The sequence below is a fragment of the Sipha flava genome, unplaced genomic scaffold (assembly GCF_003268045.1).
Source record: "Sipha flava isolate LNK unplaced genomic scaffold, YSA_version1 177_pilon_pilon, whole genome shotgun sequence".
Taxonomy (NCBI): Eukaryota; Metazoa; Arthropoda; class Insecta; order Hemiptera; family Aphididae; genus Sipha; species Sipha flava.
The window spans coordinates 364,135-433,792 of record NW_020272091.1 but is presented as its reverse complement, the minus strand read 5'-3'; the positions used below and the strand labels follow the sequence as shown (position 1 = coordinate 433,792).

The window sequence follows — 69,658 nt, the reverse complement described above, 5'->3', positions numbered from 1 at the left end:
GACGATCGTCCTTCGCCGGCTAGAAGGGTCGTGTACCGAAACCTCGATCGTTCCCGATGTAAAAACGTGGCCGTGGGGACGAGATGAGAAGCTGCACAACACAATATTTTGTTCGTGAACGTATTGTTGTATGCGATAATCACGAGCGTTGATGACGGCCGACGCTTTACCAAGGTTTTGGATGTGCAATTCGAACGACTACCGATGACGACATTTCTCATCGTACTCGGAATCAATTTTTTTTTTCTGCGCTCGGGTTTTCTTTCCCTTCTCCGCGGAGTTTCTAATGATAAATCGATTAGAATTGTTTGCATTACGCATATTATTGTAATTCGCGTTAGGCGCGCATACTTGCATGACGCGTCATGTATGAGAGTTCAACGGTTTATGTACAAACCCGGTGCCACACACACACGAATCGTCGAGCTCGTGTGCGAAAGAGTCGTCCGGCTCGTGCCACTACGTACCGTCGCAGACGGCTAATTGTTTTGTAATGACTAGTTTTTTTATGTGGTATATATTATCCAGGTACGAATGTTTCGCGACGACGTAACATGTCGAAAAACTATTTTTAACAAGACAATTTATGTTTTTTTTTTCCTATTTAATTCCATATTGTAAGCACGATTTACTCTCAATTAGTGTATGTTTAGGAAAACGCAAAAGTAATAGTTGTCTTTTAATTTTCGAACATTTTCACTTTAAACGAATTATTATTTGACATACAATAGTAATGGTTTTACAGCATACCTAAATCAGTGTCTCTGTACGTAATTTTATAATTATTACGTAGGGCGTCAAGAAGAATAGTTTATTCTTATGTAATATCTTACCAATATCATATAAAATTATAATAATTTATTATTAATTCTTGTTTTATTTAATTACCTCTCTATTGCCATGTAAAAATAAAAACACTTAAAAATCTTTTTGCTTTATTTTAAGCAATATATAATCAAAACAAACAAAAAATTATGCTACCCATGGTTACATTGAAAAATATACATTTTTCCCAAAAAGAAATGCTTGCATTTTTATCTATTATAATTGTTGTCATGTTTATTAAGCATTTAATTAAACTTTTAAATATTTAGACTTATTCTTAATTCTTAAAACAATTTTGTTGTAAATTAATAAATTACTAACTTCATGATTATATCTCCACATTTTAGATAAGTAAAATCAGTATAAACTACATTTATTAGGTAATATTTATTCTACAACCAATTCAAAATAGATAAAAATTACTCGTTTAGGTAAAAGTAGACGATGTTAGTGCACAATATTATTTAAAACTTCGGTGTCTTTTTTTTTCATAAAAAATATTAAATTATATTAATGAAAAATACATTCCTATTGCAATAAAACATTTGTGATTATAAATTAACTATCTTATACAATATTAATTAATTTATAATTTCAAGGAATTGGACATTAAACGATTTTGTTGAGGCACAATGTCAATCAGTGTTTATTTCAAGGGGATGGCCGGGGGGTGGAGAGCGGTAATAACCCCGGGAAAAATGTATACCCCCCCCCCCGACAAAATGTATGTTATTATTACGTAAACTACATATAATTGTATTAATAATATAGTAAATATATATGATTTAGCATGATGGAATATTATTAATAGTATAGTAATGTAGTAGCATTGATTTAAATATACATATATGTATATTGTATATTTTGTATAATAATATGTATATTTATATTATATTATATTTTATTATTTTTTTTTTTTATATTTTTTTATATTATATTATTTATTATGTAAATGTGTATTCAATATGTATATTTAATCAATGGTAGTAGTTATTAACGTATGTATGTTAAATATTTGTACTATTTTTTTTTTTTATTCAATCAACCAAAGTTAGTTTTTTTAAGAATTTACGTATTTGTAGGTATCTATTTAATACCGTTAAATTGAGCTTAAAACGATACTTTTACTTCCCTTTAATATTTATTTCTAAGGCATACCCCCTCGCAGTGGCGTAATTGGGAAAAAATCTAAAGGGGGAAATATAATATATTTATTATTACCAAAACCCTGACACCCATCCTTCTCAAAAGTTAAAACATATTTTTATCGTATGTATTTTATATACTATATCTAATTGTTTTATTTTACATAAGTATTTTAACTTATTTTATGGTTTAGATAAACATAAATTGTAAGTAGCAGGTACTAGGTACCAATATTGTTAAATAATACCCATAAGAGTTCATTAATAAAAGGTGCTATTTGTACTATTGGATTATCTGGGGGGGGGGGGCAAAATTATACCTTTATCTCTCAAAAAATTGTCAGAGGGACACTTGTCCCCCCTTGCCCTCCCACAATTACGCCACTGCCCCCTCGTAAATCTACTGTAACCTTCCCCCCCGGGATAGAAGGTCTGAAATAAACACTGTCAATTACTGCTTCATTATCAATACGTAGGTTTACTTAGGTATCTTTTTCAACCGACATCAATAAGAATATTTCTAATTTTGATCGACTTTAACAATTTCTTAAACAGTTTAAAATATATTTAAGTTTAGAAATTATTGTTTCATATTTAACTTGTGAACAAGAAAGAGTTAAAACAAATTTATATGCTAAATATAAATTACTGTATGATGACGAGTATAGTTCATATTTTTTCAATACTTCATACACGCAAAACTGACAAGAGGGTAGGGCAGGGAGGGCTAGAGCCATGGTGACCATACCTTCAAGAGGGCTTGTCCTCTTAGCTTTTTATACAAAATTATTTTATAATCTCATTTGTCGTAACATAAGATGCAAATTTGAATATTTTTACTGTACAAATAGTATTCATATCTTAGTCAAACAAGTATAAGTAGGGGCGTAGTTACGGGGAGGGTGTAAGGGGTTTTCACCCCCCCCCACACAGATTTTTTTTTTTAATGATATTTAATTATTATTAATATTTACATATTATAGTAAAATATTTGGATTTTACTATGATTAGGTACTCGTATATATTAAAAATTGAAAGTTTTCGTCGACACGCACAATATGCAATTTTTATAATTTCTGCGATTATTCAATGGTAACTTTTTCATTTTCTGAAAGTATTTGTATTATATCCAACGGTAATTAACTTAATCGTTGGCCATTTATGTATGTAATCATTCAACTCAGAATACTTCCTGGTGTTATATTTGAACAATTTTTAAAAATGCAATTTTAAAACATTGCATTACGTTATTGTATACAATTATTCATTGACTGAACATTTTTTTTTCAATTATCTTAATTTTTTTTCAATATAGTAACAGTTTTTTCAATCATGTTAAATGCTTGTGTGACATGCATATTTTTGATTTGACGGTACAAAGAATCTGTAGTTGTAGACGTAAATATTTTAAGATATATATGAGCTGTTAGAACAGTACACTATATTACACATATTATTTTATTTTTATTTTTACTCAATTATTGATTCACGCGTAATAATAAAGAACAAATATTTTATACGGGTTGTCGACTTGTTATACAAATAAATGTGCCAATACAAAATGCTTTGGAAATAACCGCATTCTAATTTTGCGGTTTGACTACAACTATTTCAACTGTACAATTAAATAATTAAATTAAATTCTATGTTATACTAATGTTTGTATTATCTTTTCATTATAGTAAAAAAAAATAACTGCCCAAACATCCATGAGCAGCCCACCGAGATTTTCTCGGTAGCTCGCCGGCCCAATTCGAACCCGTACTTACATTTTTTTTTGATTGATTATATAATAATAAAAAATAATACAAGAATATTTAACTTTAGAATGCCCTTATACCAACAGTGCCTGGAGCAAGCATACTCACTTGTCCTCCTCCTAAATCCTACACTACGTATGTATAATGTTTATATTAATAAGTAAAGATTTAGTATTTTTATTGCATTTAATAAGAACTGTTGACAAAAAATTAAAATCTTACTATTTATTTAACAAAAATTATATTATAAGCTGCAGTGTGTTTTCATTTTCTCAGATCATTAATGTACAGAATTAAAAATAACGTACATTCATTATTATCGATTAGTTGAAAAATACAGTGGTTTAGGTTCAACAGATACTTGTATAGACATTGATAAAAAAATAAAATGTAAATTTGATAAATAAATATGAAGTGGCGCAACTAGCGGGTAAGTTGGCAAAGTGAAATTTTAGGGCACCGGATTTATCGGGGGCCCCCTAATAATCCAAGTGGTTGCTCAGCGAACAAACAATAAAATTGGTTTTTTTCTTATATTTTACTACAAACATCTACGTATAGCTTAAAATTATATATTTGTACTGTAATAAAACTGTTACTGTTATTGTAAATTTTAATATCCTATAGAGTATATTAAACTACGAGTTATTGATTTAATAATATTATAAAATTATTTTACCATGACTAAATAATAAATGGGAGTCAAGTATAGTATTTTAAATATCCAATTTTATCCCTGTTTATTGTAATTCGTTATCGCGACTCGACGATTGTCATGGGGACGTTTACTAATAACAGTAATTAAACTTAGTTTAAGCATTTTGTATATGGTTTCTTACAAAGAGCTCTTTAAATATTTATACTAATTTTACCTTAAAAGTTTATAATATTTTTTAAAAAAAAGTAGTTTATAGAATTATTTTGAATTTTATGAAATTTTTAACGGGATGTTTTTTAGACCATTTACATTTTTAGTTAGGGGGCCTCATTTTATATTTGACTTTAGGGTCTCCAAGTGTCTAGTTGTACCAATGTATATATGTACAACCTAAATGTATAAAATCCATAAAATTGTAGACGAATGACATTTTTTGAAACTGAAACAGATCGAAGCATTTGTTCTATAGTGAAATATATATTACCTCTAACAATAATTAAATTAATTTGTAGTATATACTAAATAGAATAACATATAACCACCTCCTATGATAAATTCATATGTTTCCAAGTATTAATTGAATCATTTAAGTCGTATAAGTACACAAATATACATAATACTCTGTTCATAAAGTATATCTACCCTTAAATGTTCATATTAAAGAATGCTGTTTCGTCGTCTACTAGATTGGAAATTTAATATCGAGCATCAGCATTTATCATACACACGGAATCGGATCAAAACCACTACAAGATTCTGCGTACAACTATCGGTTATTAGTAATAATTACCACGCTCAGCAATGTGGACCTGCTAATTAGATTTTAGACACAAAGATAATTACATTATTGAAATACGTATTACATCCTCTTGTTGCTCGTTTTTCTAATCCAATTCGGTTTATAAAGGTCCGTCCGCGTCGATCCGTGTAACTAGCTTGTAAACGAGCTGCTGATGCAGTCCTGCACGTGTCTGTCTATACCATATATATATTAGTCGTGTACGTGCGGACGTCTCCTCAGGGATTCGTTCGAACGTTCTCGCTATTGTTCACACTTACGTCTATCTATTTTCCACACCCCACATATGAACGAATGCGCGATCTTGTATGTGTTTGTGAGCGAATATGTATGTCTGTATGTGAGTGTATACAGTTAATTTAGTTTGAGTGATCGCTCGATAAAGTGGGAACTCATCGCATTTCAATAATACAATTCGTAAACGAGTACTAATATTCATGCGTGCTCTAGAGAATCTTCTTTCATATATTTACATACTATTATTATACTTTATGCATATTATATGTATCAAAGTTTACATACATCTCTTTTTATAGAATTTTAATTAAATATTGTATAATATTATGCATATATTATGCTTAAATCAAAACACAAAAAATAAAAAAACTCTCGTCCTTAGATATCATAACTTTAAAATGCAATCTAATATGAATGATTTAAGTTAAAATTTGCCCTGAATTAAATTCACTGGAAGCCGATGATGTGTAACAAACTGATGACCAACCAGAATATTCTGAAATCAAGAAGTTTGAAAATTATTCAAAAGCAATTATACAGAGTAGCTTATTCGTCGGAAGATGTTTTATTTGAATAAAGGTGATGGAAAAGGGTTTTTACACGTGAATGAATGAATTATTCGTTATGAGCTAGGAAATGACCAAATCGAAGTTAAAAAAACAAACATCAATACTTTCATTTTTTAAGAAATATTAAAATTAAATTTATTATGTATATGCATAATATAATAATATTTATAATAATAATATAATAGTATAATAATACTACAATATTATAATATACACACAACGTTTTAATTTTTCATTAAACAAATACGTGTATAGATTAGTTTAACTTTTAAAATACTGAAGCTTGTTTATATAGGACAATTATTTTTTGGTTCCACGACTGTCCATTATATATAGGTTTCATTGTAATATTAATAATAAGAAAACCATTAATTGCGGGGAACATGAATGACTTATTACGTTCGGTTCATGGGCGCCCAGAGGGGGAGGGGGCAAGACGGGACATTTTCCCCCTCTGGAAAAAATTAATTGAACAGTTTATAACAAGGTTTGCAATTGAGCAACTGTGAAGACGCCAATTTTTATTGAAGAACGACTAAAGTGTACCTACATAATAATTCTGACATATTTTATTGTTTGCTAAGAATACATTTTTTAATATAGGTACTTTTTAGTGTTTGATTTAATCATGCCCCTCCTGATAAATTTTCTGCGGGCGCCCATGGTTCGCGTATATACCCCAAATAGAAACGAAACAAATTATAGCACATAAATTGTATAATAGATATTACTTATTAGAATAATGTGCAAATACAAAGCATGGGAACGTCATCTAAATGTGATGTGCACCGGGGAAAGGAGTTCGATAAATATTTATGACTATAATAAATAGTGCAATAAAATATAAATATTGTTGAAAACGCAAACTATTTCCATATTTGAAAAAGACTTTTTAAATTACAACAAAAACATATTTATAACACTGAACATATTATATCAATAACTTTCGAGTTGTAAATCTGCACAACATAAACATAACCTATATAGATACAGTATCTCATCTCTTATAAGATTGAAAGTATAATCCGAGATTAACACATCGTAGATTTTATTTGTAATGAGTAAAATAGATAAAAATTAAAATTCTCTATAGTTGTAATGTTCAGGTTTAAATCAGAATTTTTTTTACTAATTCATGGATACTTTAAGATAAAAAAACTTACAATGTAAATTTTACATGTCTCTTTATATACCAGATACCTACTAGTGTTTACTTCAGACCTCTTCTAGGAGGTTATGTGGTGTACGATATGCCATAGGAGTAAATAATTAAAAAATAAATACATACATTTTTTCAGGTGGAATACATTTTTCTTCTGGGGGAAGTAAATACCTCCCTTCGGTCACCCCTTGAAATAAACACTGTTATTTACTGTATTCGTAAGTCGAGTAAAATAAGCGAAGATTCCTAAACCTATGTATAACAATCAAGACAAAAGTAAGCTGTCCAATGTTATCCATATTACACAACACTGATTGAATGATATTAGTATGGATGGTGCAAAAAAGCTCTAAATTATTTTACTTATTAATGTGAATCGTGTGAAATGAGCGTGAAGATACCGACCGCTTTCGCCGTAGCAGGCCAGACCAGGGCGGTGCTCAAAAGTTAAAATAACACTAGTTTAGTATTCGACGTATTTACGGACGCAATGTATTTTATAGTAGGTACCTACTACGTCTAAAATAATAAACCGTTATTAGTCGAGTACCTATAATGTTTATAAATGTGCTTAATGGCAGTAATGCAATATTTTCGAAGAGTACCTGTATGCGACCAGTCAAACGGATCATCCGGTACATAAACATAATGTTACATTTCCATTGTTAAACATATTTTACCGTTCATTCGACGAACAACCGCCATCGATCCGGTGGAAAACTTTGAATTATACAGGATAAAGCGCGAGATGGGGTCGCGCAGGATTGGTAGCAGGTGTGCTACGACCAAATTCCATTAAATACGTATCCCAAGCTCCAATCCGCAGACGGGACTTCCTCGCTGTAGCAGCTCCACGTGCATTTATATCAATATAATACAACGCAGTAGATGATATTATTACGTACATTTGCAAAAGATAAAAACAAATTGTTTAAAAAAAAAGTCTTAAAATACATACAAGTGTCGAAGTTTTACGTACAAACACGAGCATACACACACGGGTGCATTATAGATATAACTGATCAAGCAAAACCGATTGCATTTAACGGTCCGATGATCAAACTGCCCCTTTCCAAAACCCCCTAAAACTTTATTTATCAAATTATACGACCCAAACGTTTTATATCGAAGCCGTAATACACGTACAATGTTTATACCATATAAGATGGATTGATTGTAAGATACTCACTAGTAAGGGTTTGTCGTGAAGTCAAATTTCGTGGAACGATAAAAAATGTCACGTATAAACTTATAATAAGCATTAATATTTGCAGTTTTCATTATATTAAATTTCAGAATTTTGAAAGAAATCACTTAAAAGTTAATTTGAACATATAAAAGCTTCATTTCATCCCATGTAATTATAGTTTCAATCTACATAAATAATACTTATTTTCGTTCTCTGATTTAAATTTCTGACATTTATTAACATTTGATCAAAATAAATCACGTTTATTTGTATAGTATAATTTATTAATAATAATTAATTTTAATGAATAAAGCTTAAACTATTATTTTCACATGTTTAGTTAATACGTAGGTCTGTAGTTATTTAACTTAAATGTATATTTACAACAAAGATAAAAGGAAAATATTCAAATGATTCTTCTCTACTCACACTTAAATTATTTCATAAATGTACTTGATAAGTCATTATTATTATTATTATTATTATTATGTATCTAATATGTTAGTACATCTCAAACATTTGAATATTTTTATTGCACCTATACAGCCTATTATAAAAATGTATTTTAATTCCAACTGATACATTCTATTGTAATCATAGATATACATTAAAATAAAATTATGCATTAGCGGTAATAGTTCACATTTTAAAATGAATGTACAAATTTTAAATTAATGTAATAATAAATAATTTCAATTGGTTTTAAAATAAAATATTGATAAAAAAATATTTTAATATCATGAAAAATCATACTTGTGATGTATTAATTATGAATATCAAGTTAATACTATCACAATATAATATTTCGTACCTGTCAAATACGTGATATTATTATTAAAGTTATTCAATTTAAATATTATAAATTTAATTTCTGTTAGTTTCGCAAAATAATAACGAGTCACAACCAAGGCCGGATTAAAGCACAAATTGTCAATTGCATTATAAAATTATAAAATTAATAGGTATATAAAATTTATGTCTATAAAACTACTAATTTTAGTATGATAAAAAATGTGTATCGGCTTAAAATTGTTTGGGTCCCTTTCACTTAGGTAATCGAGAGGACCCCGGGACTACCACCACAGCTAGATCCCCCCTTAATCCAGCCTTGGTCACAACTAGAAGTTTTAAATGGCACTATATTTAAACATTAGCCGTTTAACAACTATCGAATTTACATCAAATGTTTACAACGAATTATAATAATAATAATCAGAATATTAAATTAATTTGTGAAGTCACTCAGACTATATGAATAATCCAAATTCTGCGTATTTAATTAAATAAGTATTTACGTTTCCAAAAATTGATTTAGATACATAATGTAACAAATCGCAAGCCTTAAAATTTCAATTTTTGATAGTTTTTTATCAGGTGGTATAGTAGGCAAAAGTTTACGTAATTCGCCAAACGCCACATTGAAAGCTTCGACTCTAACTCGTTCACGCGTAGCATGAGCCATTCTGTATTTTTGTGTTGCCCTCCGTCTTCTCCGCCGTTCTTCTCTAGTCAATGTGGCCATCCCTGGTATTGCATTTTTTTCACGACTAAAAACGTATCGTCATATCATGGTAATTTTTAAATTTTTTAAATTTAAACATTTATACCGCTTATATTTAGAATTGATACCGAGAAATTATATTATTACCTTTTTTTAGAATGTGTTCCGTGACCATCTGCAGGGTCTGGAAGTGTAGAGTCTGCCATGGAATACATACCACATGGTAAGAAATCCATCTTAAAATCCTTCAATTGCAATTGAATAGTACAAAAATATTAATAAATTGTTTTTTACTACTACAAATTGTGTTTAATATAGAATCAAAATTGATTAATATATAAGTAAATTTAGTTTATGATTAAAATCGCATCAATACACATACTATTATATTGAATACCTACTACAAATATAATAAAAGTTTTAATTTTAAATTTTTATCCCTACGTCAATTTTATCAAATAGGTTAACTGTTATATGTTTTTAAATAGATATTCACATAATAATTATATCTAACCACGATTCCTTGAAAAATAAATATGTCTAATTATTAGTAATTTATTTGAATATTTGTATTTAATATAATAGTTATAAATTATAGCTTGTGAGGAAGCCTTCTTATTGATTAATTATGTGTTTTAATATGTGTACGAAGTATAAATTATGATTACTTAAATTTTAATTTGTGTATAGGTCATGTGTTTGATTTTTATAATCAAATTATGTTGTGACCTATATTCGTTCTGATTTATATTATATACACTGCATCATACATTTGTTCATGGTAAAATATTATATTTTATTTTATTGAAAATATAGATAAATACATGTGGAAACGATATTGCCGCTTAATTATAATATACTAAAATAAATAAATTAAAACTAATTCTGCGATGTATTATTATTTTTATTCCGAGAATATGTTTATTAAACACATAGGTACTATATGTAACTATGTGTAATATTTATTCTATTTAAGGTTATATTTATGAAAAAATTATTATTAAAAATCACATAAAAAATATTTTATTGCAGTTGCAGAATGCAAAATACATACATGCATAACAATAATAATGTGATGTGTTATCGATTTCTAGGTTTTCTTCGCATTAACTGTTATGAATAATTTAATATATCTCTAGAACGTGACGATAGATTTGATTATAATATTTATATTAATGGTATATTGATGTGCGTGTAAGGAGGAGGTTTCGTTATGGTTTTTTCCTCGGATATAGGCGACACGTTTCCGGCGTTCCGTTACTCCCCGGGGAAGTAAACCACCACCGGCCGGACACGTGCCAAACAACCGGGTGTAACAGAAGCAGTTTTTATTGGATTATAAAATATGTATGATTATTGGGATGACTTGATTTCGTGTTAAAGTTGTAAGACGATCACAAAAATCAACGAGTTCTATTACTACACATACATACATACGAGTACATATAAATTATACCTATAGATAGGTATCATATTTGCGAATAAATTCCTGTGTTCAATATAATTATTAAATTGTATACTTTTAACGACTTTGACATTTATTACTTGCATATTCTTATTGCAAATACATGTTAATATTAAACTACATGTTTTTAAATTTAGGAATATTATAAGCCCATACACACACACACGTACACGTACACATACACGTGTACACCAATACTAACTACATAATCTCCTCGGTTGAATATTATACGTTTTATCTTATATACATGTTTTGTACACTCAATAAATCGGAATTTCAAAATATCTCATATCTTTGAAAAAATGTGAAAAACTGAAAACGTATAAAACAATTTAAGCAAACATTTTTAATTATATTTTAACCGACTTATGTGTATATTATACATTATAATCTCCATTTAATGTAGAATTTTTAGGCTCAATGATTTATTATTGATTATATATTTCAATAAATGACTTAAAGTTACTAATTATTATCTTATGTATTTATAAATTCAGTAATGAAATACATTTTTGGTCATTTTATATTAAATTGAAATATACTACCATGATCAAGGTCGGCTTGGATACCAAAGGACCCAAATAGACATTTTTACCTAGGGCAAAATTACCTTTCATAAAACAAATAAAACAAAGATAGCATATTATTTGGTATTGGTGAGTTGTGGTCCAATCCTTAAATTAAGTACGAGTTGCGACCACAATCATTTCATATCAGCCTATCAACGTCATCCATAAGAGACCACGAGGAGGTTGGCTGAGTCGTCTCCCAAAAATTTGTTTTTTTTATTTTTTATTATTATTTATGTAAAAATGGTAAAATTTATAGTAAAATGAATTTTTTTAGATTATTGGTTGGGCAAAATCTTAAAACTTAATGATTTAACGAAATTAAACTGCTCTATTTTTTTTTGTGCTAGCTTTGTCATCTGTTGCCTTATAAATGCTTCTTTTTCACTTACTTTCTTTGTTTTTATTCCATTGCTTTTACATTTAATATACATTTCTGATTGAATTTCTACTAACACATCAATAAAATTATAGATGTTAGCAGAGCCATGCCGTGGGGGGGGGGGCTATGGGCATACGCCCTGGGCGCATGGTTTACAGGGTTTAAAGTTCATTTGCAATGAAAACTTTCACAGCCGTTAGTGGTACGGTTACAACTAGCAGAAAACTGTGCCCAAATATTTGAGGGAAACATAGCGTCCGGGGACTTATAGTTTTCGAAAACATAGTCAGTAAATTGTACAACCCGATCATCTTTAGCAGGCAGTATTGCTAAAAAGTCATCCGTGACTCATCAATGAAGTTGTCAGAATCCAAAAATGGCAAACCAAAAAAAAATTTGAAATAATAACTTTCATTTATTATTGTGTTACACGAGTATATTTTCGTGAGTCCTAAACTTTGAATTTCCACCCATCAACTTTGCCCTAAGTGAAATTTACATCCTCTTATTTTTGCATTAGGGAAGACCTGCTACAGTACTGTGGATAGCTTGTTCAAAATCTATAACAACTTCAGTAGGAGAGCACGTTAGACCATTGGATATGGAATGGCGAATTAACCTCGGGCCGCAATTCAATGGTCTCCAACACGATAACGACATGTCGGGCCGCAATTCACTTATAGCCATATTATTAACTCTTAAAATGTATAATATATCTATATTAAACATACCAACTTCCAGCCCATCATTACAATCTAGGAAGAAAAACTCTAAACAGATGTTTACTATTATACAATCGAGCCGCGATAACTCGAACCTCGATAACTCGAAAAACTTGACAACTAGAATTGCGTTTTATTTCCCTAGAAAACACTTCCTCTATAAATTAGTTCGATATCTCGAAGTGAATTTTTATCCCTCTTCAACTTCGAGTTATCGTGACTCGACTGTAGTTGAACACCGTAAGACATTTTTTTAATGGACAAAGAAGAGCTTTCATTAAAAGATGCATATCAATCTTAAAGACACAACACCATCGTTAGCCATATTAGCTAGCCTATCACATTATTAGTATTAAATATTAATTATGAATTAGTATTATTGTTTAATATTGTTGTAATAGCATGCAGTTTACTGAATCATTTTATAATTTAAATGAATAAAAAAATATACATTTATAAAATTGTATTAATAACGTTTGTCTTCTCAATAGTTTATAAATAATGAAGTATTACATCATTTGTATTATTCAATTAGGTACTATACTTAGGCTATATTATTTATCATACTAGATACTCTTAAGTCTTAGTTTGGTCTAGAATTCTTTATGAGATATTAAATTAAATAGGTACATAAATTTGATAAAATTAAATGGCAAATGTTATTTCAGATTAATAAAATGAGTGTTTAATATTTTATATGTACTTAAATTAGAGGCTATTTTTCTTTAAACTGTAACCAATTAATTTTCATCGTCTTTTAATCAAATATATTCATTATTATTGATTACAATTAATGCATATAAAGATATAATACCATAATAAAATATTTATTAAAATATAAATTATAATTTTTTTTTTAATTTAAATTACAGCTTCGATCAGAACCATTGATTTGTAATAATACACAATTTATATATTTATAATAAGTTACATTATTATAACATTATTATATATTAGTATTATTTGAATAAACATTTTTGATATCTATGTGATTGTTGTTGTAATAATACGTTCGTCACATGATAAATAAAATAATTGTAAATCTTCTTTACATTTTATGTCTAAATCATAAATAGTCTGTATTATTTTTTTAAAAAAAAAAACAATAAATATATACAATTTAGAAGTCATTAAAACAATTTTCCCAAATTCATATTATTTTTCTTTTTTATTCATAATTTTTCAGTCCTTTTATACAACTAATTGAAAGTGTGATTTTTTTAAAATCTTAATATTATTTTCAACATTTATAAATGTATAAGCTCGACTTAAACGGCCAAAATTATGATTATTCAATCATACAATAAATTATGTGATGTATTTCAAACAGTTATAAAAAACATGTATAAATATTAATGTTTTCATCTAGGTAATAAATAAACATTTATAATAATTTACAAATTTAAATGAAATATTAATGTAGTTATCTATAGTTATGAGATTATGAATTACTATCATGAATTACTGTAACGGTATTATCAATGATTAAATATTAAATCAGTGATATGTGGTTGTAACAACAAAACTTTTGCAATATATTTCCTGACATTTTATTTTTGTCATATTATTATAGTTATTATGTTTGCTGCTGATAAGATTGAATAAAATAAATTAATACTAAAACTTAATCTTATTAAATTGATATGTTGTGCTAATGAAATGTAAAGAAACTTTTAATTAGGTTAGCCATTCGTCCCGGTTTGACTGGGACAGTCACCGTTTTAAAGGCATGTCCCGGTATCCCGGCCGATCATTCAGTTTGTCCTAGTTAATAAAAGCTGGGAGAAAATAACATTTAATATTGTATTATATAATAATAAAACAATATAGTAAACTATATCATTATATTATGGCAATCTTATCGGCATGATTATATACAAAAAAAATGTATTTTTGTATTAGCTAATAAATATTTAAATTACAAAATTATATACCTATTTTTGTTTTCATATGAACGTTAAATAAAAAAAAAAAAAAAAAAAAAGATTTATTCGATATGATTTCCCGATTTAGGAATTTCAAAATCTGACAACCCTACTTATATAAGCATTATAGAAACTACATTAACTTATAATAATTTCACTTCGCTTTTATCCGTCGTCTCTATTAAATCTTAATCATTTTTTTTAGATGCTATATGACATTTCTAGAATTATATCTCAGAATTTTTATGTAAATACATTTTGATAGCAAAAAAAAATATCATGAGAATACTTAAATGTGATATATTATGACATTGTAGTATTACTATACATTTATTTAATTAATTGATTAACTTTTCAAAAACTATCTAATAATTGAAAATAATAAGATAAAATTTAATAAATATTTGTATTTTGTACTTACTTTTAATATCCTGTCGTAGAAAATCCAAAATCATCTGTTATGTTAAATTGTCAAAGGCAAATATGAGAGTGCACACGGTAATCTAACTTCGCCCAGCATCCGGAAGATGCGCACTAGCTTCTGACCAATGAGAGCTGATACGCCCTTTGGAAATCATTACGGATCCCTTAACATGGGCGGAGTTAAAATTACCCCTTTAATAATACGGATTTTAAGGCAAAAGGTATTTTTATTATACAAAACACTCGTAATAATTATAAAAATCATAAATTTGTATATAAAATATATGTATTAAGGAAAATAATATCTTACTGTGAACTCTGTCAATAATATCAATTTATTAGGTATTTTACGAGTGTTAAAACATTATTTACTACAGGTTCGTTAGTCCCAAATATTATACGTTAACAATGTGAATATATAATTTCTAGTAGCAAACTTGTAATTGTATTAAATAATTATAAAATTGGATAATTGCTTTAAAACTAATGAGTTGAACTTAAATCTCATAAAACCCCTTTCCGGATTTACCAATTTAATTGGCAATTAGTGTAATAGAAATTTGAATAAATCATAAATGTTTGGCTTGTAAAGTTATAGTCATTCGAATATCATTTTGCATTCAAAATCCATATATTTATTCTTTCCTGATTAATAATATATATATATAATATATAATATATAATATATAATAAATCAAGTGTAAAATATTAAATAACTATTCATCCGCTACGTAATGTATCAAGTATATTAATGATTATCGTGGCGTTAGTCGTAGGTTTTATAAGAAGCTCTGTATATTATATTGTCTTTCAATGATATATTTTTCCTAGTTTTAAATATTTTACTAAATTTATTTTTTCCAAGCCAGAGTTTCATTTTTATCAAATAAATAATTATTTATTATTACATCTTTTAAATTTTGAGTGGAATGAGATATGTATATCTTTGAGAAATGTAATTATGTTTTTTTTTTTTTGTTTGTGTATACAATGTCGACCTGAAGAATTGCTCCCATCATCATTAAATAAAAAGTAAAAAATAAAAAATGGTTTCTAGTTGGTACTCTGAAAGGGGTCGTTTTATGAATTTCCGAAAAGTTTTCTTAATAATTTAAGAAAATTAATGTAAAGTTATAACAAAACTATTACAGCAGTATCATTCGCCTATCCCTGTATCTTATCCGATCTCTAGGAGTGTTTTCTTTTTTTTTATTGGTGTTTATGGAAAAATAATTTGATTAACAATAGTGTTTGCTGTTTGGGATTATGAGTGAAAAGCAATGCGAAGGGTACCGTAACATCAAATTTAAAACTTTTTGCTGAAAAACTTTTTTTAAATAAAAATGTTATTCATATTTTTGATAAAGTTGCAATCAAATCTAATTAAAATCTTTATATGATAGTTTTTATTTCCGAAAAAAGACAGGACAATAGAAACAATAATATAGTTCTTGAAACGTTGGCTCCTATTATAGACTCCGGGTGGGGGGGGGGGGGGGGGGGGGGGGGGTTGATAGTAAAAGGCTTCTTAAACTAACTTGTGGTTCCAGATTGAGTCAACCACAGATATGTATAATAAACTAGATTGCTAACTGATGATAAGATGTGAAGCCATTATCCGCCATTTTAATCGAGGCCGATGTAGATTTTGCCTTATCAATTTTTATCATTAATTTTCAGTTGTGCATTTATTTAGAAACTATAATAGTTTATACTATATTTCCAATCATGCCATATAAGTGCTATGTTGATGGATGCCGTAGTAAGGACGGGGTTGTTGGTTCAACTACGAAATTATTTAGGTAATTAAATACTCAACACATAAATCATATCACCTCACGAAGATTATCTTTTTTCAATTAAATGGAAATATAAAGTACCAGAACAAAATTTAGAAAATGAACTTGATATTTCATTGTTAGCAGAACAGTACAATAAATTAGATTTTAATAGCATCACTGAAAATATATTATACTACATATGTGGAAATATTGTTAAAAAACTAATCCCAACTTTAAAATGTGATGGTTGTATTGAAGCCATTACAGAACCATTCATTGAAAATGACCACGTTTATCAAAATAATACCACACCAAAAAATTTTACAATTATGAAAAACAGAGGTGATTTGAAGTATGCTTCTGATGGGGTGTACAAAATTGTTAAATTGACAGAAACATTATTTAAAACCATTATGGTGGATAAAAAACAAATGTTTATTAAAAATATGGATTTAAAAATTATGATAAGTGTACAAAACTCATTAGCGACAAACGCTATACTATTTCCAGAATGTGATACTTGCTGGAATTCAACAGATTTATTGGCAAGACCTCACAAAATTGACATTATAAACAAAGTAACCAGAACCTACCTTAATGTGAGATTATATTCTTATAGTAATATAACATCCTCGATTATGAAAACTGCTAGTAAACGACAGAAACTCAGTAAAACCATTTTATTTTATAACATGAAAAAATTGTTAACCTATCAGAATAAACTATGTTAATAATTGTTATTTATATTTAGATGGAAAATTTATATAAATGAGAAAAATAAAGCGCAATAAAAATGTTTTTTATTTGGATACTTGTTCTATAATTTATTTTTTTTATCAGTTTCTTTATCAAACAAATCTTAAGCTGTGATAAAGCCCATAGGCCTCGAATTAAATGGCTGTCGTCTGCTTCAACTAATCACATGAGTAAGATACAACAGTTAGCAATCTAGTTTATTATACATATCTGTGGAGTCAACTGGCACTCGTATCAGATGACAGGTACCTATAGTTTATCACCGGCAAGAACGTCAGTCAATCTGAACATGTTATACAACCTTAGATATGAAAGAGAAACTGACAACTAATCTGACGACAGTCTTCCAGTAAAAATTATATTTTAGCAACAAAGAAATCTTGAAAATCTTGTATCCAATTTTCAAGCATTAAGTATATAAGAATTTTAATTTTTATGAATTTTTAACTATAAAATATTAAAAATATGTTAATTGCAAACTCATAATTATTGAATTTATAATGGTATAGTAATTTATATGTTGTCCTACTCGTTGTTAATTCATCGTGAATACCTGTAGAGTCAAATTTTATAAATATTTGAATCAGTTAATTTATTTATCTTTAATTTCATAATGGGTGAATAATAATTGTTATTATTGTTACCTATTATTATGTGGCTAATCGCATTCGAATTCCAAATACAATTTATCTAATTTTTTTTTTGGATTTTATCTTGAATTCTTGTCCCTAAACGTGATGATTAAAAAAAATAAGTAGATACAAGGTCAATTTTTAAATAAACCCTTGTAGAAAGTAAATATAAATTAAATCATTGACTTTAAAAGTCTAATAAATGTTCAAGGTACCCGTTTTGTTTTACATTTTATTTCCCATATCTGTACTAAGTACTGGACAATCTAATTCATACAGAAAAACAAAAAATAGTTAAAAATATTAATAATTATAAAATATAGTTATATATTTTCTAATAATTATATATTATAAAAAAAATTTTTGTTTTTAATATTCACCTAGTTCCAAGTAGGTATTTAGTCAAATGCCTAGGTAGGCAGTAAAATTGCAAAAAAATGTAATTATTTGACTATTTGTCGAGACATTTGGTAAAATACTGTATTTGACTAAATCCCTACGATATAAACGCATATTTATACAGAGTTATAGCCAAATTACTCAACCTTGTCCTAGAGATACTATATTATTATAGATAAGAACAATTTCTACTTCAGATTAAAAAAACATTGAAATATTCTAATGATATTTATTTATACTATATATTAATTTACATAGTATACATCATCCGGTAAGATCAACATAAATATATTACTATATATATATTATGTTATTTAACATTTCCTAAATAATCAAAAGGTAAAAATATTTATACTTCCAGCCCTGAGCTCAAAACCACTACGACCCTTAAAAATGTGGTTTCTTATAAATATTTTCTTTGTGCACATATACACATTATCAAATACATTCCTTTAGCGTTTCAAATAAACCGATATAGTAGTCTAAGTTGTAATATCTAATTTAACTCTTGCTTATCTGTAAATTAGTGTTATTTGCATTTTATTTATAAGGATATTACAATAAATTATTTATAGTAATAATACTTATATTCATCCAGATACACATTTTTGAAATATTATCTATGCTCAACCCGATGTTGTGTTTTATATATAATTATGAATTAATGTTGTGGCTTATAGATAAATACTGTTGTCCGTAACAATAATTAATTTGTAGTATAGCGTCACACACTATACATTTTCAAAATCTAAGCCCTTGTGCTTATTTATCAAATCAAGATAAAGTTATATTATAATATATAAATATTATATAATAATATTTATAATAATAATATAATAATATAATATATAATAATATATAAATATTATAATATGCATACATTGTGATGAACATATGAATTAATTTAATAAAATATTATTACAATGGTTTTATCAAATTCAGTACGAATTAGTGCCAATATATTGTATGTTCGCAAACTAGCATTTCTTTTTAATTGATAAAACCTATGTATACGTGACGTTCTGTATCCATAGGGACGAAAACAAGTTATAACGAGTGCTTGTCACGGCAATAAAATGAACCGGCTCAGTATATGATAAGTATAAAGACTTTATTCATGTATCTAATGCTTTAAAAGTGACAACATCTTCTTTTATCTCAATATTTAATCTAACAGTGAATTTATTTAATATCACACGTTAAAAAGTATGTCTGCGAATTATACTTGTAATCAAGTAAGTGATTTATTATCAAATCTACGTAAAACATTAGAAGTGAAAAGCGCATTATCAATAGTTGTTTTGATAAATAATATAATATCTTAAATAGAAAAGTATTTATAAAACGATAATCGAGTTAAATTATTTATTTACGATCTTCGTGAAATTGTTACAAATTTTCAAAATAATATAATAATATCCATAGTACAGATAAATATAAAATATAAAAATAATATTACACTGAGTAGTTTTTTTTGCATCTAAATTATTAAAAAATATTATAATAGTATTAGTATAATAATATTTATACTAAATCTCTATAGATAATTTACCTACACATACTATAAATATAATTTGAATAAAGTAACATAAAAATAAAATAGCTTACTAGATAATTTTATAAACGATAATTATTCAATTATTTTATCTGGTATTCAAAGTAAAAAAATAAATAAATAAAAGGTCATTGATTACGAGTATGTTGTTAAACTCATGTATTTTTTCATTGCTGGGTAAATTAAAAATTTGATTTAATAATATATATAAAATCAAAATAACAACCGAATAAATCACCATTACTAAATTAATAATTATTATATTTTGTTTGTTAGATAGAAACTTGTTTTATTATATTAATTAGTATAACGCATAATATATACTTAGCATTAATCTTTCTTCAATATAAAATAGTAATAATTAAAGAAGATCCAAATATTTAATGCAAATACCATATAATACGTATATTTGAATTACCTATGTGATTTCACAGGACATTTATTTTAAAGAGTAATAACATATTTACTATGAAAAAAAAAACATACATCGTTAATTTAGTAAGTAGATAGATGCATAAAACAATATAATAAATAAATTAAATAAAAATAATCACGTTTAACCAATTATTGAAAGTAAATATTAAATATACACTCATAAGTCTTAATATGATATGAATTAAAAGTCTTAATATGCGATGATATCTAAAAATTCTACTGCCAATAGCCAACGCTAAGTATCTTTTATTAATTTTTTTTTTTTTGTATTTTTTTTCCTATGTATTTTTATAGTTCTTTATAATATTATATTCTTATTTTAAAATATACTTCACAAGTCATTTTTATTAAAAAATTACTAGCTTTTACTTTTATGTATTACGTGCTCATGGAACAAATATTACTTACATATATTATATTGTTAATACAGTCTACAGATGCTACATTGTGATTTGTGTTATAATGCTTACTCCGCCCTATTGAAAAATATCGCTATTGAAAACCATTATAATCTATGTTGGATTTATTTTTCAAACATCTAAAAAATATAAAAAACAATTTATTCAATTCCACCTCCTATAATAGCTGCTATATTGCACTAGTGTCTGACTATCTGTTGGTAAACAACGCGTCGTGTATAGTATCCGAGGGATAATGTAATCCCTCGTGATCATTAATCAACCCCCTCGAAACCGTCTACAGTGACAAACGATAAAAAACAATAATAAACTAGTATAAGCCAAAATGACCCATCGACTAATTTCGTGCAGGTGTTTGTTTATTTTTTTTTTTTAGGGACCAAACAAAGCAAAAAAAAAAAAAACTAGCAAAATTTTATCACGATTATTATGTTAACAAAGTATAAGGCAATACGCAAATAATATTGAACTTATATATTATGTTATATGAAATTATTACTGTTTGGTTAAAAGTTTTTAGTATTATGGTAAAATATAATACAGTAAAACCTCGATAAGACGGAACTTCGGTAAGATGGAAACCTCGGTATAACGGAACATTATTTTGGTCCCGTCTCAAATTACATACAATTAATTAACCCTATCAAGACGGAAACTCCGTTAACACGGAAAAATATCATGATCCCGATCGCTTTCGTCTTATCGAGGTTTTACTGTATTATTATACATAATTTGAAAAATACATATTTGCACGTTGTTTTCCTATTAAAATAATGGCGTCATAACAAAATAATATAATGTATACTTAACATACGAATGAGAAAAAAAGATTTTTAGTTTACATGTCAGTACGTACGACAACTTGACTGATGCCCGTGAAACGCCCAAAGGGGTAGTATTTTTTTTTAGCTACACGTGCACCTATAGTATTCGAATACACCGTCAACAAACACGGGATTGCGGAATTCTATAGGCAATGCCAAAATCATCAATCATTTTTTATTTCACGTTAGTGTATTATTTGATTATATATTATATATGTGTACATAATTAAATAAAAATCAATGCACAATATATAACCATAAAATAGATATATTTCAAAAATTTAAATCTGATTCAGTGTTTTACGTTTGTTCAAATTGCTTATAAGAAAAAAAATTAAGACATTTTTATTACGCAATGACATTTTCTGATGACCAATACCAATCACTGGTACAAAAATATACACACAAAATAATATTATATTAACATATTTGATTGAATGTAACTGGAACAAATATTCTCAAATTACATTTTTGAAATATATATTTATACAGAGAGAGAGAGAGAGAGAATGAAATCACGTGTGCATATAAATACATGTGTGTATGTGTGATTGAATTACAACATGATATTATGTGTATAAAAAGTATTATATTATATATTATTGTTGAAGAATGATGAACACTAATCTCTTGTTTACAAACAATTATACCGGCCGTCCGTCATTGTCAGGGCTACGCTACACACACCACGTGCGTGGTTACGACTCGCAATAATTATAATAATCCAGATGCATATGGGCCGATATTTATTATAATTATTAAGGACCAACCGGCGTACATGATCGTACACATGTGAATATAAATAAGGGACGCGGTAACGTGTGGCTTTCTTTGTGCATTGCTATTGTAATCACAATTTGGGCGGGTTATAGGACGCGTTGAATTCGTATAACCACTCGCAGTTTTATTTTAATACATTTTAGCATATGGATTTTTTTTATGATAGTAGGCCTAGTTCAAAAGTGTAATACAGTGACAAAAACATTCGTTACACATAGAAAAAGGCAAGATGAAAATTAATACTCGTATTATACTATTCACAAATACAAAAATACAAAATAGAAAGCATATTCAAAATTTGCAATGATTTTATTAAATTTTTACTTTTAATTCATAAAGCGAGATTAGATTTTAACTAATAATAAAAATAATTATACATAAATCAATGATATATAAAAATAATGTATGTACAAAACATTTAAAACCAGTCCAAATCCACAGTTATATACATATTACACGTGCAAGTGTAATAATACATGTTAGTTTTTTTTTCTATAAGCCTCAGTCGCGTATATTTGTAAACTCCGTTTTTTATGTATTATAAAATCGTTACCGGTTCACGTTATTATTGTAATAACTAAATCGTAATTTGCACGATCATTAAAATAATAATATAATAACTAGTATATATTTTATATAGTGAAATAATATTGTTTTCAGTTCGATAAAGCATACAAACCCACAAGATTAGGAAATTGGGAAGTTCCTAAATGGCATTTAAATCGACCGAAAGGTCGTTCGACTGTCACGAAAGTCATTGCGAACGACAAAGGACATTTGTTACCCGGAGTTCATAAAACCGATCAAAAACATTGGGCGGGTCTTTACTTAGGAACATATCAGTTACCGAAACGAATTTCGAAAGAAAACGGTAATAATATGATAAATAATAATACAATGTATTATTATATTCCATTCGTAAAAATTATGAATTTGAAAGTCGAAAACCTTTTTTAAAATAAAATAACACTTTTAATTATGATACACTTACATACAGCAATAGAATTATCCAATCCGAAGTGTGAGACCTGGATGAAACGTTCTTATCACCATCCATTTATCGACCACGGCCAACGAAATAAAAACGAAAACCATAAACTCGAAAAGATAAATAACAAGGATAAATCTATGAAGAACGAAGATACAGATAGAGATTCAATAAAATCAGCGGTGAGTCACCACTGCAGTATTGTGGATTAAGACCATTTACTATCATTAAAAAATTTCATTGAAATATTGTATACATTTTATTTATTAAACAGGGTTGATGCTGACTATAGCAATGTAAATCGATAAATTGGTTTTAAAAAAGCATTTATTATTTTATGTGTATCAGTATAAAACAGTGGTTCCCAACCAGTGTGCCGCGAGCGCCATTTAAATGTGCCGTGATAAATTTTTTAATTGTTTTATAAGTATGTATTTATCAGCGTATTATTGATATTCGAGATGAAAACTGATCGAATTAATCGTAGATACATATAATATTATTTATTGTAAGTATTCCCGTCGCAACCGTCTCAATCGATTGATTATATTAATATGTTTCACAATAAATAACCCTCTAATAGAGTAGACTGTAAATAGTATACGTATATATAAAATATGATTCACATAATATATGGATTGGTGTGCCGCGAAAATTTTGTTGGAGATGAAATGTGTCGCATTGTTAAAAAGGTTGAAAACCACTGGTATAGAATGAAAAATACTAAATTTAAATATTACGTGTGAAATCACTTTATACCTGGTAGCTAGTTCACCGTAATACTTGCAACTCAGTAGCTTTGTAACATGTAAGTGCTTATATTCAGAAATCAGTTATTATATGTTATTATTATCTACATAAACACAGATATGATAAATATTTCCATGTGTTAAAAATACACTATAAAGTATATCGGCGTGATAGGTCTTCGAAAAAAAAATTAGTACAATCAAAATGCAATATTAAAATTTCCAAGAACGGCCAGGATGGGTTGACAAGTTGTTCGCGATTTTTGCGACCACTAATCGAGTCACGCTTTTTCTTCTTTTCGATCTCCACCTTGTAATAAACACAGCTGATATAATTTTTATGGTTAATTATTCATGATTAACGTGGTTTCAGGTTTCAAATGTGCCAGTTAAAAGTTCAGCGGTCGAAACCATCCAGAATTGCACGTCGGCGAACGATGACAACGACAGCGGCAGCGGAGTGGCGAAAGATGGGGTTGGAAGAGCAGGCGGTGTGGCGCCCGCGAGAACGCCGTCGAGTCCTGCGCTTAGCCGCATAAGCGCGGGCGACGACGATGGTAACGAAAACAAAAACGACGTTAACGAACGAGAAGAACCGGTGGCCGAGAGATCGGAACCACCGGGCCGCCGGTACGGGGACGTGCACAAGCACCACGGGCTGCCGGACACTATCGAGGACGCGGTGTACCGGTCGCTGCAGACGAAGCGGCACAAACACCCGGGACTGGGGCTGAACGGCTGTTGGCCCAAGTGTTCCGCGGTGGCGTACAAATCGTTCAACGATCCGGGGCCGACGCAGTGCAGCAAGCTGCGGGTGTACCGACCCAAGACGTCGTTGTCGGACTGTGAGAACAAGGGATCCACGAGGCGACGTTCGGGCGGCGGCGGAACGGAGCCGCGACCAAAGACGTGCGGTTCCGTCATGACGGTCGACCAATTGACCGACATAAAGCTGGCCCTGTGTTGGGACCTGGACGCGCCGTTCGACCGGGACCGGCCGCCCGACGAGCCAGCCGTATTCCACAAGGTTCGGCAACAGCGGCCGCCGTGCGGAGGAGGAATAGACGGCGGTGGCCGAAAACTGCAAAACTCTTCGGCCGTCATGGGTTTCGTCGGAAATGGTAACGACGTGGTCGACTCGAGCGACGTGGTGCCGGAAGCGCGGCGCATGCAGTCTCGTGAGTGTCTGCTGAAAAATCGTAACCTATCGGCCGTCATGGAACTGATACCGAACAAAGACCGACCAGTGGACGATGGAGGCCACAGATCGGTGCCCGAGACCGCCGAGCGAAACGATGACGTCCCGGCGGCCGAGGTGGACCAAATCGTTCCGGACAAACCTTCATCGTCCTCGTCGACTGTTCGTCATCGTAGCAGTAAAGACCTTGGTACCGGCCGGGACGAGGGGAAGTCGAACGGCGATCGGGACGTGACGAACAACGATGACGGAAAACATCACGACGATGACGACAACGGCAGGGGCGGTTCGGAGGACACGCGACCAACGCGTAGACGAAGAATTTCTCCGACGGCCGGTCATTCGTCTGGACGTCCACGTCATCGCAGCCGTCATCATCAGGACGCGGAAAGGGAGATGGTGATGAAGAACCACCAACGGCGTAGAAACGCTTGCCGGCCGTGTTTGGCATGCGACGATCCGACCGTGGTGGCCGCGGCCAACGGTCAGAAGGATCACGATGAGTGTCACCACTACAAGATGGCGTTTAAGGCTGGCGTGCCGGTCAGCACACCGGTCAAATGCCGCGCGGCCGCTGCCAGCAAACCGGGTAAATACCTAAAGGTGCCCAAACCAAAGACCACCAACTCGGACAAGAAGAAGTATGTCATTGGTACGCTGCTACCTCCGTTCTCCATGTGGCCCGGCACCACTGCCCGGGACTACCCGGAACACTGGAGGTTGACGTCCGTATACCGACAAGCGTTCAAACCACTGGAACTGCGCAAACAGCCTCTTCTGCAAACGATTTACTTGTAAAGATCACGAGATCACTGCGATCGATCGCGCTTTCGTATATATATACATACGTATACGTAAACGGGTCGCAGTAAATTGCGTCCCGGAATATTTTTTTCTTTGTATTCTGTTGCGGCTTGAAAAATAATAAGTCGATTCTATAACACCGCAGTCGTACTGGTAAACAAATACTAAAATTAATACTAATAACCAGTAGATACTTATGTATATAATTCAAACACCACTCATTCACTGATCGATCATCGCATCTTAATATCGATATAACGTATGAGCTTGAAATTTTGAAATAACAGTTCCTTTAGTAGTGCAATAAGAAGGGATTTTATTTTATATCGTGTTTGAATCGATTAATTTCGCGTTTAATGAATTTCACCGCAAACTTATGATTTGTAGTTGACCCCGACCGCTGCAACAATTAATTCCAACTGGATTTAATTTGCTTTCAACTGTACTTTATTATATATTTTTTGGAATCACGTGCGTGACCAAATTATCATATTGCTAGTATATCGAACCGACCGCATTATAACTGTACGCCAGTGTGAATTTGTATTCATGTACTGCAATAATAACGTGCATAATTATGTAGATCGTTCAACTTTAAATTTATTAATAATAAATTTAGGGTACTATAGAATATACTATATACTTTTATAGTGCCTTAAGCAGATTGTTTAGTATGTAAGTATATACAAGATGAATTAAATCCAACTCCAAATTAATTAGTTGACCAACAACAGTTATTAAATCCGACGTTTCTTGTTTAAATCTATCATCAATTCCAGATAATTATAAATTTTATTTTTTGTTTGGTTGTTTATGTTCTAAAATCATAGCAAAAAAAAAAAAAGTTAAAACAAAGATCATTACCAGTGGTGTATTCGTAATTTTTTTTCTAGGGTATACGCTCAGCATATAAGCGTTTATTGGTGGGAGGGGGGGCTAAACTCCTTAAAGAAATATTATACCTACCTAAACTCAAAATTACGTAATATTATGGGGACGAGGAATATACCTTCGTCAGACTTTTTTTCCTAAGATGGGGGGGGGTATACATTTCAACAAAAGTATTTTTAGGGGATTTGAAGTAGGCGCGCGCCCCCTTAGTCTCCTGGATCCACGCTTGCTATGGAATTCTAAATTTTAAACTTATCTTTAATTAACTCATAGGTATTTATCATATATGAAACATAACAATTATGTTAATATTTATTTTCATGAAACCTAATGTTTTATTATGTGTAATAATATTTTAGTATTAATTTAAAATAATTTACACAAACATGTGACGAATAAATACTAAGTGACTAACTGACAACAATATAATAATTAATAATCACAATCTATCCAAAACTTCGTAGGCAGATCTGTTAATTTGGTGATCAATTTATAAACAGAACTTTTTGACTGTTGATCTATTTATAAAAATTATAATATCCGATCAATAATACAATATCGCATGTTTCCACCGGTATTGTTTAAATTCTGATGTTAGGCGGCCCATACACGGTCAATAATATTGATTAATATTTGATATTGTCAATAATATTGATCATGTATTGGCAGTATTGAAGGATTGATCAATAATATTGAACAAATTAAAAATATTTGATTTTTATTGACGTACTGTCAATAAAAATAAATTAATAAAATAAATTTGAGATCTTCAAGTGTGTTACCAGTGGATAAGTAACGCGGAGTCCAGGAAAGTCTTTGGCTGGATGAAATCGATTTTCGCATTATTGTATTTTGTTTTTTTATTAATGGAGTAACTTAAGTTAAAAGTTCATCATAGCATGACTCGTTCATTCTTAATAAAAATTCAATAGTCTTCAGGTTGGTTTAATCGTAGCTCAGATAACAGATTTTCACAATTATATTTATTTCGCTTTTGTAATGTCTCATTAGCCCAAAACCTCTGCTTCCGTTTTTTCTTCCTTTTATCAAGAAAAGAAATAGTTAGAGCAAGAGCTATTATAATATTGTCTAAATTATCAAACATAATTGTTTATAATTAAAATGAATAAATTGTTTAAAGCAAATTTAAATCTGATTTACTATTTTATAACGGACCTGGTAATTTCATTATATGTATTATGTTTAATAATTTTTCAATAATATAGATACGTTTATGGTCATCGTCAATGTTCGTCAATATTTTTTCATGGGCCGCTTTACAGTATATAGACGCTCGGCAGTTTCCGACCGTCATCGCAATACCCGAAGTCGGGGGAAATTTAATCGAAGTTTATGCGGGCACGAGGCTATTTTTGGATAGTGGCTATAGTATATAATAATAATAAATTTTATACTGTTGTTGTTGTATAATGTATGCCTATGGCCCTCCTCACACGGAAATACTCAAAAGAAACTGCAGTCGCCTAGGTACTAGGAGACTAGGCGAATAGGCAACTGCTAATGTGTGTTTGAATGGCTTCATTCAGACGGCGCTACTCAAGTCGCCGCGACTAATAAACTAACGCGACTAGTCAAATGGCGACTAGACATGCCGGTCTCCTCGCTACTTGGGTTGATCGAGTTGTTTGGTAATTTTTATTTCATGCATAATAAAATAATGTAACATGGGTCAAAATTTTAATATAAAATTTGTGCAACAAATAGAAAAGTATCCCGAGCTATATAATTATACCTTAAAAAGCTACTCCAAAAGAAATATAACGGAAAAAGCTTGGAGTGAAGTAGCCTCAGAAATTAAGCTCACAGGTAAGGCCGATAATATTCTAGTATTATCACAATAATAATAATAATATGTATAATAAAATAATATAATAATAATTGGTTCTGAGTACATGGCTATAAAGAATTTATTATTAATAATTATTAATTAATTATAATTTGTTTATATATTTTAATTTATATTTTAATATATTATTATAATTAGGGCCCGGATTTATATACAAATGCATATTCTTCTACAATTCATCTAGAATAATAATTTTAATTATAAATGTCGACGTTTCATAATGTATAGATTATATGGTTAATTTTTTTTACGTATTTTTGCATATTTCTTTATAGTTGCGTAAATGTTAAACTGAATTGTACTGTCGAAATAGTAGGGCGACACTAGTTTAAAAAACTAGGAACAAAAATTTAGTATACTGTGTGTGAAGATAACCGGCAACTGTAGTTGACTAGTCACCCAGTCTCCTAGTACTTAGATGATTGCAATTTCTTTTGAGTATCCCCGTGTGAGGAGGGCCTAATGGTGATGAAAAATTAGAAGCTTGCGTATATCCATTATGTACGAATGATTAGTTAGCGTATATTTATGATAGCAGTACTCGACTTGAGGGGGACGCAGGGGGACAGTGTACCCCAACTAATTTTCAGAAATTTTAGCGTCCCCCTACTATTATTACGCTATAAACATAACGCTCAGCCAGTTTTGGGGACGTTCTTTTTTTTTAAGTAAATAGAGTCCCCTTTCTTTAATTTTGCCAATTCGAGCATTGCATGATAGACAAATTTTCTTAAAGGTATACGCATAAATCCAAAAATAGGGATCCGGGTATATAGCGTATACCCTTCAATACACCACTGATCATTACTAATTAGTAATCATACATAGGATAGATAATGAATAATTTACATCTGATCCAGCTTCTTGTTTACCACAAATTACATTATTACTATTCTTTTAGTTCTATAAAATTAATAAAATAATGCAAAGGTAGACAATATATACCTAACTTACATTTGACTCAGCTTCAGGTTAAATGCAAACGGAACTGGAAATTACATTTTTGCTATTCTTTTCTTTCTGTAAAATTAAAATTAAATACCTGAATCGTGTTCTACATACCTTTTTTACTCTGTTTTAATGTTAAAAAAAAACAATTTAAATCGGTAAAAACAACATTTTTAAAACGTTAAAAAAAACAACAGTTGAAAACAATATTTACTGATAACAAGATTAAGGAAAAATCATATAATCACTACAAATCGTACAGTGATAAATAACGACGGTCATAATATATTGCTATTGATACGTGTCCAACTTAAACACTTGATTTTAAAAATCGACTTGGTCAACTTACCTCGGTACCAAACTAGCACCGGTCTCTCTTAATGTATGACAATTCATAGGGCAATCCCCTCCTCCCTCACGGAAAAATAAAAGTAAATTGAAAATAAATAATACTATCGATAGTTAAAATCTAAAACAATACCTAATAATTAAGGCTCAATTTAACGTTAAATAATGAATTTGTTTGAAAAAAAAATTTACGGCACATTTTATATAATTTTATTGTAACAATAATAAAAGCAATGAAAATAATTTATTGTGAACTGTAAAATTGTTTTTCATTTATTTGTATTATATTCATATTTCGTACTATTTCTCTACCCTACTATGTATTTGAAATGCACTTGAAATGCACCCCCAGCCACAACACGAAGCAAAATATTTGAAACACCGGAACACAATAATACACCAAATAAATATCTATGAGGTAAAATATATAAAATTTATACTTACCATAAATGAAGCCGGGTTATCAGAATCATCGTCATTTTCATTATCAATAATTTTAATAATAGTCAATAGTTTTAAAAATAGTTCATACAAATTATACCGGTAGTTACCCACGTAAATAATATTATTTTATTGCGATAGCCGATATGGTTCATATATTATAGACATAAGATATTACAATACAATATTATGTTATTAGTTATAAGTTCTTATTGTTATTAGCAAATAAAGAAAATTTTTTATAAATAAAATTTTTTTAAAATTCGGTTGACCGGCACCTTTGAAAAATCGCAGGGCATCCCAGGCACCCTAAATTTTTTAATTGAACAATCTTATATTAAAATGGGGTTTTCAGGAAATGAGAGTACCAAATACATAATGCCAAACAAATTATAAATTTTTAAAAGCAGATGATAAGAAATGAATATGTGATTGAATGTTTTTAAAATATTAAATCATAGGCATTATGAATGAAGAATGAATACTTCTAGGGATAAACTTTTTTCTTTTGATAATAAAGCCTTGTGTATATCAGAATTCAATGTTGGTAAAAAACAAATTTTTCATTTTCAAATTTCAATTGCAAAACAATCGTTCATTATTTGATTTCTATAATGTGCAAACTGAATTATATGAAATTTTGCTATATACTATAAAAAAATTTGTTGTTATTAATGTTGTAACAATACAACACATACATTTAAATCGAAAAGAAATTTTCAATATTTAATAGAATACAATTAAAATAAATAATTTTTAAATGATTTACACATTTTCAAATCACATTTTATTTATGAACACATTTTTTTAATTGTTGGAATTATTTAACTGTTTATTTATTTAAAAAAATTATTTAAATGATATAAGATAAAAAATAGAATACATTTTATGTTATTAAGCAATTATTATTAATATTTCTATACAAAATTCTTAATATATTAATATAAATGAAAACTACTTAATAACTACAATTAATTAATACGTAGTATCTAATCACTTACAATATAAATAAAACTATTAACTATACTAGTACAGTTAAGGGCACAATTGTACTCAAAATTAGTGTACATATAAATAAATACATACTTTAAGTGAACATTATGCATGAGGAGCATAAATTATGATTTCAAACATTACAACAATCTGTGAAGGTAATATCTTATTGCCAACATACACATAAATAACCTGTTGTTTGCTATATGTATAAAAAAAATGTAAAAAAAAAAAAACCATAAAATTTTGTAAACAGTAAAGCAATGTCCATTAGAATGTTAATCTGGCACAAAATTAAATTATTTTTATTAATGAGGTGATGTTTTTTTCACAACATCAGGAAGAGATTTTTCTTCACGAGGTTTGGCTCCTCCAAAAATACTTGTATGCTGAGTAGTATCAGCCATTTGATTCAGTGGTTCTTTTATAGTCCTCGGCTTCAATGTCAATTTAGGTCTGCCTGGATCACCTAAAATAACATTTACATTAAATAATTTAAATTAATAATAGAAATTTATTTAAAAATTAAAATTTTGTAAATACTTCATATGTTTTCAGGAAATGTTCAATAGTTAATCAGTAGTTTTAGAATAATATACTAACTTGTCTATTTAATACATTCAATATTTGTAAATTTATGAACAAATGAAATTTGTCCAAAATCCAAAAAGAAAAAAAAAATGTAAGACTAATTTATTTTAGTTTAAATATGATTTCTTTTAATTTATATAATTAAGTAAATTCTTTAGAAATGTTACTAAAATCTTGGCTAACAGTTTAATAAACTTAATGGAACTTTTTCACAATATTTAAACTTTAGTGATCTGTACATATATATTTATGTTTTACACTAAATTAGTAGTAACTATAATACATAATACTAAGTACTGGTTATGATTTTTAAACGTACAATATTATTATGTAATATTGAAATCTTAGACTTACTTGGTGGAGGAGGTAAGACTTCAAAATCTGGTCTACGGTCACCACGACTTCCACCTGGGAATTGTGGGACATTAGGTCGACTAAAATCTCTTGGACCACCTTCTGGATACCTGTTCATTCCTCCACGGTTACCACTAGATTGATCCATAAAATTACTTCGTCCACCCATTCCTCCTCCATTTTGATTCCGGAAATTACCAGAAAAACCTACAACAACCATCCAATTTCAAATAATTTAAATACATTTTTCCACAATATTTAAAATAAATATATACATTTTACTATATAATTCTTATAATTATTATTCTCATAATTATTCTCAGCAAATAAATTCAGTTTGTGAACAGCATTGAGTATTAATCATCGAAATATTTAGTTTTATAATTATCAAAAATCAATTTTCATACAATTTGATCAGCAAATATTTTCAGATTGTGAACAGCATTAAGTATTAATCATAGAAATATTTAGTTTAATAGTTAACAAAAATAAGTTCTCATACAATTTCCTCAGCAAATATCTTCAGTTTGTGAACAGCAATGAATATTAATCATAGAACTAAGTACTCATTGGATCTTAAATGTTATTAGTATAAGATGATTTAAAAACATTTAAATGTATATATATATATATATATATATTATAAAAAAAATTAATATATAAAAAAATAAACAAATAAATTATAAATAAATAAATAAATGTTTAGCCTTAAAAATAAATCAATCTAACCTGGATTTTGAGTGAAATCATCAGATCTACTCCGCATTCCACCAGGATTGCTGTTAAAACTTCCTGGAGCACCACCTATAAAAATATTTGTAAATATTAGTAGTAAATTGACAAATATATAAAATAAAGATAATAGAGAATTGTTATTGAATACCAAGGACAAGAAAAAAAATGTTATAACAACATAGTTATAAATACATACAATTAATAAACTGTTTATTTTAAAAGTATTGCTTTTATCTTTTTATAATAAGATATTAAGTATAAAATAAATATAATTTGTTATATGGAAAGCTAGTAATGAATAATTAATAATACAATGTAGCTCATCATGCTTTATGTAAATAAATGTTTCAATTATAATTATTGAGGGACTCGATAGACAACTTAAAATTATTAATAAGCATACTATAATATGCTTATTAATAATTTTATATAATAAATATCTATGTATATGGGAAAATGGGAAGTTATTATAGGGCTTAAATATGATAACGGTTATAATTTAATATATCATTATTTTAAAACAAATAAAGTTCAATTAAAAATATACCTACTATAATTTATCAATACATGTTATCAGATGTGATCCCTACAAACAATTTAGTTTCCATAATTGTCTAGATATATTTTATAGTATACGACTATAAGAGTAACCCCTACCTCCTCTACCACCTCGATCGAATCCTGATCTTTCATTTCGTTTTCCAGACGCTACATCAATTTTGATTTTTTGTCCTTCAATGAAGACTTCCATTTGAAGTGCTTCTGACAAATGTTCTAAAGTAACAAATTCAACATATCCAAATCCTTTGAACATATCAGTTTCTTTGTCATGGACTAACCGTACACTTCTTATTTGTAACTAAAAATATTAACAATTTAATAATTTAATCATACTATATTTTATAATTAGCTTAATATTAAATATATAAACTATAAAGTCATACCTGATTTTGAAGAAACAGATTTTCAACATCTCCTTGTGTTATTCCTTGAGGTAAATTTCCAAGATAAGCCACATAAGGAGGGCTATTAGGTAATGGCTTATTAAAATTTCTATAAAAAATAAAAACAATATATAGAAATTAAAATGGAAAATAACAAGATTTATATAAACAATGTTTTTTATATCTAGTTTAAAAATAATTAATCCTATAAGATATTTTTTAACTAATAAATATAAACTAGAAAGATAAATTTACAAAAATATATTATTAAAATTTACAAAATTTAGAAGTCCAATTTATAATATTATTCATTATCATTTATTAATTTTACAAGTATTTTAATTGCTGGTTTCTTCAGTAATAATTTATTTTCTTTAAACAGAAACTATTAAATTTAAATGAATGAACAGAAATCAATAAGAATAAGAAAAGGGAGAAAGAGAAAAAAGATTGGTTAATTAATGTTAACAATGCATAAAAAAATATAATAACTTGAAAACAAAATAAAAAGAAAGCTAGAAAAGTAAAAACAATAACTATTTCTCTAACAGATCTTAGAAGATATAGGAAAACTAAATACGAAAATAATATAAATACTTAAAAGTTAATGCAGGAATCAATGTAAGTTTCAATATAATCAATAGAATTATAAAAAAACTTGATATCTATGATTACAATTTTTATTAAACCTCTTGTATACCTTATATACCTTATTATAAAACTAATGTAACAAAATGATGAATTAACTATAGGTATTTTATATTGTGACATGCTAATATCAAATAAGTCTGAATGCAGTTTAAGTAACTTTTTAAGAACACCCGATAATATTATTGAGATATTTGTAAATTCAAAGTAAAACAATATGTTTTGTAACAATAACATATTCTTTCAAACAAAGAAATAACAAATGATTAAATATCAAAATAAAATCAACTAAGCATCAGAATATCTTGAAACTAATTACTTACAAAACTTGAAAATTAAGTTGAGTATAAAAAATAAAACACAATAAAGCACATAAGACCACAGGTTGGTATTGGATTTAAAATTAAATCAATTCAACACGTTAATATTCTAAAAATGATAAATATCATTCTGATTAATGAAGCACAAAGAGCACTAGGCCAAAAGGTTTGGAAAATTATAGGTTAAAATATGATGAATTTATGTTCATTGATATTGATGACGAATTGGAAGGTAAAAGTAATCGATTTCGGAAAAGAACTTTGTCATAGAGAGGTACAATATACGAGAACTTGGATCAACGGTTGTTAACGCCTGTGTTGTAAAATAATTGATATAAATTTTGGGTGTCTGTGTGAGAAAGAGATTAGAAGTTGTTTTGTGTCAAAACGGTCGTCGTTCATTCCATTAGATCTTCGGGAACACGCGGTTCGACGCATTCGCAATAATCTCAGACACGCGTCGTCCGCTTTACGACGTTTTCGAGAAAACACGTAACGGATGCGTAAATTGTCGTTTCTACGACGATCGCAAATGGTACTGATGGGATTTTGGGTAGGACAACACGAAGGCGGAGTTGGGAGGGCAGTGACGCCCGTTACTCGTAATAACCCAAATTGCACAAACCTGCTGTCGAAGTCGTTGAAAGCGCTTCTTCCAGCCATAGTCACGCGGCGGGTTCGTGTGATGGTAGTGTGGTGGAATAAAATGGTACACGCCGGTCGTACTGAAAAGCTACTCTGTCCTAGCAGCTACAAGTAACCAGTACAGTCAGTACACGGGTAAAAATTGAAAAAAACACGTTAAACACTAGCCACGGAGAAGAGCAAGTGCACGTCACGCTATTTGGATATTATAATATGATATTTGTACAATGATACACTAATATTATATAAATCGTAACGCGCGGACGGTAGGAGGGTCTCCAACAAACGTAGCAAGTATTAAACATGAGGTTAATCATGGAGTGAATAGTATGCATCCCATGGACTAAACGACCATCGTGTGATAACGGAAAAACGCTAACGGCAGCGCGAGAAACGCGGTGCTACGTGGTTTTCAAACGCCCGTCACGACGCCCAACATTGCTTTTGTTTATTTTTTCTGTCATTGACATCGGTACCTGACGTGCGTCATCAGCTACACTCAGTGGCGTAGCCAGGATTTTTAAATGGGGGGGGGGGCTAACCACTTTTTTTGGATAAGTAAGGTAAGAGAGGATATGAGAATTCACCCTTAACCCCCCCACCATCTACCACCAAGTTTCTAAACGTAATTCAAGCATTTTAGTATAGTTTTAAAAATATTTATTAATATATAATTTATAATAATAATAATAATTTTGGTTTCAGTGTTCAGTCACTTGCTCCACTCTGACATCTGCATTCTCTTAGGCGAATTTCTAGCAAATTCAGTTATTATTTCACTTTCATTGAATTGCTCATTTTTATTTATATTAGCCATAGCTTACCCATTCAGTCTGTTTTCCGACATGGTGCTTCTTAAAAAAATTTTTAAGCGATTAAGTGCTGAAAACGTTCTTTTCGGAGTGAAAGAGGTAACTGGTAACGTAGCGAATAATTGTAAAAGTATTTTAATGTTAGGTCGAAGATTGGTGCAATGAAGAGCAGAATTCGGTTTTGGAATAGTATTTTGACTCCATTGTTGCCTCCATATGAACAGGTCAGTTCTGATTGTAGATGAGGTATCATCATGGAGATCTTGGACATATATTTTAACAGCTTTTATAATATTTTTATCGTCATACATATTTAAATTAGCCGGAATAAGTCCTTCAAGTGGCATAACATCAATAAGCCTTTGATTAAAATTCATATAAACATGGCCCATGGGGGAGGCTATAGCCCCCTTAGCCACCCCTTGGCTACGCCACTGGCTGCACTCGGTGGTTCACGGTACAAGATCTAAAAAATATTCCATTTATGATGAGTACTACGGTCTTAAATTAAGTCAAATGTTACTCCAACACATTTGATTATGAACTTGGCTTATCACAAATTTTCAGATTAAATTTACTTTAAGAAATATTTTTGTTAAATCTGCTAATGTTCATATCAGATGTATGTAAATGTTTCGTTTTACACTACACGGTTTTGACCGTACAGCAAAAATCCAGACGGCGATATTTTAGTGGAGCGATAATAGCATATACGCTTTCATATTATACGGTCACGGCAAATGCCAGCGCCGTGCCGTACAGCAACCGTCTACTGCCACTACAGTGTACGGCAGCCGGACGGCGCGATAAGCCTAGTGGCTAGTTTATTATTAGTATATTATCAGTGGCGCACATATTTTTAACAAGGGTGTCAAAATTATATATTTCGAGGTACCCACCCACCCCTACCAGTAAAATCTGAGTTTAGGCTTAGTATAATTCTTATTTTTAAGTGTTTTTGGTTTTTTCTTACTAACAAAGATACTAAAAAAAAAAATTTTAAAATAAATTTAATATTAATTATTTTTCAATTTTCTAAGTATTAATTTATAAGTTTGTAAAACATAATTTTGGGATTGAACCTTACTACTTATTCTCATATGACGCTTTAGTTATAGGGTAAACATAATTAGTATGTTGTTTTGGATAGCTGAAAAATAAGTTAGTATTAAATTAAATAAATATTCATACAAGTTCACACAGAACTAGTCATCCACCAATTCTCTGAGAGGTGTCAGTCGACACCGCTGACCCTCCCTGTGTGCGCCACTGTATCATATAATGCATCAAAAGAAGCACTTGACATACGGAAATAACTAAAAAACTTATTTTCATCATTTCGTAAGTCATTAAATAAATTATAAAATAATCCCTCTTCCTCTCTCCGAGCATTAATAGGATGTACCAAAAAATACGATTTTTCTATTGTCTTTTGCGGCGACGATTGTATAACCATAGTCAGTGCCATCATAACCACCAATAACGCCCTAGGGCAACACTATTTGACGCCCCTCTCCCTCCTATAAAAAAATTTTGATTTAATATTTTTAAATATGTTTAATACTTATTAATTAAAGGTTCCTGCTTATTTTTTTATTACTATTATTGTAATCTTATTTATATAAATTTATTTACCTATTATTTTTATGATTTTTTGAAGTTGACACTAATTTTATTATTATGAGTAGGTACAATATAGAAAGAAAAATAACACTATTCACACATAACAGTATATACAAATTATAAAAAAATATTTGTATTCATACAGTACATATAATTATGAGTTATTTATAAATTTATAATATATGAGTATATATTTTATGCTTATAAAAAACAAAGTTTTTTTACAGAATTCAGTTGAACTGCTCTAACTTGATTTATTTTTAGATTTCGGTAAAATTGATAATGAGTTGATTATAACTACATATATCTATACCTAATATCATTGATAATAAATACCAGTATATTTTATAATCGATGATAATTAATGATATTAATACCTTATACAGTATACATATATCTTTGGGTTTTGGGCACAGATATATAAAACAATATATATATCTGTGGTTTTGGGTAATAAACTAGGTAATAATAGTTATCATCATAGCTCGTAAGTTCATGCATTTGCATATCAATGTTGCAAAGTTGTATTTAATGCTAGATGACATAGAAATCCGTTTTAAGATACCACAATTAAATATGTGAAATCTTATTTTGCATGTTTTTGCATATTTGGTATGTTTTTGTATATTTGGCATATTTATGCATATTTCTATATTATTAGGCATATTATACATTCTATTAGAATCTATCAAAAATTTAAATGGAAATTATATATAAAATTGAAAATATTATTGTATTATCTTTTCTTTTTTTATCTTCTTGATACTCGTACCTTTAACGAATAAATTTGTTTCAAAAGTTTCAGATTTAAAATAAATTACTGACAAAGACGTAGGTACATTATACGCAGTTCATGAAGTCTCAAGAATAGTTTTAAATGGTATTTAAAATCTATTTTTTTTTTTTTGTAATTATGGTATAAAGAATAAAATATACTATAAAAAAATGAATAGATAATTCATGTTAATTCAAAAATTATTTATGATTTTTTTAAGAAAGCATTTTTTAAGTGCATAATTTTAGATATTTAGTGCATATAAATGCATATTTTTAACTGTTTAAGTCATATTTCAAAGCATTTTTTGTCAATTTTAAGTGCATAAATGCATGCTTATTTAGACATTTTTTAGAGCATGAACTTGCGAATCCTAGTTATCATGATTCAGTCAATCACAGTCCACAGATAATATTGATATTGATAGTTATGTACCTATTATTGAAGGACTATATAATAAACAATTTGATAGGTACTCATCTTCGATATTACAGTAGGTATAAAAAGAAAATTAATATCTAAAATAAAAACACTAAATTTTTTTTTTATCCATTTTTATGACTCCCCCTAAATTCAAAATACTTTGGACGCCCTAGGGCACTTGCCCCATTTGCCCCCCCCTTCTTGGGACGGCTTTGACCATAGTGCAATAATTAATTTGTCAGTCATTATAACAACTCGCGACTTGGGTGTTCTTATAAAACTAAACCTGTACAAAAGTATACAAGCATGGGAATCGTGCATAAATCGTGTTTTACCGTACGTTAAAAACCGTATAACGTGTAAAGAGCCAATGATCCGATTTTTGCCGTACGGTCAAAATCGTGTAGTGTGAAACGAGCCTTAAGGTTCAATAGAATTGTGTTAAGAATACATTCATGAAGTTATCCCCACCAAGTTGACAGATAAACTCAAAACTTATGCCAATATTTTGCAAATTAAATTATAGAATTTGCAAATCACCCCTCACTTGGTAATAAACATTTTTCTATTGGGGGGGGGGGCTAGGTGCAATTGAAGAGGCTGGAAAATAATTCAAAATAATTCAAAGCCCCCCCCTAAAAAAATCAAGCAGAACTTTATATTATATTGATAAATAAAAATAAATATGTGATTTCTACTGAATAAATGAAAATTTTATATATTTTTAAGTTTTACTTGCCTTCCAATAAGCACATTTTTTTATAGAGAGTGAAGGGTGGAAAAAAGTTTTTGAGAGGTAGTGATTGAAAAATATATAAAAGGGGTTGGAGCTCCCTAAATGTTTAACTCTAATCGCGCCTATGGAGGGAACTAACTTCATGTAGCTCCATAAAGTTGACCGATTTAATTGAAACCAACGCTAATGTTAATTATAAAAATGTATAATACCTGCATATTTTTTGTGAAGACGGTATTTTTAAAGTCAGTTGGTGAAAGACCTAAAATAGCTTAAATTTTATTCATACACAATATACATTTTACAGTATACGTCAGTCCCAATTTTATAGTGAACCCGGATACAAATTGTATAGTCCGAAACTAGAAGTGTGCACCTATTAAATACTAATAAATAAGACTACTATAAAAGTGTTTTATAGGAAGCCAGTTTAATCAAGGCAGCCTGTGAGGACTTAAATATATCTGTAAAATTTGAAGTTAAATATCCTACATTATAATAAATAATTTTTAAATAGTTTTCAAATTTATACCAGACAAAAGTATATTTTCAGTTTAAAAAATAATAACAGATTGGTAGTTAATACCTAATTATAATGTGTAATTTGATAAAGAAGACGTTACACAGAAAGTGAAACGTATACAATGATCGAGAGAACGCGCTGTTAATGATTTCGTGTGGCGTTGATACGCTCATTACTCGTAATCGGCAACCGCGGACCGGTCCGCCAAAAGTTTATTAGAAAACGTGGTTTATTCATAAACAGGGCTAGGATTTGTATGCAATAAAAAATTGTAAAATATGCATTTTATTTACCAAAATATACAAAAATATGCATTTAAATTTTTATAAGATAAAAACAAAAATATAGTTAAAAAAAAAATATTTGTTTATTGAAATACATCAGTGGTTGGATTTTTTTCTTAACCCTACAATGCATGATTTTTTAATTTTTTTTTTGGTTGTTATATTAGTCCTAATGAAGGGGAAATTACTTAAAAAATTTTTTGGTATTTTAAGTCTCTAAAAAACCAATTTTTTAGTTTGTTGCCTGTGAGCAACTACTATGATTTACGTACAACATAATTATTTATTAAATTTATAAATGTAATTTATTCATATACCTATCTTGAAAAGTTATATCGTTTATTCATTAACTATAAATATAAAAAAATAATTGATTAACTTACCAATTACAAAACAAAGTATACATTTTTAAAAATGTAACTTAATATAATATAATTGAAACATAAAATAAAAAAAAAATAATTTAAAATAAATTTTATGTTTGACAAAAAGAACCAAGTTTTATACTCTAATCAGCAAGTCTAGAATTAAATACGAAATATTAATTACAAAATATACTAAAAACATCAATTTTTCGCATTCTTATAATCGAAATATGCAATAATATTCATTTTATTCAATATATGCAATAATATGCATTTTATATAAATATGCAAAAACATGAAAAATAAAAATACCACCATGTATCTCATCATGAGGTGATTCGTGAACATTACTGACAAAATCAACAATCAGAAGTCGCAAAAAAAAACATGCTGTTGCATACAAATCCTAGCCCTGTTCATAAACAACCGTCGTTATATATTCTTATCTATGATTCGACATGTACGGAAGAACTAATATTAATAATTATTACCTACTGACCTTATATTAAAAATTATAATCATATGGAAGGGGGTAGATGGGGGGGGGGGGGCTCTGTACCATGTCATTGTTAATTAAAAAATGTGTAATAGGAATTTTTATGAAAAGTAGGGACTGGCATACGTAAATAACAATAAAAAACATCATAGATATATAAATTATTACATTAGTGATTTCAGTTAGGGAAGACCCATGAGTCCTGCCGAATATATTGTATGACTAACGACGACGACACAATTGTACATAATGTACAGTTTTAGTTGGCTTTCGATAAGAAATAACCATTTTTACATTAATTTCATATACCTACTTAAACTAATTCTTTTCAAATACTCAGCCATTTAAATTAATTTTTTAAAACTCAAATGAATCAACGAAATAAGCTTAATATATTCAAGATGATAAGGTATAAAATATACTTTCTTTCCAATAACAACTTCTTTACTATGATACACCAAAACAATATATATATATAAAAAAAAAATTGAATTGTTTATATAATGAATGAATCAGTCCCCATGGGTCAAAATATCCTCGGGGGCTATTTGATTCTTTTGAGAACATTTTGATATATTCATTAAGTAGATAAATAATTATTTTATAAAATGGATCAATATTTCTTCAAAACGATTAAATTTATCCCCTCATGATGTATCGCGCAGTGGCGTATTTGAGAGGGGGGATGATGAGGGCAATCGCCCCCCTCCCAAGAATTTTTAGACTAAGACAATTTTTATATAAGTAATGGGTATTTTATTAAGAAACAAAAATTATGATTTATTTTATAGTGTTACTACATTTGAAAACGATTCAAATTTTACACTAATTTAAATAGGAAACGCAAAACGCTAAATTTTTCATAACGTTTTTACAGTCAATAACAGTAAACGGAAAATTTTTTAAACGTTTAAATTTGTTTAAAGGTCCGCACACACTACAGCGGTACCGATTACCGCTGGTGGTAGCGATGACTGGTGGATTTTTAATTAAACTATTTAAACTCCCGGGAAATAATAAACTGTCATAAATTCACATTGCATTGCGGCGATTTTCCAATGTTACCTATATAATTTATAATAACATAAATAAATGGTTTTTTAGTATAGTATTGTATTATAATATAATATGTTACGGAATACAATAAAACTAATTACGTATACCTGTAATTACAGTTATGAATAATTATTACTTACTTACTGACTAGTAACTAGTAACTGTACTGTTTCTTTTTACGTTAATCTAAACACTAATCAGTAATCACTAATCATGAAACATCATACACAAACGTGTTTTGGAAAAACAAAAGTAGTTCATATGACTGAAAATAAAAATAGACTATTCGATATCAATCGTACACAATTTATTGTTAAAAAATTGGATACATTTATGGACACTTTTAGAAATGATTCAAACTAGTATACAGTTTAGATATTTTAGAGTAGTAGATAATTATAACTATATTATTTATTAATTATAATTATTAATAATAATATATAATAATAAAATATGTTGATGAATGCTAAATGTTAATTTCACATAACTATAGGTACATAGCTTTTCATTATCTTGTATACGGTAATAACTAATAAGTAATAAAATGTTATTTGAAATACTGGCAATGAATTTAATGACGATGAATTTCAAGTGAAACATCAAAAACCGCTGGGCGGTAGCGGTAAAATTCGAGCATGCAGCGGTTTCTGTAAAAACCGCGTCGCGATATTATTACCACACTCGGATTTACCGCTGCAGTGAGTGCGGACTTTAACGTTTATATGTTCCATAACGATAAATAATATATATTATTTTGATTGAAGACCCAGTCTATACTTAGTGAAAAATTAGATAAAACTCAAGCGAAACTTTCAAAACACAGATAAGTGTTAAAAAAGAACTACACAAAAGACCATTCTAAGTGGACCGGCATTAGATTAAAAAAAAATAAATAAATAAATAAATAAAAAAATTAAGGATTCACCTGATATAAATATTACCAAAAATTTTACTTGTAAATTTTGAGCCTAACTTAAAGAAAAAATTTGAGTCGCCCCCCCCCCTTATAAGTAAGTCTAAATACGCCCCTGGTATCGCGTCTAAATGTTGAGAAAAGCGGATTTAATTATGTGTCATTAAAAAATTCGCCAAAATTAAAATTTGTAATTATTTGCAATTAATTTGCATATTATTGGTGTTGGTTCCAATTAAATCAGTCAATTTGTTGGGGCTACATGAAGTTAGCCCCCCCCCCCAATTGAAAAATGTTTATTGCCAAGGAGGGGTAATTTGCAAATTTTATAAAAAAATTTGCAAAATATTGGCATTGGTTTCGAATTTATTTGTCAATTTGGTGGGGCTAACTTCATGAATGTATAAAGTATTATTGTAAAAAATTAATCATGTTATGATGTAATGATCACAAATATAAGCCTAGTACATGGAACTTAATTTCGACGTAGGTACTACCATTGATTAAATATACTTAAAATACTTAAATATACTAAAGTATATTTAATCAATGGTACTACTGTATGCTGTATCGTTAACTGTATCGAAAGGCCAGACATATTGAGACGCAGGCAAAGCAGCACAGTGCATAAAGTATATTATTACGCACAGTTCTGTATTACCGTCAATTTAGTCAAAAGCGACAATATAATGGCCGAACATTTAATAAATTTAAATTGTTAACTTGTAACAAAGAAAAATCTTAGGAAATGGTACCTATATCATTATTTTTTTTTATTATCTTAATAGTTAATTATTATTTATTTAACTATTGTTACAAATTTAATTATTAAATAAAATGTACTTAAGTATAAAAACCATAAATATTTGAAATATCTGTATAGTATGTTAAAAATTTTTATAGAAAAATACAAATACAAAGTTAAATATAGTATAAAATTTAATATTTACAAATGTAAAGATTAAAATAAGAAAAATAAAAAATTCCATAAGTAACATAAAAATATTGTTTTTTAAATATTCATGAATAAATTATTTTATTTCTTTGATACAACAAAACTTAAAGGATTCTGAAGATAGAAAAATAGTTAAACTATAAGATAAATCTTTATATATGTATTAGATATTTAATAATAACAAAAACTTATACAACAGAAAAGGTAAAAAAAATTGCATCACTATTGTTTATCACTTTTATTTGATTCAAATTTCTGAACATCTGAAAAAAATTAATTATTATCAACTAATATATATTCAAAAGAAAGTAGATATATTTGTATTGATGATCAAATGTAATTACTGTCAACTGATTGTAGGGTACTAGATGAAATAGTCTGTACAAGATTTGGATACAAATCTCGTTGTTCTGATTTTCTATGTGACAATATGGGTTCTTGTTTTCCAAATGGAATTTTTCCTGCTAGTTTTAAACCAGCGAAATAAGTCTTACCGTGTTGATAACCTACTTCCTATAATAAAAATAACAGTGTGTTATTTTTTAAATTGTATCCCTTCAAATTAAAAAAAAAATTACATTTTATTAGTTTTTAAAAATAAAATAAATATAAATATTAAAGCCATAGTTTTGGGTGCTTGCTTTACACACTTTTATTAAAATAATTTTTAAATAATAATAATTTAATTATTTGATTATGATATTATTTCTTTCATAAATTGATACATGGCAAACTTTAATTTATCAATTAATTTTATAATATATCATATCTTAGGCTGAGTTTACTTATGCATTAAATTAATTTACCTACATGGCAGTTATTATGTATATTAATATTTTAATAGTTTATACCTACCTTAATTTCTTCAAAACTTGCAAATTGAAGTGTTTTATATTTATCAATAGGAGGCCTTATGTACTGACAATAATCACTATTTTTAACAATCTATATTTAAAAAATATGTAATTTAAACATATGGTAAAAACTGTAAAAATAATAATAACCAGATTAAGAACGAATAAAAATTAATTTACCTCAAGTTGTTGAACACAAGAGACATATGCAAGTCGAGATTGTATATCTGGAAGACTTGGAACTTTAACCGATGTTGTGAATGGATTATATTTTTTCCATAATAACCAAAATCCAGACAAACTATCTCCATAATTAGTAAAATCCATATCGTCTTGAGATCCAACGTCAATAGCAAGAACAAATTTTGCTCCAAGATTACGCATAACATCCGCTAAAATTTAAATTTTTTAAAAATATAATTATAAACATATATAGATGTATATAGGTATATGATAGAATACAATACAATAGATTTATGCATAGTTCTAAATAGTCAGTGCCGCATTTAAACATTTTGCGCCCCGGCGCAAAAAAAAAAAAAAAATTGGCACCCCTCTAAGGGGCTTACCCTCGGAAAATATAAGAGATAGATCTTCATGAACCTTTTAGGTCAGTGGTTCTTAACCTTTTTTAGTTCAGCGCCCCTTTATCGTAATAACTTACTGCTAACGCCCCCCTTTTTTAAAATTAAATTTTCTTAATATAAATATATATATATATATTTATTCATCAGTATACTAAATTAAAGTAAAAATTCTTATTTTAAGAAAATAGTAATAGTTATATTTTACTCCACTTAACAAAAAAATTTGACTTTACTTTAAAAAAAGACTATGCCTATCAATGATTGCCCTGAGCCTGATGAGTAGTTGGGATGTCTAGTTCGATATTGGTCAAAGCTAAACGTAGATCACCTTTATTGTAAATGTCCAAACGATTTCTTTATTTAGTCAAAAGCTCAGGGGCACAATTTCAATAAAAAAACGGGGGGGGGGGGGGGGCTGAAGCCCTTCTATCTTTTTCATGTTCTTTAATGGTTATAGACACCCGAAAACCGTACAATTCAACAGTTACTAAAATATTTGGTAAATATATAAATATTTCTAAATTTAAATTGTTCACTTTAATTTTATATTTTTATTATGTGTATAACGAATTACCTGTCTGTAAACACAAATGTTTTATCACATGATCACTTTTAGATTCTGACTGAAGCGAAGAATATTATGGTTTTATAATGATGTTTATATTTTATTTAACATTTTTTTCGGATAGAAATACTGGCCTAAAAGTTTTTTCTAGAGCTTTTTTAGATTTTAAATTGGCATGCGATGATACTTTAGATAGGTAATTTTTTTAAAACCATAATAGTTTTTCTACATATTATTATTTTCGTATCGAAATATTTTTGTATTGTATAAAAATTTATATATTTATACAAAAAAACTCAAAAATTATTATGTTTTTCTATACATAATGAGTAATGAGTATTTAAATGTAAATTAATATTAACATATTTGGGGGTGCTAATTTCAAAAATGAGGGTGCTAAGCACACCCAAGCCCCCCCCCCCCCAATTTGCGCCTATGCAAAAGCTAAACAACAACGGTAAATTCTTTTTCAACTAAATACGATGACGGGAAAGTTAAATGTTGGCGATGTATAACATAATGAACACAAATAATACCTGGGATGGCTTTTTTTAAGTGGGCCCAGCATATGAACCCAACATGACGACCGGTCATTGAAGAAGCGCCATCTATTGCGCATGCAATAATATTAGTTAAGGGGACATTTTTTCTGGTAAAATATTTCTCCACCGTTTGAAAAATCGACGAGCGTTTGGTATCAGTGATATCAAACTTGTATCAAACTTCCTCGACGATTTATTAATATTATTTTTAATCTCCGAGTTTGAAAAAGCTCACCCACCCTCAACGACCCCTTCAAAATTATCGCCCCCGGAGAAACCGAAATGCCCCCAAGGGGGTGGTATCGCCTCCATTGAGAACCACTGTTTTAAATATTCTAAAATCAATGCTATTTTTGTGTAGTAGGCACGTTTCGACACGTCGCACGCGATAACATAATACGCCGTATTATTATAAATAACTTATGTTTATTGACATTATCACAACAAATTTAGAAACTAATATTAGGTAATATAATATATATATATATATACAATATTCTGGATCGCTGATAGTTATATTGATATAAATTAATTAGTTCATAGTTGTTTAAATTTCAAACAGCATAATAAATTAATATTAATTTATGATACTATTATTAAAAACAAAAAAAATAATAATTTCAAAATAATTTTAAAAGTTTAATAATTCACAAGTAAGCAAATTTCCGACCACAAAACTTTGGTGCTCCAAAAAAACTAGCGCCCGGGGCAGTTGTAGCTAGTGCCCCCCTAAATGCGGCCCTGTAAATAGTGATGGGTCGAACTGTTCGAATCTCGAACCGAACTCTTGATGTTCGGTTCGGTTCGAAATTCGAACTCGGCATGAAAAAAAATCGAACCGAACTATCAAGCAGCTTTTACTGTTCGAAAATCAAACTTAAAAATATTTGTCGAACCAGATTTACTGGCCACGATAGTTCGAAAACCATATATATATATACAATTCTTCAAAAGTTATTTTTGAAAAATAAAAATTGATAATGATTATTTAAAAATAATTAGACTATTGGCGATAGAAAGTGATAATCTGTACAGGGCACGTTATGCATTATTTATAATAATATTTTATTCCAGTCGTATGTTACCATCCACCTTCCGCCGACCAAAACATTAATAAGTTGTTTATCGCCAATAGAGGCAATACATTCATAATTAGCTATTTTTGTTTTTATCGTATTATTGTAGAGGTTAATAGGGGTTAAAATCTATTTTGGGTGAATTCTATTCCGATATAGCGACTGTGCTGTTAATAAAAAAATGTTTACAACTTACGTCTTACATTATAAATTCTACTAATCATTCTATATTTGTGAATTAAAGTTATTATTACTATTTTTCTTTTTATATATTATTAAAATGTACTGATTGTATTGTGATCAGGGCCGTGTTAAGGGGGGGGGTCAAAGGGACAATTGCCCCCGGGCGCCGTAGTTTTTTAAAAGTAAGGGGGCGCCCTTATCTGCACTTAATATGCTACCTGTGCCCAGTGGCCCCGTAGAAAAAATTTTGCCCCGGGGCGCTGAAATATTTGACATGGCTCTGATTGTGATATTACACTCCTTAATACTCAATACTGAATGATTATTTTATAAGCTACAAAACAACACGAGAGAGCACAATACTGGTTTTGAAAAATAATAATAATAATAAGAAATTATCTAAAATTTAAATGTATTGTAAATAATACAATTACTTAGACTTAAAAGTTAAAATGTAGCAGTGGCATACATACGGGGGGGGGGGGGGGCAAACCCCCAAAAACAAAAAAAAAAAAAAAATATTTTATTATTGATGACGTGTAATATTTTCGTAGTTTCATTATTACGCTTTGAACTTAAAATATACAACTATACAAATATTATGATAATTAAATAATTTTATTGACAGGTGTTTGAAAAGTTTTAGTAACTATGCTGTTTTTATATTCCAATAGCTATTAATTTACTGTAATGTAAAAGTAAACTGTAAATTGGTAAAAAAGTTGTATAAAATAATATCTATTTATAGCAGTTATTTATCTTCTTTATCTGTGCAACGAAAAAAAAAAAGATAACGATTATTTTTTTTAACCCTCTACCCAGAGCAATATTGAATGTACGCCACTGAAATGTAGAATAGGTAATACGAAAACTTAAAATACAATAGTAATTAATAATTATGATTGATTTAATTTGTAGATAGGTACAATGTACATGATAAAACGTATTGTGTTCGAGTTCGAGCTCGACTTAAAATCATAATAGGTTCGGTTCGGTAGAAAATATGAAGGTTCGGTTCAGTTCGAATTCGAAAAAATAATTTAAAGTTCGGTTCAAGTTTGGTTCGATTTAAAAAATCAGGGTTCGACCCATCACTAGTTCTAAAACATCTATTTATAAATTAAAAAAAAAATTTAAAAGAATACAATTTTATTTTCCTCTCGGTATTTAAAAATCTTAGTTTTTAGAATATCTTTTTAATCTTAAACTTGATTCTTCTACTACCATTCTGTCAAGGATTATAGAAAAATAACATCCAATGTATTTGGTAACATGATTTTTATAATATCATTTTTATATTTTTATGATTTTCAAAACATTTTTTCATTTTTTTTAGAGCATTTTTTGCTACTTTTTTATTTAAATTTTTATATAAATATATTGTAGAGGTTAATGTATACTATAATAGGCTTCATTAAAATTGAAAAAATAGTAGCTAGGGAGTTCAGTGATATTCATATTTTTTTCTTTAAGTTGAATTATTACAGAGAAGCTGTTCTTTTTTTTTCGGAACAGTGGTACTTACTGAGATTTTCCTTTACAAAAAAAATGGTTATTTTTTACATTACATTACGTTACAAATTAAAAAAAAAAACATTATTTTACTTTTATTATTTATTATTATACCTTAATTTGGATATTAAAAAATTAATTACATTGCAAGATAAATTAGAGTATTTATATGCAATTTAATAATAATAATTTATTGTGATTGCAAATATAATATGTCTATATCTTTGAGGGTCAACTTGCTTAAAATATTCCATATTCATATGGTTTTATTTATTTTGTAGAATTATAGTGCACAGAGAAAATGGATTCAAACTACTTATAAGACATTGATCAAACACCAAAGTATTTATAGCTATTATACCAACCTGGTAAATTGTTCACATAAGAACCATCCATTAGTAAATGTCCATCACCAGGATTACAAATGGGAGGAAGTAAGCCAGCAATAGACATACTTGCTCGTACATACCTCCAAAGAAAGCCTATTTACCAGTACATTAATACAAATATAAAGATCTTTCAAGTTGAAAAATGTTTAATCTGAATTATTCTTCCGCACATACATTTTTCCAATATCAAATTATTTTGAATTTGTAATTATTCCAAAAAGATTTTTTTTAATATTTGTTTTTCATTTATCGAAAAAAATTATGTTTCATTTTATTTACTAGTTACAATATTTTATTTTATTTGAGGATACAGTACTACCAAATTTTATCTTATTAAACCTTTTTAGTTTCTGTTAGTTTAACTGAACTATTTAAATAAGTTAGTGATTGATTTACCTGGTAAATTATTTATGTATCCACCATCCAATAACAAGTGTCCATCAATTGGATCGCATAAAGGTGGCATGTAACCGGATAAAGACATTGATGATCGAACATAACGCCACAATGACCCTAGAATATATAAAACCCCACGTATAATATAAACCAAATTATTTTTAGAGGTCCGAAAACAGTTAAATAATAATCATTATAATAATACATCACACCAACACAGTGTTATGTAAATCAATCACAGTCCCTTATTTAAATAATTTAAAAGTATTATTGAAAAACAAATTATTTTATTAATTAAAATATTGAAAACATATATGTGTGGTAAATATTATATGTTGAAATAAATTTAATATTTTATAATTTTAAATTTGAAAAGTTAAATTTATTGTAAAATATACTTTGTAGATTTTTTTTTTATTTCATAGGTTGCCTATTTTATATTTAATATTAAACAATGTCTATATTTTTATATTATAATTTGCAAAATAAAAAAAGTGGTAAAAATGAAACCATTAGTTATAAGAAAACGATTTGATTAATGTTAAATAATAAATCAACATTGAAAAATTTGAATAAAATATTTACTCACTAAAATTATGAATGTATAATAACAATTAAATAAATTTACAATGTTTTAATTTTTATCATTCTTATAAAATTAATATTAAAAATAATATTTATTAATAAATATATATATATATCGTAGACCATATAGAAAATTAGTTTTTTTGCAAAAAGACTAGACTCTTAGCAATGCGGTAGCCCGTTTGCGAACTACTTATTATTTTTCCAAACAGTCTGCTGTTTTTCAGGCTCATTGCATACAGACTAACAGCTGTTAGGCCTTTTAAGAATTACTTACTATTTTTTCAAACAGCCTGCTGTTTTTTAGGCTCATTGCATACATACTAATTTCAGTTAGGCCTTTTAAGAACTACAATCATTTTATGGTAAAAACCGTTTTAATTATTTTATTTTAAAGGTTATTAATAATAACACAGAACAAATATATAACATAAATGTATAACATGTAACATTATTATTTATTAATAATATTAATTATATAATATAAAGGTATTTATTTATTGTTACATGTGGTTTTTTCGTGGCATCTTGAACTACACAGTACATTGTTTTTCCCACAAGCACATCTATTTGTTTTACACAATGTTTTGCAAAAACATTTTTGATAACCCTGCCCTCCAAATTGAGAATGTTTCTTCGTTATTTCTTGAAATTATTTTAAAGTTATTTAAAACAATGTACTGTGTAGCTCAAGATGTCACTAAAAAAACCACATGTAACAATAAATAAATACCTTTATATTATATAATTTATATTATTAATAAATAATAATGTTACATGTTATACATTTATGTTATATATTTGTACTGTGTTATTATCAATAACCATTAAAATAAAATAATTAAAATGGTTTTTACCATAAAATGATTGTAGTTCTTAAAAGGCCTAACTGAAATTAGTATGTATGCAATGAGCCTAAAAAACAGCAGGCTGTTTGGAAAAATTATAAGTAGTTTGCAAACGGGCTACCCCATTGCTAAGAGTCTAGTTTTTTTGCAAAAAAACTAATTTTCCATATGGCCTACGACATATATATATATATACAAAAAGTTATATCAATTGATTGAAAAAATAAACAATATAAATTCAAATGCTCATAGAAATAGCTTATTACTAGATTTAAGGACAATTTTATTGAAATAAAAATATGAAAATATTAAAAAATGTATGATGTAAATTATGGTTATTTAATTTATTAAAAAAAAAAAAAAAATGATTAGTTATTAATTATTTAATATTTATATATACTTTAATTGGGTTTCTTATTTATTAAGCAACAATGAAAATATTTTTATATTATTAATAGCACCTTATATGTTAAATATAAGAATAATAAATTAACTATACCATGAGTATGAACTCGCATTTCACTCGCTGATATATCTGTAGTAACTGTAAAATATGGCAACCATAAGTCTTCAATTTGTGTTTCTCCAAGAGCAGAAATTAAAGTAAGATTAAAATCTTGACCAGTAAACATTGATGTTACTGGGTAAGTCAAATCCAATATTTGTCTCCACCAATGAGTCATACTCTTAAAAATAAATTTTTTTTAATCATTTATTAAAAGAAAAGTATTAAAATAGAATGTATATAGTGATATATAATATACTTTGAATAACTTATTATTATAACCAGTAATTAATTGTATTATGAAATCATTTACAACCCAATTTACTATTTTATAACATCCTTAAGCATACTTTTTTAGATTTAAGCTGATATTTTCCTCATTGATGAAAGGATAAAATAATTTCCATAAAAATACTTTATCAAATGGGTATTTGTACATGTGTATAAATTATATAATACAACTTTCTATTCTTATTTTATTCATTGGATAATTTTATAATAATAAGAGAACCAAACAATGATATTATATCATTGGTGTAATTAGATGAAAATTAATGAGGGAAAGGTTTTTTTAGAACTACTAGTATATTTTTGTGCATGCCAGTTTAAAAATGTATTGTTTGCTAAGACAATAACAAGTACAAACACTAATAAATTTACCATATACTGTATAATACTAAAAAAAAAAAAAATTAATTAAATATAAATTATTAACAAATACAGTAGAACCTCATTAACCTGAACTAATTGGGACACTAGATTATCCGAATTTATGAAAGTCCGGATCAAAAAAAATAATCAAAAATCGTAAATTATAAATTTAAAAAAAATGTATTGCATATTTTATTATAAAAGTTTAATCTAATACATAAATGTATGTCTAACAATATGAAACCTTGAAAATAGTATATAATTGTATTATAATCATTACGTACATAATACGGTATATATTAAAGTTTACCTTCATTATTCACACTTGACACGCTTAAGCATAAATTACTGGTTTAAAAAAACTGTTAATCTTTGGTGTTGTCTTACTTTCTCATTGATTTCTTTAAAGATTAACTTGTAAAGATGCCTTATATGCTCATAAGACGCAGATGTGTTTTCATCGTTATTATTTTTTACGTATTTAACGACTATGTTTAGATAGTTTAGATAAACTAGCGTAATTTAGGTATTATAAACGGCTGTCCAGATTAATGAGGTTCTACTGTATATTATAATTTGAATGCTATTTTTCTTTCTATTTTGACAAATTGTTCAATTATTTCTTCAAGATTAATAGTATTAGTTAAATTATTTTAATGCTTAAAATTATCAAGTAAAAAAACCGAGACTATTCCAAAATTCCAAAACAAAGTAAAATTTATCAATTAATTACCAACTAAAATACATCTTATTCCATGTAGTTTATAAATATATCAGAATACAACATGTTATGTCAATATAATATTATCACAGATTCAAGCTAAATATGAAATATTTTTGAGTAAAACACAGAAATGGCTGATACTTTGATGATTCATATTAATGTTACATGTGTTTTGTAAAACTATATATTATTGAATAGTTTTCTAAAATATTTTCATTATATTTTTCCAAATATATTTCAATGTAATTTTATTAGACTCTATATAATGATTAGACAGTTTGTATAAATAAAATAAAGATCAATTTGGCAGAAACAAATTTTTTTTAAATTACTTCTGATATCTGGGGACCTAAATCCTTCCTAAGTCCTCCTTATTTATGCCACTAGACCAAACTTTTTCGGGTCTTAACAAAAAAAAATGAATCATGTCTCCCAATTAAACATTTTTTACAATTTTATTATAAGCAAATTATTGTCAATTAAATAATAAATATATAGCAGTGGAATATACAATATAAATATTTGCTTTGACTTCCTTTGGTTCTTTGGACTTCTCTCACAGTATGGGATTCGTTGCAATAGACTATATATCCGTATTTAATACAGTAAAACCACAGTTTTACGGAACCATTTTTTGGTCCCGTTTCAAATTACATATAATTAACTAACCCCATCAAGACAGAAACCCTGCTAACACGGAAAAATGTCAAGGTCCCAATCGGTTCCGTCTAATCCAGGTTTTTTATATATGATTTTATTAGTCAGTTACATAGTAAAAGTTAAATTAAAATAAGAATAAATTGACATAAAGCGTTAAACTTATTCATAGATTAGTTTTGAATAATAAAAGTATCCATAACCATTGACTTTATAATAAAATTAAAATGATTAAAACTCTATTCTATTAACACTAAACATAATGTTTATTATCATACCTTAGCCCAATGACTAGCTTTTCGTATCATACCAATAATGTCTCTTTCACGACACCAAACAGCTCCCATAAAAGCACCAATGCTTACTCCACCAACCATATCTATTGGAATACCAGCTTCCTAATAAAAATAAAATATTATAAATAATAAATTAATAATGTTTAAGTATAAAATTGTAATATACTTGTATGGCTTTTATCATCCCTATATGAGCAGCTCCTCTTGCTCCGCCACCTCCTAAAACTAAACCTACAGAAGTTCCTGTCAACCATCTGGCCAAACGGGAAAAATCTGAATGAATGTTAACTTCTGTTTGCAATATTTTTTCATATTGTTCACTCTAAATATATATATATACAACAATTATAGTCAAGTCATCATAGTTTGAAGTAATTGAAAACTCCAAAAACTGTTTGGTCTTTAAATTAATTGTTTTTGATAACTCACACACATTATTTGCCCACAATAACCCTATTCACCATATGTTCCACTCCAGCAATAACTCAACTTTCCTTCTTTTGCTATCATATTTGTAATTTTTTTTAATTTTGCTTTTATTAAAAACATAACAGCAAGACAATTATAAATTTATGGTAAATACTGATATTAATATTGTATACAGTAGATTATATTAGTAAACCAGTGAAATTTATAAAACTAATGATGGAATTAATAGGAGAAGAGTGAGAGTTAAGATTATTTGTATTCTAGTTTTAATTTTCTATCTATATTTATTATTAAATGGTTCTTTTCTTTCTCACTATCTATCAGATATCATATGTAAAAATTTATTGTAATGCCACAGCTTACATTTTGTATAATAACTTTAATTTGTATTATTTTTGTTTAAGATTCGTTATTAAAACTCGTATGTAAATTATTCATTAATTTAGTGATTATAAATATCTAATCAAGCAACTATAAGTATAATAGTTTAGAATTTAAAATTTAAAAATATAAAAGTATGAGAGAAAAAAGTTATCAATAAACTTAGTTTATTACTACCAAGCACTTACTATAATTGAAATAGAACGCTTTGAAAATATACGTTTTGGACACTGTATATGATGATGTGAAGATACCCAAGACCTTATATTCAACCATGCAACTGTATTAGAAGGTAAATCAGAGTCTTCTCTATGTAATAAAATCAATTCTTTTTGGGTACGTAAAGCTAAACGTTCAATATCTTTTTCATACTAGAAAAAAAGATGTATTCATCAGTGAGATGAATATCGCATTTGAAAATTAATCAAAAAAATTAGTAATAAGTGCTAATTTATATTATATTCTAATAATCGAAAATAAATTTCATTTAACACATAACATATTCTGTTTGTGAAAACTAACTTTTCCTAATATAGGATATTTATTTCCAAGCGTAATAAGTAATATACAATCAGCTTGCCGAATACAACGTTGAGTCCAAGGAGAAAATGAATAATCACATTGATAAAGAGCAATTTTATGTTGATCTTCTTGTTGGGCTAACCAAGTAGTTAAACGGTACTCATTTTTATTATCCATAATCGACTTTCCTAATACATTTCTAACATAATCAGAAGTTAATCGTATAGTAGATCCAATAGAGCATAATGAATGATATAGTTCATATGTAAAACTAGTAAGAGGAACATCATCTGATATAGGTACAATAGCAATAGTCGAAAAATTACTTTGAGTAGGTCTTGTATCTAGTGTTTTACCAATTGTAGGCTTTTGCCAAGTACCTAGAATGAAATAATTTATAAGTAATTAACAATTGAAAAATATAAATATAAGAACTTTAAAATCTTAAAACTAAATGCATGTGTACATTATTTTTAGTTTTAAATAAATAATCATCAAATTTGATGAACACAATGGTTTATGGTACTTCCAATTTATACCATAATTTAAAATTTAAGAAACTATTGATTGAGATAAATTTATTTTTCACATAATTTGGCAAATAATATGTCAATTATACTGTTGCCAATTTCTTATTGTAAACAATTAATTTTTCAGCTGCAAGTTCAAAATTACTTTATTTTTTAAATACAACACAAATTAGTGTTAGAATTTAATTTAAGTTTGTCACAATGAATTATTTCTTAATAAAACTAATATGAAATTAATAATAATAATCCTACAATATAAATCAACACAAATTATGATTACAGAATTAATCATATTATTAATTATTATATACAATGTTTTTTAAATAAATTGTTTTCTAAATTGTATTTAGTTGCTTTGATATTTTATACAAAATCTAAATTATAAAACATTTTAAAATACAACAAAATTATAATTACCTAAAATTCGATGTCCTAATAGATTGATTAATGTAGATACAACTCCAGGAAAACGTATTTTAATAGCATTAAATAATCCTTCTGGCAATTTTGCTAATTCAGAATCTCTAACTGCCATAACTGTTGTTCCTCGTGGTGTTTTGGTTACAACTTCTACCTTAAATTATTTATAAATGTTGATATAAAAATTTCAAATACATTTTTTTATATATTTAGGCCCACACACTAAAGAAACTAGTTTTGAGAAACCATTTTGTGAAATTAATTTTATGAAACTTATTTCATATTAGCCGTACATAAATGAAACTAAATGTACCTATAGTTTCAACAATTCCGCTTGATGATGAGGATGTGTTTATGTTATATTGGTGGCTTCATAACAAAAAAAAGAAAACGTAGGTATTGGATTCATCCAATTTTAAAAGATAACAGCATAGTAGCTATGTAGTTTTAAAGGAATTAACCACCTATGAGGATAAATTCCAAAGTTTCTATAGAATGTCTCAAGTTGCATTTTACTGTTTAGTGCAGTATTACTATCAGTATTTAACACTATTTAATTAATACGATTCAAATTTCCCAAGTATGAATACTATTGCTTTGAATGTTAAATAAATACTGTATAATATAATACAATATATTAATTATTATATTTAAATTTGGTAATATACAAATATAACCTAAATAATGTACAATATTTAAATGTAATGTTTATTTTAATTAAATATATTCATAAATACAAAACTTTTTAACATGCTTCCAAATTATTAATTAAAAACTGTCATAATTGATGAAACTATATTATTGAAACCAAAATCACAAGTTTTATGAAACCGCAGTTGCACAACGATGAGAAATTTTTTGTTTTGTGAAACTCAATGTGCGCATCTTTTTGTTTTTTAATTGAATGGTTTCATGAAACTTAAGTTTCACGTTTCATGAAATTGGTTTCTCAAAACTAGTTTCTTCAGTGTGCGGCTTTAAACATAAATAAATAAAATAATCTTTTGTTATTGGACACTTATTATCTAAAAAAAAGTATTTAATTAATAAATAGAAATAATTAAACTTGAATTTTAACATTTAACACAATAATAATTCCTAATTTACAAATAAAAATGTCAATGGAAATAAATATTATTGATATGATTGGTTATTATGATTTTTAAAGTTTCTTAAATGTTAACAAGAAAATAACCAAAAAAAATTAATATAACTTACAATTCCAACTAGATCTCCTTTTCCATACTCAGCAACCAATTCTTTTTTTCCATTATCATGCGTAATAACTGAACGTAAACGGCCACTTAATACAATAAATGTACTATCAGATTCTTCACCTTGCCTAAAAAGAAATATAATTAATTTAACTAAGTTATTATAAATTAATTTCATAAATTATAAATGTAGTCTAATGCTTTTCTTTAATGGTTAAGAATAAAACTATTATACACATTAAAATTTTTTGGATTCCTGCAACTTTTATAATTTTATATTTTTAATATTCAGACATTACAATAAAATAAAATTTATTAAAATTTTCAATTATCTAAAATTATCCAGAACGTCGAATAGAATATAGCCATTAATGGGTTGGTCATTATCTACTTCCTTCCCATTTCTATAAACAATTCTCCTTGTTAGGAAACTAAACTAAACATTTTGAGGAAATAATTTGTGACCTCTCCCATATTATTTTTAATTGTCTTTTATTATCCTCTAATTATTTAATTATTTTTAGTATTTTAATCTCAAAACATCCAACTAACTCTTTCTTTTATTCTTAATTTCAATTTTGAAATTATTATAATCCAAATATTATCCTTTATCCATGAGACCTAAGAAAATAATAGTTTAATTTAACTGTTAAATTTAATATACACAGTTTTAAACATTTTTCTACAACATAATGTATTATTATGATAATATTTTTATTGGAAATTGACTGTGTAAAAGTATTAATGAATTGTACTTCACAAAATTATTTAAATAACATAATGAAATATTTTAAGGGATTTAATACTAAGTATATTAACAATCAATATTTAGTAAATGGATGTTAAATACCCCGTGTTATTAAGATATAGATTGAATAAATTATAATTAATTAATTTTAAGATACTAAATAATAAATTATTTATAATTTATTTCAGATAAAAAACAAAAAAGCATAGGCAAAATTTGGGGAGCACTTAAAAGGGCTTAGCATTCCAATATTAAAATTAACCCCTCCAAAAATTTATATTTAAATTAAAGTATTAAATCCTTCATTAGTTATCTAATCTACATAATACAGAAAACGATATCAATCAATTTTTATGATTTAATTTTTAGGACCTATTAAATGTGGATGTAAATACACTTCAATCAGAAATGCTTGTGGTAAAAAATTGTCTGACCCGTAGAAACCCCAGTTTCACTTTGGAAGATATCAAATCAATCATGGATGCAGAGCTTTATTCTAATTAATATAAACTGTTATCATTATCTTTAACAATTCCAATTAGCTCTGCAACATGTGAAAGATTATTTTCAGCAATGAAAAAGATTAAAAATCGGCTTCGAACATATATGAATCAAGATAGATTTACAGAGTTGTCATTAATTTATCTAGAACGAGATTTATCGAATGAATTGTCTAATGAAAAAATATTAAATAAATTTGCAATTTCTAACTGAAGGTTTCAATTATTATAATATATTTAATAAAAAAATATAATATATTACATTTATTTACCTAAATTTTGTTATTTTTTTCATACAAATATTTTTAGTTTTATTAATAAATGCATTATAATATATTAAATGTAGGAAAATGGGTGAGAAAAATATGATATCGCTATATCGGTAGTGAATGGGGGGAGGGGCAGAACCCCCACGGGTTTGTTTCATTTAAGTATGCTAAGCCCCTCCAAGTTATAAACTGAAATTTCGCCTATGCAAAAAAGATTAATTATTTTTGATTTACCTATAAACTGCACGTCCACTCTCAATAAACAACCAATCCAAAGCAAAATCTACTTGACGCACAAAAGGTGATAAACGAGTGACTACTGTATTTGCAATTGGCAAAACAATTTGTGGTTTTATTCGCATAATCCTTTAAAACAAATGCATTATTAATAATAATATTAATGATACTTATACATTTTAAGTTAAAAATATAATACTTAATTTAAATAAGTTATGTACTTAGGTTAATATTATACTATTGTAGATTATTAACTTACGCATAAACTGTATTTTTAGATAATATTGCTATAACGCTTGGACGATTGGATCTAAAAGTTAGAAACCCTGGTTCTCCTGTTAAGACAGCTAATCCACCGATTATATCTCCTGGGTGGACTGAATACATATGTGCTTCAGTTAATCCTTCTGGATCCATTTTTTGTGATACTATCATTGATCCATGTAATAATAAAACCAAAGCTGCATCCTGTAAATAATTAATATCAGCTAAATTTTAAAATTCTTTGTTTTCCATGGTTCTTAATTTTAGAAAAGTTTATAAATATGAAACTCACTTGATGAGAATCTTCTCGCATTACATATGTATTAGAAGGGATTTTACGAATTTCAACTTTTCCTTGTAATAAATTTTCATTATCAAGTTGAAGTTCTTTAACAAAAACTTTAATTGCCATTTTTAGATACCAGTCTTTTTTATCTGTTTTTGACTGTTTTAAGAGAGATTCTAAATTACTCTCGGTTATTAAAGTTGTTTCTAGAAAAATCAAAATAATAAGTCAGAATAAAGCATATAAATGGGATAAAAATAAATTACCTTTTTGTAAAAACATAGTTGATTCATTCTTAGTAACTGAAATAAACGGACTTATTTTGTTTTCATCTATACCCTAATATAAATAAAAAATTAAAATATCTTATCATACACAATTTGAATATAATCATATCACAAAATATTAATACATTGAATATAATTGTAAATATTTAACATTTTTTTAGTAAAATATATAAATAAAATTTTTTAATATTGCCTAGTCAATTATGGATATTGACTGATGGTGGTAATAATGAATTTCTAATTAGTATTTGCTTTTAAACATGGCTACATTACTAAAAACCTGAATGGTTACTCATCTGAGAGCTAACAGTGCTAAATGCTACAGCACTTATTGACAGTGCAACACCATTCTCAAAATAATAAATGGATCAAAAAAACTTAATATAGTATTTTAAAACTAGTTCAAAGATATTTAAAATATGTGAGGAAAATCAAATTCCAAGTATGTAAAAACATTTATATGTGTAAAATATGATATTTGATAAATTATTTAGTTTAATTGTACAATTTGTCTGGTCAATTGATAAAAAAATTGTTCAATAAATATACTTATAATTATTGACCCAGGAGAACATTTATTTTATTAATATCAAAAAATAAAAATAGATTTAAATATTAGTTAATTGTTATTTATTCTTACACTTTGCACTAACTCAGTCGATAGTCCTAAGTATTGATGAAGGGCTGTAAAAGTAACTCTTTGTAAACGGACCATAACCACTTGGATTATTTGAATTAATGAGTCTGGATAATCTTGCAAAACTTCCTGAAAAGCAGCAAATGGCAACCTTACTATTGTACTATCTTCAATAGCTTGTGCACTAACAGTTTTGTATTCCTTTTTATGACCCTATAATAAACATTTTCAATACAAATTAATAAAAAAAATGAGTAGTTATATTGTTACTTACAGTTAGAACATCAGTAAAACTTAATAATGATGTTACACTATCTCCAGTTTTGACTAATTTCAAAGGTATTATACTACCATCAATTGAAGTAATATTTACACTAACAAGTCCACTTTGGATGATGAATACATTTTCATCAGGGTCACCAACATTAAACAAATGAGATCCAGCATGAACATTTAAGATTTCAGTATGACGACAAAGTTTTAAAAATATTGGTTTTTCAAAGTGACCAAATATTCTATAACAATAAAATTATAATTAGATTTATATTGATCAAACTAATTATAATAAGTCATGAGTAAATTAAAGCAATTATCTTATAGATTATTACATATTTATAATACTTATTATAGTTATAAAAGAATAAAAAAAAAAAAAATGTGGAAAATGTGATAACTCAAATCAGTTGGGGGCAAAAAAAATTTGAGTTACCAAACATTTTTTTTTATTTAAAACACAAAGACTTTATTTTATAATTTTATTTATTTATATATTTACTAATAAATATATAATGTATGTAATAAAGAAAATACAATGAAATGTAAATTTATTATTTTATTTTTTTTTTATTTTATATTTTATATTTTTTTTTCTGATATTTTTGATTATTTTTTATTGTTTGACTTATCTGTAAAATTTTCAATAACATTTAGAGCGGAAAAAATCTCTTCTCTTATTTCTCGTTGTTCATGAATGTACTTACGTACAACCTGTAAACTATCTAATGCCTGCGTAAGAGTAATTTTAGGCAAAGCCATATTATATCGTTAAGTTTATAACTGTACTTTTTAAGCATTAGGTAAATATTAGATTGATAATATTAATCGGTTTTCAATTACGATTATCGTTATTTATAATAATACACTTGGTTATTTGTCCTTTGAGTCATCGAGGTATATACGTGTTATATATTATTATATAAATTTGAGTTATAAGGCAAAATTCAACAATAATTATTTTGAATTATCGAAAAAATTTATTACGCATACCATAATTGTAGGGCAGGGGCCAAGGCATTCCTTCAAGGTATCGAAAATTTGATTTATAGTGGTTCGAGTTATCGAGGTTTCACTGTATATAAAAAAAAAATGAAACTCCTAGGTCAGATAAGATACTATAGTTGGATGAGATATAGAGATAAGCATATGGATTTTTGTATTGGGCTTTTAAACTTAAAACCAATATATCATTACTATTAAAGTATGATTTTGAGTAAAATTGGTTGAGTTGATTGGTTTATATATCTAAAGATGGTTGATATAATATAAATTCCAAATTTCTTAATAAGATAGATTGAACTTTTAATGTTTTATGTTTCACAAAAGAAAAAATGTAGGAAAATAAAAAATTTTAAATATCTATAAGCAACACAAAATTTTTTAAAATTATTTAAAACTATGAAATGTCTGTGACAAAATTATAAAAATTTGTTGAAATATACAGCTTTGTCATTTTATTTTGTAATGTTTACACATCTTTTTTGTAACTTTCAATTATATTTTTTAACTAGATACTGAAAAAATCATATGAAATATATTGTGTTCAATTTTATATATATATATATATATATATATATTTAAATTTCAAATATAAAATGTTTATGAATTTTTCACTGCAAAACTAATAGATTCTCGTGATTGTAATCAATAATTAAATTGTTGATTTAATACTTAACTGCTCGTAAATTATTTTTCAATATTAATCTCAATAATAATAGATACCTATGATGGTTTTTATAATAAATTTCTAAGATGTTCAGTTAAACCAAAATTATATTAAAAACATCTAAAAAAAAAAGCTGAGAAAACATGAAAATTTTAATTTTTTTATAAATAGCTCAAAATTTTTTTTTTTTTTTTGAAAACTATACCATCTATATTAAACTGATATAAGCATTCAGTAAAAATGTATATTATTATTATTTTTTGAAATACAATAAAAAAAATTGGCAAACCGTATTTCTTAAATTTAAGTTTTTCATTCATTTTTAACAATTATTAAGAAAACGGTTGAGAAATTTTTAAAATGACTCCTCATTAGGTACCAACTAAACAACATTTCCTATCAGAAATCTCTTAGATTGTGATGATTGGAATTATTTTTTTAGTCTAAACCGTGTACATAGCTCAAAAAATATTAAATCATAACAAAATAATACTCAATTATTACTCATAAGGGTTCTTGATTGAAATTTTACGTTTTATGCATTTTTTTCTCATTTGTTTGGAAAACTTTAGAGAAATTCACAAAATTATTCCCAGAAAAGTACAAACTAGAACCATTTTCTAATATTTACTTTATTGTAATCAGAGCAATTCTGGTCAAAATAGTGTATATAACAAAAATAACACACACACACATCATGATTAAGCTAATACATTAATTTAACTCAGAATTTAAAAACAAACTTACCGAATACTTTGTAGCATATAGAAAGCATCAGGAGGTACATTTTGGCCATCTTTCATTATTAATTCTTCTTCTAAATACTCAGCAGGTGGTTCTAACACCTATTAATGAAAAACAACTAGCATGATACAACAAAATCTATATAATTAAAACAATAAAAACATATATTAATATTTTAAGTTTTAATAAACATACATTTAACCTCTGAGGTAATGTTTCTTTCTTCATTTGTAGTAAACGTCTAGCAAATTTGATAACCAATTTTCGTTTTTTTCCTTGGCCATGCACCTGCCCTGATATATTTTTCACCTAAATAATAAAATTATTTAAAATATTCAAGACATTTTTAGAAAATAATGAAATGACATTCATTTATAGACTGGTTTTAAAATTAATGATAATCCGCATAACTATACATTATAATAAGAACCTTTCTCAACATTTTTCGTCCATAGAATAAAACTTTATCACGTTTCCGAAATCTTGTTTTTGAAGGAACACTGATGTCTTTTCCCTGAGGCCCAAAAACTATTATAAAAATAATTTATAAATTATACAATTAATGATTTTATAGTTTCAAAAATTTTAGTTGTTATACATTAAAAGTAATATTTAACTTACATTTCGCTTTCCATTTGTAAAAGGCAACGGTAATTAATGATAGTAATACTATTGTGCATCCAAGAAGTATGACTAACATTTTCTTAAAAAATAATAATAAAATAGATCAATTATACATTAAAGTAACTCCTAATTGATTTATTTAAACATTTACTTATAACAAAATCTAATTATATTTATAATAAATAAATGATGGTTAGATGTATTTAACTGAAAAAAATAAAAATTATACTTTGGACTATTATGCACTATGTTTTATAAGTATTTATAAAGATTGAAAGTTCAAGTTCATAAGAATTTTGAATTATATTAATTATTGTATCTTTATATATTTAAACATAGTTAGGTTTAAAAAATAAATGGAAGCTGAATAATTTTACATTATGTTTAAGATATCTCATTAAAACAATAACTTAAAGTAAGATAATTACATTTAAAAACAAAGATTATATAAAAACAATAGTAAAATGTTTTATCAACAAATTTTTAACATTTTGGACCTTTTTACCTTAATAATGTCAGTTAAAATTATTTACAATAAAATATTAAAGAACAAATTAAAGAACTATAGTTAGTTATTACATGTAATACACATTAAATAAATAAAATTAACTAGAAAGAAATAAGCAAAAATTTGTAAATATAATCCAATAACTTTTATTAGATAGGTAATTTAGATGCCAATATTCTTACTTAAATGTAAAAACTGAACAGGATTAATTGTGTACATAAATAAGTTAAATAGTTATAAAATGTGACACAATAGATAACGTTTTCGACATTTTGCAATATCTACAGTTTGCATTACCATTAATTCATTAGGTAATTAGGAGAAATAAAATAATTTAATAAGATATCTATGATTTATAATAATCACTTGTTCAATTTTAGATCTCATTATGCAGTACATTAAATATTTAAATGTAATTCATGAAACTTACTTCCATTATTAAATATTGGTAAGAAGATATTATCCATTTTCGAAAAGTTGAATAATAAATATCATTTTGAATGGAATGAACAATGTCTAAAAGTTCCATTACTCACGGAAATACATTGAAGACATATATGAATGCAAGTAGGCAGTAGAGATCTATATAAGAATATATTGAGTAATTTTTAGTAAATAAAAATAAATGTAATTACTTAACAAATGACAATAAGGAACAAAATATTGATATTAGATTGTAAAATCATTATCAGTTATTATTACTTTATTAATCCATACAATAACATAAGCCATGCGTGATTGTCAACAATGATATCACACAGATGTTTTTTTATCTATTATTTTATAATGGAACTTCTTCATAGATAACAACAATAACAAATGACGTGGTGATATTATGGGTAACGATAACGTTTCTACGGCTGTGCGTGTTCACTGGTCAGTTAAGATGTGACATGGCTTAAAATATTATTTTAAATGTTTTCGAAATGAAATTTAATATATAATAATAAACAAAATTCAGTTTGTATTACACATGTTATTTTAACTTTCAAATTGTACATGTGTATATTTACTAAAATATGATTTCCAATAAGCTGTTAGTTTTATTTTATATTCTTGTAATTTTGTATCATAAATCATCAGCACAATATGCACAATATGCACCCGCACCACCAGGTGTTAACCCGCAACTGTATCAACAGCAGCAACAACAAGTAAATTTAAAACGGACAATTATAATTTTACAATTAAATTAATTTTTCAGTTGATTTTTTTTTCTAGGTACCTATTCAAAATTTACCACCTCATCAAAATATTCCTCAGCAAGTACCATTCCAACAGCCACTTCATCAACAGCAGCAGAATCAACAAAACCAACCTCAACAGCAACAACCGGTAATTACAATTGTATTACATTTATTTGTTAGTAAAATAATATAAATTGTAAGTGTTTATTATAGTATTAGTACATTTTATAAAAATGTACCTTACATATTAATTTATTAAATTAAAATATAAATTATATTCATATAAAAATTATTATATATGTTATAAAAACAAATTTCATTTATGTTTTTAATAATTTATAACATTTTAGAGTCATGGTTCTCAAGGACATCAACCTCAACAAGTGTTGCATGCTTCAAACTTGGCAGAGGAAAGCGAGTTAGTATTTTATACAGAATGCTTTCTTATTGATTTAATGACCTTATTTTGTTATTATATTATTTTATATTTGTTGATACTTATAAATATTTTTGTGAACTTAGGATATTATTTAATTAATATAAGTAATAAAACAAAAAAAATAAAACAATCATATTATAAGACAAACATGTAAATTAGTTATCATTTTGCATTTAATTCTTCATTTTGTAAGAAAAAAAAAATGTCATTACAAATTATAATTTTTATTTTATCAAAGTTACCTATATTTAATTTAAATTTTTTTTTAGATTTATTATATTTTTATATATATATATTTATATATTTCTATATCTATAAGTTATTAATTTGATAACTAATCAATAAAAATTTTAATTTTTGAAATTAATGTTGTACGATATTGTTAAGGAAACAAAATTTGATGCTGGTTTGGTAAAACCAGTAGGCAATACATTTTTTATACATTTTTATAACCATATATTTTTTATGTTTTTAGGCATATAAAAAAACATTTAGATCTACCTACATTAGATACAAGTAAAATGTCTGAACAAGAGTTACAATTTCATTATTTTAAAATGCATGATGCAGATAATAATAATAAGTTAGATGGATGTGAACTTATTAAGTCACTCATTCATTGGCATGGTAATTAATTTAATTAGAAATTTAACTTGATGCTTAGAAATTAATTTTTAACTTACTAAGTATTAAAATATTATTTTTTTCTTATTTAAGTTCAAGGTGGTCATGATCCAGCTACTGGTGGTGCACCTCCACCAGAAAAAATATTTACTGATGAAGAGCTAATGCAACTTATTGATCCTATTCTAACCTTGGATGACACAAATTTTGATGGCTTTATAGATTATCCAGAATTTGTTATTGCTCAAAATAAAGCAAGTAGTACTCAAAAACAGTCAGCATGAAAAATAACAATATAATTACAAAAAAAAAAATTATTTTTTCTAATTCTGAATTTGTTATCAATACATAAAAAAACATTAACAAACTATTTTAGTTTTCAACGAGGTATTATGTAAAAGTATAATAGAATATTTTTTTTTTAATTATAATACAAAGTAATTGTTAAAATTGTATGAAAAATTATTAACTTATTATAATTTTTTGTAAGATCTTCATAACTATTTAAAAAATAAAATGAAATATATTTTTTTTAATCATAGTAAAATAGTAAAAGGAAAATCAGGAAAGTTCATTTACATTTTTACAAATTTAAGATAATGAAAAATTGAATGTTTGATCTATAAAACTCAATTGGTTTATATTATATTCTATGTAGCCTTACGTATTTTTTTTACAAATATATTTCTTATTTTTTTGATATTTAAGTTTACTCATTAACATTTCAACATTTTCTTCGACACATTCAGTTGGTGGCTTATTTATCTTGCGTACAATCAAATACAAACCAATCAGTGTTAAACCTGTAAAAACAATGTTTTAATATTTTATATAATAGAATACATTAGCATTACATCAGATTAATTAATTTACCATTTAAAATGCAAGGAAAAACAATAAAAAAATTCAAAGTTGTTGAACGATAATGTATTGCTTCACTAAGATACAGTACAATGGATAATACCATTGACATCGCTCCAATACTGACCATTCTATGTATAAATAATGTATGTATATAAGTAACATGACAAAATAGCTATTATATGTATATAATTATTCATTAAGAATGAAGTAAAAATAATGAAATTAAGTTTGATTTCTTAAATTACTTACGGCTTATAATGAATAAATAATGAGCAATGTATCAAACATAAAGCTT

General features: G+C 27.4%; 7 protein-coding genes and 1 long non-coding RNA gene across 12 annotated transcripts in view; 3 read left to right on the top strand and 5 right to left on the bottom strand.

Annotated features, from left to right (window-relative positions):
• Positions 1–9,155: 9,155 nt before the first annotated feature.
• Positions 9,156–15,435, bottom strand: LOC112680533 (helix-loop-helix protein 2). 2 transcript variants are annotated; one of them, XM_025550645.1, is made up of 3 exons: positions 15,330–15,435; positions 9,993–10,090; positions 9,636–9,891 (listed from the first exon to the last, which is right to left on the bottom strand). In XM_025550645.1, exons 2-3 carry the CDS (start codon positions 10,079–10,081, stop codon positions 9,636–9,638), a joined length of 345 nt encoding a protein of 114 aa, XP_025406430.1. In that variant the 5' UTR covers positions 10,082–10,090; positions 15,330–15,435. The 2 variants fall into 2 exon arrangements, with proteins under 2 accessions (XP_025406431.1, XP_025406430.1); XM_025550646.1 differs by lacking the exon at positions 15,330–15,435 and having other exon boundaries at positions 9,156–9,891; positions 9,993–10,081.
• Positions 15,436–17,059: 1,624 nt separating this feature from the next.
• Positions 17,060–17,843, top strand: LOC112680502. Its single transcript, XM_025550605.1, has 2 exons — positions 17,060–17,135; positions 17,236–17,843. Exons 1-2 carry the CDS (start codon positions 17,060–17,062, stop codon positions 17,841–17,843), a joined length of 684 nt encoding a protein of 227 aa, XP_025406390.1.
• A 2,137-nt stretch (positions 17,844–19,980) lies between these two features.
• LOC112680570 lies at positions 19,981–26,698 on the top strand. Of its 2 annotated transcripts, XM_025550708.1 has the most exons (4): positions 19,981–20,134; positions 23,573–23,783; positions 23,910–24,082; positions 25,023–26,698. In XM_025550708.1, exons 1-4 carry the CDS (start codon positions 20,108–20,110, stop codon positions 26,643–26,645), a joined length of 2,034 nt encoding a protein of 677 aa, XP_025406493.1. In that variant the 5' UTR covers positions 19,981–20,107; the 3' UTR covers positions 26,646–26,698. The 2 variants fall into 2 exon arrangements, with proteins under 2 accessions (XP_025406493.1, XP_025406494.1); XM_025550709.1 differs by lacking the exons at positions 23,573–23,783; positions 23,910–24,082.
• LOC112680572 lies at positions 26,551–30,846 on the bottom strand. The gene is made up of 3 exons (XR_003148318.1): positions 30,364–30,846; positions 26,696–28,582; positions 26,551–26,624 (listed from the first exon to the last, which is right to left on the bottom strand). It is a non-coding gene; the product is annotated as an uncharacterized LOC112680572 (long non-coding RNA).
• Positions 30,847–32,316: 1,470 nt separating this feature from the next.
• On the bottom strand, positions 32,317–36,662 carry LOC112680571 (eukaryotic translation initiation factor 4H-like). Its single transcript, XM_025550710.1, has 6 exons — positions 36,357–36,662; positions 34,764–34,872; positions 34,477–34,678; positions 33,814–33,888; positions 33,085–33,291; positions 32,317–32,608 (listed from the first exon to the last, which is right to left on the bottom strand). The coding sequence occupies exons 1-6, from the start codon at positions 36,392–36,394 to the stop codon at positions 32,448–32,450; spliced, it is 792 nt and encodes a 263-aa protein (XP_025406495.1). The 5' UTR covers positions 36,395–36,662; the 3' UTR covers positions 32,317–32,447.
• Positions 36,663–45,559: 8,897 nt separating this feature from the next.
• LOC112680501 (neuropathy target esterase sws) lies at positions 45,560–66,906 on the bottom strand. Its single transcript, XM_025550604.1, has 23 exons — positions 66,680–66,906; positions 65,739–65,820; positions 65,548–65,645; positions 65,313–65,426; positions 65,121–65,218; positions 62,706–62,946; positions 62,435–62,644; positions 61,774–61,846; positions 61,514–61,713; positions 61,217–61,425; positions 60,955–61,086; positions 59,208–59,331; positions 57,987–58,143; positions 57,040–57,419; positions 56,706–56,888; positions 55,874–56,029; positions 55,690–55,809; positions 53,374–53,560; positions 51,442–51,558; positions 46,372–46,583; positions 46,193–46,282; positions 45,682–45,850; positions 45,560–45,600 (listed from the first exon to the last, which is right to left on the bottom strand). Exons 1-23 carry the CDS (start codon positions 66,776–66,778, stop codon positions 45,560–45,562), a joined length of 3,492 nt encoding a protein of 1,163 aa, XP_025406389.1. The 5' UTR covers positions 66,779–66,906.
• A 326-nt stretch (positions 66,907–67,232) lies between these two features.
• On the top strand, positions 67,233–68,852 carry LOC112680535 (multiple coagulation factor deficiency protein 2 homolog). The gene is made up of 5 exons (XM_025550647.1): positions 67,233–67,403; positions 67,471–67,584; positions 67,787–67,854; positions 68,351–68,502; positions 68,593–68,852. Exons 1-5 carry the CDS (start codon positions 67,269–67,271, stop codon positions 68,781–68,783), a joined length of 660 nt encoding a protein of 219 aa, XP_025406432.1. The 5' UTR covers positions 67,233–67,268; the 3' UTR covers positions 68,784–68,852.
• A 254-nt stretch (positions 68,853–69,106) lies between these two features.
• LOC112680529 overlaps positions 69,107–69,658 on the bottom strand; it is a 1,873-nt gene continuing 1,321 nt past the window's right edge. For all 3 annotated transcript variants that reach the window (XM_025550633.1, XM_025550634.1, XM_025550635.1), the window contains exons 3-5: positions 69,613–69,658; positions 69,373–69,491; positions 69,107–69,302 (exon numbers count right to left, since the gene is read on the bottom strand). The exon at positions 69,613–69,658 is cut by the window's right edge and continues 45 nt beyond it. In XM_025550633.1, coding sequence (XP_025406418.1) covers positions 69,160–69,302; positions 69,373–69,491; positions 69,613–69,658 — 308 coding nt within the window. In that variant the 3' untranslated portion in view covers positions 69,107–69,159. The remainder of the gene's footprint in view (positions 69,303–69,372; positions 69,492–69,612) is intronic.

Coding starts and splice junctions, on each gene's coding strand:
- LOC112680571 (XM_025550710.1), bottom strand. CDS start 36,394: ATGGCTGGAAGAAGCGCTTTCAACGACTTCGACAGCAG. Junction 34,873..36,356: donor TTCAACGACTTCGACAGCAG/GTTTGTGCAATT, acceptor TATTTTTTATAG/AAATTTTAATAAGCCATTAC. Junction 34,679..34,763: donor ATCTGTTTCTTCAAAATCAG/GTATGACTTTAT, acceptor TAATATTTTTAG/TTACAAATAAGAAGTGTACG.
- LOC112680533 (XM_025550645.1), bottom strand. CDS start 10,081: ATGGATTTCTTACCATGTGGTATGTATTCCATGGCAGACTCTACACTT. Junction 9,892..9,992: donor GGAACACATTCTAAAAAAAG/GTAATAATATAA, acceptor ATACGTTTTTAG/TCGTGAAAAAAATGCAATAC.
- LOC112680501 (XM_025550604.1), bottom strand. CDS start 66,778: ATGGAACTTTTAGACATTGTTCATTCCATTCAAAATGATATTTATTAT. Junction 65,646..65,738: donor TTACAAATGGAAAGCGAAAT/GTAAGTTAAATA, acceptor TTTTTATAATAG/TTTTTGGGCCTCAGGGAAAA. Junction 61,847..62,434: donor CGACTGAGTTAGTGCAAAGT/GTAAGAATAAAT, acceptor TATTTATATTAG/GGTATAGATGAAAACAAAAT.
- LOC112680535 (XM_025550647.1), top strand. CDS start 67,269: ATGATTTCCAATAAGCTGTTAGTTTTATTTTATATTCTTGTAATTTTG. Junction 67,404..67,470: donor ATCAACAGCAGCAACAACAA/GTAAATTTAAAA, acceptor TTTTTTTTCTAG/GTACCTATTCAAAATTTACC. Junction 67,585..67,786: donor AACCTCAACAGCAACAACCG/GTAATTACAATT, acceptor ATAACATTTTAG/AGTCATGGTTCTCAAGGACA.
- LOC112680570 (XM_025550708.1), top strand. CDS start 20,108: ATGTCTGCGAATTATACTTGTAATCAA. Junction 20,135..23,572: donor CGAATTATACTTGTAATCAA/GTAAGTGATTTA, acceptor TATTGTTTTCAG/TTCGATAAAGCATACAAACC. Junction 23,784..23,909: donor ACGAATTTCGAAAGAAAACG/GTAATAATATGA, acceptor ACTTACATACAG/CAATAGAATTATCCAATCCG.
- LOC112680502 (XM_025550605.1), top strand. CDS start 17,060: ATGCCATATAAGTGCTATGTTGATGGATGCCGTAGTAAGGACGGGGTT. Junction 17,136..17,235: donor AACTACGAAATTATTTAGGT/AATTAAATACTC, acceptor TAGAAAATGAAC/TTGATATTTCATTGTTAGCA.